Below are 72,089 nucleotides of genomic sequence, written 5' to 3'. Positions count from 1 at the left end.
AGACTGCAAGAACTAGATAAAGGAGGGCCATGGAGCACTGGACTGTAACCAGTCATATTTCCTGAAAGGTGCGTGCAGAGCTCATGGACAACATAGAGGCACCAATCAAGTAATGCGTGATCGCCTGTACAGTAGTTTTAGAATGTAGAAGTAGAGCATAATGTAAACAATCAAGTGGCTTCTGCTTAATCACATTGGTTAGTTGTCCACAAGTCCTGTGCTCCTGCATGCTGGTGACCCGCGATGTGATTAACGCCATGATAGTGAAACAGACTGGACCCTTCAGACTCTGAAGGGGGCTCTGCAGAGTGAAAAGGCGGGAAGCCTGGTTGGAAACCGTCGCGGCAGGACCGCGGTGGGGGGAGTCGGAGCACGGCTCCACGGAGTCGGGAGAAAGAAGTCTCCCGGGAGAAAGGCTCCGGAAAAAATTCACACGCACTTCAGTGGGGACACGAGAAAAGGTGAGCGACTGGGAGCTGGGATGATGGGAAAGGCACTGTCAGAAGAAGAACAGGCCACGCTGAATGTCCTTCAGCTTATTCTCTCTAAGAGAGCAGTTAAATATGACCCGGAGGTCTTAAAAAGACTGTTGAGATGGGGTCAGGAGAGAGAATTTTTTGCCACCCCCAGGAGTGTTTTCGACACCCTCGAGTGGGAAAGGATGGGAATAACTCTCTATGATGCTGTAAGCAATAGGTCAAAAGAAACCAAGGGACTTAGCACAGCGTGGAAGTTAATAATAACGGTGCTAAGGCAGTTAAAAGCAAAAAGGACAGCTGTAGCAGGGGCAGCAGCCACTCTAGAGCCAGACGACTCCGCGGCTGCCTTCCCTACATTTGCACGAGAATTCTTTGAGGGGGAGGTAGACCAAATTATACCGTCCCTACCTTCTGCACCTCCAGAGCCAGAGTTACAGGCTCCACGGGTGGTTTCAGACAGTAACAATGTGGAGTCACAGCCCGCACCAGATCTGCAGCCCATGCAAGAACCAGAGAAAATGGAAGTGGATGTGCTGCTCCCTCCACCAGCACCAGGACTACCTATGGGGTGCCCCGTGGTATCCCCTGAAGAGTTAACAGTAGCAGCAGGAGGGTGCGTATATCCGCCCCCCCCTCCATCCCCCGCTTCCCCCCTCGCTGTCTGACTCACCACCTCAGCTAAGCCATCGCGGGTATTCACATGCAGCCACTTTGAAGAGGAAGAATGTCAGCAGCAGGAGACAGAATTAGCTGAACTCAGGGCTTTAATAGATAAAAAAATAAGGGAAAGAGAAAAAATCAGACCGCTGCTGATAGTGGAAGGGAGAAGGAATCATGAATCAATTGCAAGATGGGCTTATTGCAGTACCGATCCTCCAGACCCTACTGGCAGCAAGGATCGCCGATCCTGGCTCTCTGGAGAAGATAGTCCTGATAGAAGTTCCGCCCGCCCTGCGATTCCTGATGATGAAACAGTTTGGCGAGCAGAGAAGAGAAGAAAAAAGCAAGAGCTAGAAGAAGAGGACAGAGTCCAGCAGGAGCGAAATTTCAACTCGACTACCAGGAGGGTATGCAACAGCGGGAGGAGGAGAGAAGCCTGGAGCGAAGGAGAGAGACTTCTGAACACACATTTCCTAGCCGCTCTATGTCCGATGATGATTACAATCCTGCCTGGCGGTGGCAGGGGATCATACGGGAAACCTTAGTTGAGGGTGAGTTTATTCCACAAGCATTCCCGGTAATCTCTTTCCCTGGTAATCCAAACCAACACCAGTGGGTGGGACTGGATTGGAAGGTCATCCAAGAGGGGCAAAATGCTGTAATGCAGTATGGACTAACTAACCCACATGTACAAACCTTGGTGGACCACATTTTTACTAGCAGTTTAATGGCTCTGTTTGATTGTAAAAAACGGGCAGAAGCCTTTTTAAAACCTACACAGAGGCTGCTGTGTCAAGTGGACTGGGAAAGGCGGGTAGATGCTACCGCGGCTGAAAATCTCGGGCTCCCTCAAGGGGACCCTCGGCAGTTCGCCACCCCAGACATGATGTTGGGGAAAGGGCCTTTTGCTGACCCACAAGCTCAGGCACGTTTACATACAGCAATTTTGCAGCAGTCTCAGAAGCTAGCAAGGGAAGCATTCCATGCTGTCCCAGACATGGGACTTCCATCACCATCCTATACAACCATTAAGCAAGAGGCAAAGGAGACTTTTATGAGTTTTCTAGATTGCCTTAGAGGTGCAATTGATAGAGTTCCAGGAATGTCTCCAGATGTTAAAACTGCACTAGGAATGCAATTGGACGTGGAGAATGCCAATTCCACCTGTAAGAGAATCCTGCAAACTTTGTCGTGAACTGCCACTTTGGTGGACATGATTGAAGCTTGTTCTAGGGTTGGAACTCCAGAGGAAAGAGCCATTTACCTAGCAGAAGTAATGGCAGTTGCCCTTAAACCACTGATCCAACAAAAAAAAAAAAAAAGGTGACTCTAGCCTGAAATGTTTAAACTGTGGTAAACCTGGTCACTTTAAAGCCCAGTGCTAAGCTAAAGCTGTAAAGAAAAGTAAGGCAATAGCGACATCTACCGGTTTCCCGGGAAACTGCAATAGATGTGATAAATTTGGGCACTGGGCCAGCGAATGCAGGTCGGAACACCGTTGGGAAATGAGAGAGCGCGAAAGGGGGATGCACAAGGACACAAATGCTCCCCCACAACCAGGCGGCTGCCTGGATGTCCTCAACTCAGCAACAGCAGGAAGTGCCATAGTGGACTTGGCAACAGCAGTAGAAATAACCCTGCAAAACACCGATGTACAGGTCATTCCACCAACAGCAAACGGACGTTTGGGGTATGGGCTCAGTGCCCTGCTAATAGGGAGATCATTCACCTCAAAGCAAGGCATTTTTGTTTTGCCTGGACTAATTGATGCAGGTTATTTGGGCAATATTGAGATAATGGTACAAACACTGATACCACCCATTCACATTCCAAAAGGCACCAGATTGGCACAGTTAGTTCCATTTAAAGCCAAGGTTTGTAGACAAGGGGTCATGCTAAGGGGGGATGGAGGTTTTGGGTCAATGGGAACCCCTCAGGTAATGTTTACATTACCATTATTGGGAGCAAAACCAATTAAACCCATTACTTTTCAGCACCCCAATGGAGGAACTTTGACAACAAAAGCCGCATTGCTGGACATGGATTCAGATGTCACCACTATTCCCTCATTTGCATGGCCTGCAACATGGCCTCTGAATACCCTGGGAGCACCAGTTATGCAGGTGAGGGGTGTGCAAATGACTCCAGTTAATAAAACACTCTTAACAGAGTGGGTTGATGAAGAAGCACATGTTTGTGCCCAGGGGAAACCTTATGTGATGAATACAACAATCTGGCTGATGGGTCGGGATGCACTGAGCCAGATGTGTTTCTGTCTCACTAATGAGAGTTTTTAGCAGTGGCCATTGAAGGGCGGCATACCCTAAAATTAAAATGATTAACAGAAACCCGAATATGAGTTGCTCAATGGCCACTGTCTAAAGAAAAGCTTGCCCATGTTAATGAATTGGTTGATGAGCAATTGAAAAGGGGGCATATCATACCTTCTACAAACCCCTGGAACACACCCATTTTCACAATCCCTAAAAAGTCAGGAAAACTGAGATTATTACATTACTTTTGAGCCATTATTTCTGTAATGCAGAATATGGGACTCCTGCAGCCCAACCGCCCTCACTGTTACCTGTCAATTGGCCACTGGTAATTATTGACTTAAAAGACTGCTTTTTCACAATGCCCCTGCATGCGACACAGTAAGAAGTTTGCTTTCTCAGTGCCATCCATTAACAAGGCAGAGCCAGAAAAGAGGTATCAATGGGTTGTATTGCCACAAGGGATGCAAAATTCTCCCACGATGTGCCAACTATATGTTGCCTGGGCGCTAGACCCACTGAGAAAAAGGCACCCACAGTATCTTATCTATCATTACATGGATGATATTCTGATAGCAGGAGAACACATAGAAGCAGCAAACCTGCTACCTGCCTTACAGCAACAATTGCAGGAGACGGGCCTTCAAATTGCCCCTGAAAAAGTCCAACAACAGTCCCCATGAAAATATTTGGGAATGCTTATCACTGAAGCTCAAATTTGACCCTAAAAATTAACTATTTGTAAGGAGATTCGGACTTTGATGGATGCTCAAAAATTAATTGGGGGCATACAGTGGATTCATAGTACCTGTGGCATAACTAATGAAGATCTTGAGCCTCTAATGCCATTATTGAAAGGGGGAAATCAGGCCAATTTGCTGCACAGACTGAAAAACAACAGAAGGCTCTGACTCAAATTGCCACTAAATTGGATAATTCTTTTGCAGATAGTTGGCCTCCTACTTTGTGATTGTCCCTGGCTGTGCTGAATAAGGAAAAACATATGATAGTTATATGGATGCAGTGGGATAGCCAGGCTAAACAGCCACTAAAAATCTTGGAGTGGGTGTTTTTACCATTCAATTGGAACAAATCTTTGACCATGTGAATGGAGGCTATAGGAAAAATTGTGATCAAGACATGGAAAGGACATTGGAAATTGCAGGAATGGAACCCCAAAATATTATTCTTCCATTAACCAAGGATTACTTGCAGTGGTCATTTAAGAATTCAGACACCTTACAATGGGCATTGTTGAACTTTCCAGGTCTCATTAGCACTCATTTTCCCCCTCATCAGCCTTTCTCTTTGCATCAACAGGTCGAAGAAACTACCTTGGCTATCAAGGCAATCTGTAGAAGGCCTCACGATTTTTACTGATGCCAGTTGAAAGACTTCTAAAGCAGGTCTTACTTGACAGGACAAAGGCAAATGGCTTAGTGAAATCCTTGAGGGACCAGGAGACTCTTTACAGGTTCTTGAGTTACTCGCTGTTATCAGGGTATTTGAAAAATGCCCAAACGATCCCATTAACATTGTTTCTGATTCCCTCTATTAATAGGTGTTGTTGAGCACATGGAACGAGCATTACTGAAAGAAATTCAAAACTGGAGGTTGTGGCAACTCTTTTTGCAGCTATGGCAGTTACTTAATTCTCGCAGACAGGATTATTTTATCACCCATATATGGAGTCACTCTGGATTAACAGAAGGTCTGGCATTAGGAAACGAGAAGCCTGACCAGTTGGTGGCACCACTTTGGGCCTCTGCTTCTCCCAAAATTGTTAAGTTTGGACAAGCCAGAAGGGTTCACTAGTTTTTTCACCAAAGTGCAAAAGTTTTACACAAACAATTTGGAATATCACTGCAGGACGCTCAAGGAATTGTCACAACCTGTCCACAATGCCAGGGTATGATTGGCGGATTGGGTCCTGGGGTTAATCCTCGCGACTTAGGGCCTCTGCAGTTATGGCAAACTGATATGACTATCTATGCCCCTTCTGGTCGTTTTAAACGCCTTCATGTAACTATAGATACCTTTTTTGCCATGGTTTGGGCCACTCCTATGATAAGGGAAAGGTCTCACTTTGTCATTCGACACTGGCGAGGCTGTTTTGCCATAATGGGCTTGCCTCAAGAAATCAAAATAGATAATGGGTCAGGATACATAGCCCGATGGACCCAAGATTTCTTAGCATGTTGGGGAGTGAAGCATAGCACAGATATTCCAGGTAACTCCACAGGACAAGCTATTATTGAAAGAACACATCAACTATTGAAAGGGCTGCTTGATAAACAAAAAATGGGGGAGGATGGGCTGAGCCTGCAGGACAGAGTGCTGAAAGCAGTTTATGTCATGAATCATCTGCGGTTAGTAGGTACTCATAGTGTTCCACCAGCTTTAACACATAACTCCGGTTTGCAGCAAGATTCTGATTTGATGCAGTATCGGCCAAAAGTTTGTTTTAAGAATCATTTGACAGGGTTATGGGAAGAACCTGCAGAAGTATTAATGTTAGGCAGGGGCTATGCTTGTGTCATTACAGACAAAGGATATCAGCAAAATGGGTTCGCCCTTGGCTTGAGGACACTCAGATCCCTAATGTCACTAATGAACCTAACGCCACTAATGAACCAGCAACCAGTGATAGCTGAAAGCATCAAGTGCCCTCAGAACTGTGAACGCTTTTGCTATCCTTAGGTGAGTTTAGACTGTGTGGTGTGGATTAGATAGGTGGTATCAGCTTAGAGGAAGGAGCTTTCCAAGGTGTATAAAGTAAAGACATCGGCACTCAAGAATTTAATACCTGGATGGTGTTATTCAAGGTGACAGGAATAACGGTTAATTCCCGTGAATCCTGTCAGGAAGCGCTAAGTTTGTTTTAATCTAGGAGGCAATTGGGAAAGGCTATTCAGTGGTATCATAGTGAACTCTGAAGGGTCGAGCAAAAAGAGAGGGAGAAGAAGATCAAGGATATTGTATGTGGGAAAGAAATATTTATCCCTGAGACTTGGGGAATTAGACCTGATCACTGGGAACAAACAAAACAGATGTGGGGAAAGGCAAAAGAAAACAGGATAAGGATGAGGAACAGTTTCAAATTAGATATGCAGGTTTTTGGCGTTTTCCCTCTGTTATTTGTAATATGTGGCAACATCTGTAGTGTGGAAAAAATTAACCCGTCAGGATGGCATCGACAGAATGTGGCTTACTTGGGCCAATGCTACTGGGGTGGATTCCTTTTGTTTATCCTTAGCCATGCAAGGAGATCATTTCCGTACATGTTTAATTGGTGTTCCACTAAGTAATTTTACTGGTTTTGCTAAATGGGTAGGAGCCGGAGGAGAGCCATATGTGAGAGCAAAAAGATTTGATGTAGAGAATCGCTGGTGCAACATGACCAAAGGTGGTACAAAAGTGGACGTATGCAAAAGATTGGGGATTAAGTCAAACGGAGAGGGCTTTTAAGCAGGTATAATAACACGATCACTGAAGGAGAGTGGACTAGAGCCTCAAGAGCTAGATCTGTTAGGGTAAATACCTAGGAATTATTGCTTGTTTTTTACCTTCTTTTTAAATCCGAGATCAACTGATATGAGCAATGTCCTAGTTCCATGTCCCAAAAATAATACTGTCATCCTTAACCCCAATTCTCCATGGTATAAGAATGTGACCAAATATTGCCACAATTGGACTTATCCTGGAAGTGCTGGTGAAAATGCAACTGTAAGGTTGCTTCCACCAGGCGTCTTTGTGGGGATAGGGCATGGCCTGTAATTCCAAGTAATTATTTTGGTGGACCTTGTTATTTAGGAAAATTAACCATGTTTGCTCCTAGCATGCGTGAGATGCTGAATCAGACGATTTGAAAAGTGGGACAAAGCAAGAGAGCTAAAAGAGAAATCATGGGTTTGGGACCCGATTGCTACAATCGCATGGAGATTTGGGATGCTGCAGCATGAGCATCAATTCTTTCTCCAGGTGTTGCTGCTGCTCAGGCTTTGGCTATGCTTAATAAGCTGGGATGCTGGGTGAATGAACAGCTGAACATAACTTCTACTATTTTAAAAGAGATGCTCACTGATGTAGATAACATTAGATACAGCGCACTGCAGAATAGAGCTGCTATGGATTTTTTATTATTGGCACATGCGCACGGGTGTGAGGATTTTGAAGGGATGTGTTGCATGAGCTTCTCTGACCATTCTGCATCCATTCACAAGAAGCTCAGACAACTACAAGATAACATGAAGAAGTTGACTGTGAATTACTTGGGTTTGAATGAATGGTTTCAAGGATGGGGAATAAATGGATGGTTGAGAGATATGAAGGGAGCTTTGGTATTACTGCTAGTTATTATTGTATTGCTTTGTGTTGTTCCATGTATAATAAAATTGGTGACTCCATAGAAAATACAGTGAAAAGGTCTGGCTGGTGCAAGAAGAATTGGGAATTGTTGCAATATATTTGAATAATTTAGGCCATAGTTTATACCAGGTGCACCAGCCTAGCCATTTTTAGCTGGTTTTCTGCTGTTTTATCAAACACTCTGGAATTTGTCAAGGCTACTGAAACATAAATTGTGCTAAATTGGGAGAGAAGAAGCTGAAAAACAGAATACCAAGATCAGAAGAACCAAGATAATGGTGAGTGGTGAAGTGCTGGACTGTAACCAATCAGATTTCCTTCAAGGTGCGTACAAAATGTGTGGACAAGATAGAGGCACCAATCAAAAAATGCGTGATCACATAGACAGTTGTTTTAGAATGTATAAGTAGGGTATAAGGTAATCTATAAATCAGCTTCTGCATAATCACATTGATTTGTTGTTCAGAAGTCCTTTGTTCCTGCATCTTCACATTGTCTTGTTCCAGCAGTGTGGCTTGGTACTTAAGGAACCGAGGAGACAACCAGTGTCCCCCTTTCTTCTCTAGCACTGCTGATAACATATGTGAGGCTAAGACAGTTACCTTCTGGCCCATCATGAACATTCAGGCTTCCTGTATATTGAGTACTACAGCAGCAACTTCCCTGAGGCATTCTGGCCAACCTTTGCTCACCTCACCTGGTTGTTTTGAGAAATAGGCTACTGCTCACTGGTATGGCCCTATTTGTTGGGCAAATACCCCTAGAGCTATGCCTTGGAGCTCATGAGAAAACAACCAGAAGGGCTTCATCACATCTGGAAGGCCTAAAGCTGGGGCTCTCATCAGTTCATGTTTGAGTAAATGTTGTCTTGGCATCTCTAGTCCAGACCAAATGTTTGCTTCTAGGTTTTAGTATATTATATAAAGGTCTTACCAACAATTCATAGTTATAGATTCACATTCGACACCATCCTGTCATACTTGAAAAGTTTGTAGTTCTTTCACCACCTATGGTTGAAGAGTGACAAATGGCTTCTTTTTGGTCTTGTCCCAGCTCTCATTGCTCTCCTGAAATCGTATATATTACTTGCTTCCTTGTGATCTGGGCTTTCTGTTGAGAAACTTTTATACCTGTTAAGTCCTAAGAAATTGAGTAGACTTACTCTCCATTCATTGCATTCCTTTTCAGTTTCTGCTGCAATCAGATCATCCATGTATTGTAGTAATACTCTGGTTTCCATCAGTGAGGTCCATTTCTCCAAGTCTTTTGCTAGTTGATTTCCAAAAAGGGTTGGGCTGGTTTTGAATCCTTGTGGTAACACAGTCCAGAGTAGTTGGGATTTTCATCCTGTTTCAGGATTTTCCCACTCAAAGAAGCAAAAAGCTTTTGGCTGTCAGGGGCCAGATGCAGGCAGAAAAAGGCATCTTTTAAATCTAAACTGGTAAACTACACTTGTTCTTACCAATCAGGTTTCAGGGGGAACCCTAGAACCTATACCCAGGGAAAGAGAAAAGGTCAGTGGACATCATGGAAAACAACATACAGTATAATTTTACTGTTCAAAGTTATCTGGATTGCCTTAGGTTTGGGAGTACAATAGTACTCACTCATTTTGATCTCCTCAGCATATTATTTTCAGGGTCCTGATTTTGGACCAAAAACTTTTTTCAATTCAATTGAAACTGTCAGTGGTTCTTAAATCCAAAATCTTTCTTTTAGTCACTTTTACAGCTGGAGAGAACTTTCCAGCTGCCACTTCTTCTGCACAAATTATACCTCTCTTACCATTACTACATGCACTTCCCTTGGTAATTTTATACTTTGCCCTGAGGAGATAGGAAGAGGTATATAGATTAGTTTCCATAAGGATGTGAGTTCCCAAAACTAAATTGAGGGAGGAACTTTTACAATCATTGTGGCAACCAGTAATAAAAACATAAATTTATATAAACATACATAGTAACAACAACAGTTAGAAATGTGACAATTACTAATGAAGTTAGTACTTTAACAATACTGATAAGTATTCTCAGTATTATTAGGTAAACAAGTTGGAGTAGCCAGCCATCCTTTGAGATCTTTTCAGTTTTAATTTATTAAATAACTGATTAGCAATGTGATGTTAGAGTGGTCCCTAGAGAAAAGGACACTCCTCTCTTTTACTTATTTACTTATTCACTTATTCCTCTACTATTTGAAGCTATACATGCTATTACAGTTAGTTCTCCTAGGATGGTTGACTAATCAATCCAGAAACAACCATGCTGGCATACTGGAAACACTGTTCTGGAAATACAAAAAGGACAAACCATTTGATGCAGTTCATTTTAGAATTTTGTGTTTTGTTACAGTTTTTAATGGATTTACTGTTTATTATATTGTCCGATATAGTTCCTCTGTGTTCTTTTTCCTGGAGCTGATTTTATTCATGTAATTTAGGAATCTCTGGCCGTAGATCTCACAGTTGTATAGGGGTAATCAAAAGTATTTTCCACTTCTGTTAAAGCAGCTCTTTATTCCACTTCTGGATATATGCTCAATCTTTATGCTGGTGAGGATACACTTGAACATTCAGAGTTATTAATGACACCAAAACGAACTTGCATCATGATAAATGTAACAATAACCTGGGAGAAGGTCGTTCTCATTCTCCACAGCTACCTATGGGTTTGGGGAGTTTTTTGCCAGTCCTTTTCAGATCACATCTATTTTCTTCGGCAGTATAACACGAACTGCAAAATTGTCAGAAGTCAAATACCCATTAGATGACAATTTCTTTTTATTATCTAGTGAATAAATAGCAGTTAAAATATTTGATAAGGGTATTTTTACTAATTGTCCCTCCTGGTGCTCCCCCGATCTCCTTCCAGTGAGTTAGGATGCACCTTATGGGGTTTTTAGCTATTTCTTGTCTTTGTTCCCCATTTTTCTCCTCTTTCGCTTTGCTCTTCTTCGACTGCTCCCCTCGCAGGGCTACAGAAATGCCAATTTGAGCTCTGCACTTGCATCACACTGATTTGTGTCTCAGTCATGTTTTTTTATTCTCATGCAATCAGTCCAGGACTCGCTTTGCTCGTTTCTGGCCATTTGCCTCGCAGGACAATGGAACTGCAGATTAGAGCTCTGCACTTGCTTCATGCACTATTGCACATCTCAGTCACTCACACTTTTTCACCAATAAAATTTTTCATCAGAGCTTACAGAGTGTACTAGTTTGACTAGTCAAGGTACAGGGTGCTTTACAGTATGTGTACCTCAGGGTCAGGATCTTGTCCTCTCCCGCAAAGATCCACCGGAGCACAGGGAGTCTCTCCAAGTCTCCAGTTGCGCCTAGAGTGTCCCTGGCTCCAGAGGGTCTTGCAGCTGAACGGAGAGACTCCTGGCTGGCTCACAAAACTGATTCAAAGAAATCTACTCCACAAGAAGTACTGTAAAGTAAAACACACCTTTATTGGCACCAAGAGAACATGTAGGGGTTAGCACCTCCATGTACATGTCTGGATGTAGTTCATTTTACACAGACTTTTATACTTTTACAAATCTGGCATCTGCCCTTGTTTGTTTGTTTATCTAAAAGTTACAGTTTTAAGGGTTGGGGTCTTACATAACTTGTGGTTTCTTTATGTTAGGGTTACAAACATGGCACACAGTTCTATCTAACATACTCATCACATACACCTAACTTTACTGTTATAAGACATTCAGTTTATAGCTGTGCTTTATTGATGATGTCCTATTTTCTATCGAAACAAAACCCGTGACTTTGCATTTTTTTAGCCTTTTGTGTCAGTCTCCCTTCTTATCTCCTTAGGCCACCAGTGCTAAGCAAAAGTGGTTAAGGTTAGATGCAGCAGTCACACATAATTTTTTGTCAATTCATACTTATGTTAATGTGCTTATGTCAAGTGGGGCCTGTGTTCCACCTTGCATGTTGTAGGTTAGGATTCATCTTTTTTTTTCTCCTTTCTCTCCGGGAATTTTGTCCCATCTGTTGTCTAAGAGATGATAACGATCGGTACTTAGGAGAACAAAAGATGTTGCTGGGAGGAGGAGGGGGAAGGGTGCAGATGGCTACTTAGCTGGGGGATTTTCTCTTGGGAAGGGCAGAGATATCCTGATATTTTGGCTGGAGGGTGAGGGGCTGGGCTCGGAGACAGGCGGGGTTTGGTGCAAGACGGCTGCTGCCCAGAGGATTCGCTGCCACTGCGGAGCTTTTGTCCTCCCACTGCTTCTACCGTGGGTGAGCCTTTGCTTGTAAGAGCAGCTGTTGAGCTGGGACCTTATTAATACCTGACCTCACTGGAAAAGTACCCTCACCATTATTATAGATGAGTAATGCAATGGTTGGCTCTCACAATTAAGGGGTAAATATTATGTGTATGTTAAAAGAAGTTTTGTAGATGTATAATTATGTTACTATAGTATGTCCTCCCATAGTCCTCTTTCCCCTCCCCCTTGTATTGTTGTCATGGGATGGCCTTGGTAGTCAGGACATTGGGGGAAGGTCGGATTGTTACTATGGCAACACCTGACCTCCAATCAAGATTTAAGATGATTTCCACCAATGGACGGCAAAGAAGGAGTTGATGAACAAGACTTTGGGAGGGGCTAGGGGTATAAAAGGCATAGCATCCATTTTGTGGACGAGCACATGGCAGTTGAGTCCTTTGCTCCCAGTGCTGCTCTTTCTCCTTATTCAGTCTTTTGTTGCATTTTTGTTAAGGTTTAATAAACCTTTGAAATTTTAAAAGTGAGTGTTGTTTCTCCCACCATCTACTCAGGTAACCCAGGGGAAAACCTGAGTAGAAACCCCGAGCCCCTCCGAAGGAGCCTCTCCTGGCTGTTTGCAGGAGCCTGGCTGCCGCTGCCCAGCCCCACTGTCTTCTGCCGCTGCTTCAGGTTTTTCATTACACCTTAACCAAATACCCCATGTCTGCCCGATCCCCTGCGGTTTCTATGTCTGCGGAGTTTCTGCTATATTTTATTGCCACCCTGGGCCTCTGCCATTCTGGCCACTTCTCTGAGGTTCCTGCTATAGTCCATTCTGCCATCTGGGATCAGCTGCTCCTGTGGGTTTGTAAGGGAAGCCCCTTTTCTATCTCTCCCGCTCGCTTTCCCGCCATTATCTGTGTGGAGCGGGCCACAGCGCCCCCTGCAGCCAGAGGGGAATCATCACACCCACCCTGCCTGGCTGGGAGCCACCAGTGCCCCTGATGGCTGTGACCATAACTACACCAAAGGGGAAAGTGCTTGACAGCCAAGAGAAGGCTGTTATTGAGTTTCTGGTTTTGTTTGTTGTTGCTGCTATTATTGTTTGTTTGCCTTGTTATACATACATATATATACTAGTAAAGAACTGTTATTACTTTCCCTATATCTTTGCGTGAAAGCCCCTTAATTTTGAAGTTATAATAATTTGGAGGGAAGGGGGTCACATTTTCCACTCCAAGGTAGGTTCCCACCTTCCTTGGCAGACACCTGTCCTTCAAACCAGGACAGCGTCTAAGCAACATGGGGAAAGAAAATATTACCTTCAGAGCTCATGCAGTAATGTCCTGCCAAAGTCCAGCAGCCCAGATGGGTTTACCCCTGCGTTGCCAATTTGTCTTCTTCTATTGCTGCAGCCACCCCCATAGGGCATTAGCCATCATCGAGGAGAATGAGTATAGAGAATAGGCTGCTTTTCTTCTTCAGCCATCTCTAGGGCTAGTTGAATTGCTTTCACTTCTGCAAATTGACTTGACTTGCTTTCTCCTTCAGCGGCCTCAACGACTTGTTGTGTGGGACTCCACACAGCAGCTTTCTCCCTACCACAAGGCAGGATCCATCAGTAAATAGTGCATAGCCTCTTTCATTTTCTGATAACTCATTGTATGGTGCTGCTTCTTGCGCATGAGTCACCTTCCCAGGCAATGCTCCAAAAATCTCTGCCTTCTGTCCAGGATTCCTGGGCCTGTTATCCCAGCATCAAAGCAGCCAGGCAGAAAAACGCTCACCTGGCTGGAGGCTTTAATCTTTTTGCAAGTCTTGAACTTCTGACAAGGTCAGGGACCGAGTAACTTCGGTTTCCCGTTTGATTTGCCTTACTCCTTTTAATTTCTTTGTTGAAGGACATGCTTCTTGATCGAACTCCTCCTAGTTTTACTTCTCTTGCTTCTTCTTCTTCCTCCTTTACTAATTGATGGTATGGGCCTGTAACTTGCCTTGTCCATTTTTTTCTTTTTCACTACTGGGGCAATTACTGTAATTGCTGTGGTTTGAGTCCCTGTCTCAGCTATAGTTGTCCTCAAATGCAGTTTTGGTTCCTGCCTCAATTACAGTCCTCTGAAAGTACTGAACACTGGCTCAGTAGACACAGGCCAGGCCCCAGTACAGGGTGAAAAGCCGCTGGATTTCATTGGGGTAGGCAAGGCACCCTTCTCAGGGAACATTTCAGTATCTCCTCATCTAAAGTCTGTTTTGTCTTACACCTGGATGACGCCAGATTCCACAAACTCCATAGTGTACCACCAGTATTTGCTAATATTATTAACAGTATTTAACAGCTTACATAAGGATGAGCAATGACCATGGGAGCCTGCATTATAAAATTATTCACATCAGTCTCAGGCAGAAAGAGGGAGGTACATTCCATCATCTACAGAAGATAGTTACCCCAGCATAAGAAGGACATCAGTGTAAGGACAAAGCAAAGAGCCATTAACATGTTCCCAAACGCAACAAAATAAGGAGATAAGCAGTGCAACTGACAAACTCCATGTCCCACACAGGAGCTTGCTACTTGATAACCACTACTATGGCATGCAATATATATATATATTGCCAACAAGGGCTGTAATGGGCAGAACTCAGCTGGAAGCCATATGCCCACCAAGCTGTTCTATCACTCCCCTTCCCAGAGGGACAGGAGAGAGAAAATAAGATGGAAAACAACTGGGAAGTTTGTTATGAATATTTTGATCAAATAATTAAACCATATAACAGGGTTAGCTATGATTATAAGTAGAAAATTGTGAAATATAAGGTTGTTGGAGGTTGAATTGTTCCCTTTTCTTTCTATGGAATTTTCTCCCATTGTTATGCTAAGTAATTGTGGCTACACCTTAAAATGACAGATAATGTTCTCTCGCAGTGGGGTGGGTGGAGGGGGAGGGGGGGGGGGAACCGGAAAAGGAAAGGTGGACGGGGGTCTGGAGCGGGGGACTCTCTCTCACTTGGCTCGTGGAGTGGGAAAGACAGCTTGGGCTCCGCTCTGGCATCTCCCCCTGCCATCCCAGCACTGAGATCCACGCTCCCTGCCTTTGGACATCGCTCTGCTGCTCTCCCATCTCACCCTACTATCTCCGGACACTCTGCTGAGCACCACGACCGACACCATGAGGGGGAGTCACTTTCCCATCCCTCTCACCCCTGGGCCTCCGCCGCCATCACCCAGCCCTCTTCAACTGCGCGGGACCTGCCATGCCCCCACAGCACCAGTAACTGAGCGCAGGGAGACGGCCTGCGGCCAAAAGGGACTGGAGCGGAGCTAGACTGTTCTGTTCTGTTGTCGATTTTTGTAGCTGTTGTTGTTTTCTGCCTTGTTAGATACCAGTAAAGAACTGTTATTCTTATCCCCATATCTCCTGCCTGAAGGCGTCTGATTTTGGACCTAAAATAATTAAAAGGGAGAGGGGTTGCACTCTGCATCGCAGAAAAGGGGCTCTTGCCTTTCCTTAGACCATACCTGTCTTTCAAACCAAGACAAAGGTGTAGAAATATGAGGAGGGCCGTGTCTGGAATGTGTAACCATAGAAACCTTGCCATGAAATTACTGGACTTTTATGTTTTGGTCAAGAAATTATGGAGACTGTCATGCTCACCTGTTAGGCTGCTTAGAAACCTGTTGTAACTCCCTAGATGTATTGGAAATGGTAGATTCCGTGACCCCTGCAATGTCCTGTGGTCTGGTCCCTCTCCCCTCTGGCCATACCTAGCTGGCCGAGATCCAATTTCTTCCCGCCCCCCCTTTCAGACCCTAGAAAAGACCTATGCCCCCTTACCTTGCTCTCTTTTCGCTCCTGGAGGACCACAAGTAATAAACCTCTGCAACCTCCCTAGGGGGGAAAGAGCCTCTTTTGTTATCTTTTATTCACGTTTATGTGGTGGATCCGTGAGGCTTCACCCTAACATCTGAGCTAGTCTGGAGGAAAGGGTAAAGACTCATCGGTCAAAGCCACAGTTGTCGCTCAACGTGGTTGATCTCTACAGATTTAGAGAACCCCACGACCGGCTGTGACTCCCATTTTCGGGATTCAATAAGCCTTTGATCTGATCAACTGCCTTAAATTTCTTTGAGCTGCATTTTGTGCAGTTCGAAGACTTTAAGGACGAACCGGGAGCCTGTCAGGAGCCCAGGCAGGTCGGTTCTGGACGGAGACCCACTACAGTTACACAGAAGCCTATGCCTGCAAGATAAAGGGTGAGTGTAAGCCTCCTTTCGCGGCGGGTGGGTTCCCGGAGCTCCACGGGGGGGGGTCTCACCGGTGGCATTTGGCCAGCGTGCTGCCGCTCGAGAGAGGCGGCGTTGCGGGGGTATGCGTGGGGCGCGGCGCACAGGCTGGGGGGGGCTGGACGCAGCCACCTCAGGCACGGCGTGGCAGGCGGCAGCTTTGATCGGTTTCAAAGCAGCGGCACGGGGTTTTTACGGCTTTTTGTGGCTTTTTGCGGCTACACTCGGCTGGATCGATCCCAAAAGCGGCTCTGGCACTGCGTGGGTTTTACCAACAAAAGCGGCGGAATTAACATCAGATCCACGGCCAGCAGAGCCTGAAAACTGTGCTGTACCTGGCACATTTTAACAACTAACTCTTTTCCTGTGTTTTAACTGTAGTGAGGTAGATATAGTGGCAGATTGTTACTAAACATCATGGGCTTACAGCAATATGCCCTACAAAAGAGTTTAAGTTCCCAACTCAGGGAAATATAAAGTTCAGGAAATGTTTTAATATCTAAGAAAAGATTAGCCCGTTTTGCAAGCTGCCTGTCTGTTGAAAAATGGGACCTTGAATTGCAATATATAAATTCGATTTAATTTTGGGAAGAAATAGGGGATTTATTAACTTTAAAAGTGGGAAATGGAGATGAAAAAGCCTCTGTATTCCTCCCGATATTCTTACAAATTCAGAAACTTTTAATTCAGACAGAAAACAACAGGCAGCAGCAAAACAGTTCAGATTCACCTTCCCTTTCCCCAAAACCCTATAAACTGGAACTAGAGGGGACCCACAGGTCTCCCCAGGAACCGCAGGGCACCCAGCACAGCCGTAGCTGCTCTGGGCCCCTGAGTCCTCCCCAGTATCCCAGTTCAGATGATTTTTTGAAAATTGCCAGCCCTCCTTCCTTGTACCCTTCCCACCCAAGTGTCTTTCCTTCGGAGCAGTGTTCCGAAAGTTATAGAAGTGACTTCCCTTCAGGGCAATGGCCACATGGCTAAGCCCGAAGGGGCCATGGACAAGGTCCAAGATAGCTTTGGCCATGCGGTAGAGCGAGTGGAGGGGTCCCATATGCTGGCAGCCACATGTTTCCTCCTTCATCCTGCAACCCCCTTTACCCTCTGGTCCCTGCCCCTAACCCTTTCCCCTCCCATAACCCATCCCTGCCCTCAGCTGCCTTGCCCCCTCCCTCCTCCAAGACCTTGCCATGCATGACAGCACCCTGCAACCCCGCCCACACGTGTTGCAACCCTGGATCCCACCACCACACCCCTGCTCCGGTCTCACATGCCTGCCCTCCAAGCTGGGGGGGGGGGGGGGGTAGTGAAGCCCCTCCTGGGTTCAGTGCCAGTGGCGATAGGGGTGGGGGGGGGATCAGCTCACAGCCCCTGCGGGACAGATGGGGTCCCCGTGGTGGGGGAGGGTGGGCAGCCTCCCTGGCCCGGTGGGGGGGGGTGCCCAGCCCTGGAAGTCAACACCTGGGAGAAGAATATGTACCATCAGTTGCTCCCATGATTTATCTCGGTAGGAGAAACGGCAAGAGAAGTTACCAGCCTTTGTGCTATCAAGATAAAAAGGAAATTTGTAAAGTACAGAGAGAATTTGGCAGAAATAGTGAAATCTTTAAAGGCATGATGAGAGCCACCTTTAGTGAAAACGATCTGGTTCCATATGATATCAAGGATCTTTTCCGATGTCTGTTAACTCCCTCAGAATATGATCTATGGGAAAGCCTGTGGAAAAGATCTTTGAAAGTGCTTTTACAAGAGTTTTTACAAAGCTCAGATAATGCAAAAGATGCTGATAATAATGATATAACATATGAACACCTATGTGGGGAAAAGGATTGGCATTGCCCCGAGAGACAAACCAGAGTACTATCCAAGTCTGTCCTGGATAGAATATGCAATGTTGCAGAAAAGGCTCTTAATCAATTACCAACAGTAGATGCCAAGGGTAGTTATGTTAACATTAAACAGTTTGCTTCTGAGAATTTCTTACAGTTTGTAGATCGCCTTCGTGTGCAAGTGGAAAGACAGGTGTCTGATCCAGTGGTACAAGCTGAATTAATTAAAGAGATGGCTCAAAGGAATGCTAATGAAACCTGCTGCAGGATTATGATTAGCCTTCCCCTCGAACCAGCACCTAGCTTAGCACAGATGATAGAAGCCTGCGCCAGGAAAGCAGAACTGCTCAGTGGACACGAGAGAAATCCAGGACTGGCACACCCAAAGACCACGGCAGCTGTGACACCAGAAGCCAAGAAGCAACCAATGTCACCAGAGCAGCTGCAGCACATCATCTACTTCCAGTGCAAGAAGCCAGGACACTTCGCCAGGGACTGTCCACACAACCAGAAACAGAAGAAGACCAACAAGCAAAAAAACTAGCTTTACAGTGCGTACCCGCCATTAACACAATCGCGAGCTTGGCTATAAATACTGCAGGCTCCACACTGGCAAAAGACTCTCTCTTAAAATAAAAGGGGGAGGATGGAATAGAGGGCGTGGGGATGCATGGCAATGAAAATATTAAATGTTCAATTAACAAGGTTTGGAAGCCACTAGGCCGTTTTAGGCTCGTGACTACCAAAGGTTTTCATTTCAGGTCACCTGATTGGAAAGTCATAACAGTGGACTTACCTAACAGCGCACAGGATGTGACATTAAACCACATGAAACTGGACAGTGAGTACTTTGTTGTCGGGGACACAGCACACACAGCCCTAGAGATTGAGGTAGCTCCCATGACCATCAAGGGAAGCATAACTGGCCTCATTCTCCTGGCGCGATGTCCTCTACCACCATATTACCTGGTTGAGGGACAAATCCTCAGTCTTGGTTTGAAAGACAGGTATGTTCTAAGGAAAGCCGAGGACCCCTTTCCTGAGATGCAGAGTGCAGCCCCCTCCCTTTTAATTATTTTAGTTTCAAATCAGAGGCCTTCAGGCAGGAGATATGGGGATAGGAATAACAGTTCTTTACTGATATCTAACAAGGCAGAAAACAAAAACAGCTATAAAAATTGACAACAGAACAGAACAGTATAGCTCAGTTCCAGTCCCTTTGGCCAAAGCTCTCTCTCCCTGCACTCAGTTACCGGTGCTGGGGGCAGGGCAGGTCCCGCGCAGTTGAAGAGGGCTGGAGTGATGGTGGCAGCGGCCCAGGGGTGAGAGGGATGGGGGAGCGACTCCCCCCTCACGGTGTCAGTCGTGGTGCTCAGCAGAGTGTCCAGAGGTAGTAGGATGAGATGGGAGAGCAGCAGAGCAATGCCCAACGGCAGGGAATGTGGATCTCAGCGCTGGGATGGCAGGGGAGATGCCAGATCGGAGCACGGGGCGTCCTCTCACTCCATGAGCCAAACGAGAGAGTTCTAGCCCGCTCCAGACCCCCGTCCCACCTTTCCTTTTCCGATCTCCCCCGCCCCCATTCCCGCTCCACCCATCCCCCTGCGAGAGAACATTTGAAGGTGTAGCCACAACTACTTAGCATAACAATGGGAGAAATTCCATAGAAAGAAAAGGGAACCATTCAACCCCCAACACTCACCCAGGCCACTCCCATCCCAGCAGAGATCCCAGTAGATGGAAAATCACCTGAAGTCTACTGGGCAGAAGTGGTGGTTGAGGACAAACCTTCTCTGGCATGCAACCTAACCCGTGGATCAGACCACCTCCATGTGGAAGGGGTACTGTGTTACGGCTTTTTCCCGGCCTATACAGAGTCTTTCACCTTCCACCGGTCTAGCTCAGGTGTTGGGGTGATATTCCTCTGGGCCTTAGCCACAGAGACGTAGATAAGATATCAAAAGAGGCTCTTTCCCCTGATAAAGTTACAGGTTTATTTCTCGTGGGTAGTGAGTGAAAAGGGAAGGGAAAAGAGAACGGGGGAAGAGAAAAAGGGGGAAAAAGGGAGAGCGGGATAAGAGATCTGGGGGAAAAAGAGATGCGGGAAAAGAGAGGGGGGAAAAAAGAGAGAACGGGATAAGAGAGAGTGGGGAAAAAAGAGAACGGGGCAAGAGAGGGGAAAAAATGCGGGAAAGAGAGCGAGGTCAGCGGGTCCTGACCTTTTCTAGGGTCTGGAAAGGGGGGGCGGGGAGAAATTGGATCCCAGCCAGCTCTGTGTGGCCAGGAGGGGAGAGGGACCAAGATACAGGGTACAGCAGGGGTCACGGGATGTACCATTTACAATGTATCTAGGGAACGCAACATCTCCCCGTTTTTTGTTTAACAAAGTTGAAAGAAGGATATTGGTATCATTCAAATTACGATTTTGCCCACCACTTGTAGCTGGCGGGAGGGTTAGATTGTTTCAAGTCTTTCATTTCTATGTGATTGACTACTGAGGTAGAGGGAATGAGGCTATGAATAGCCTTGAAAACCAAGTGACGTAGGATCCCGAATGCCATTATTACAAGGAAAAGAATAACAAAAATTAACACAATTGTTTTGACTATAGATGTCCACCACCCTGTGAGTCCCCAGCCTTTGAACAGTCCATTGAACCAATCTTCAGATTCTTGCTTCACTTGTCCGATTAAGTTGTTCATGTTTCGGAGGGCAGCATGGATGTTAGGAGCTTTCAAGGTCAGGTCCATACAGCAAAGTCCTTCAAATTCCTGGCACTCATGTCCGTGTAGTAGTAAGAGAAAATCTATAGCAGCACGATTTTGGAGTGTGGCCTGCCTGGTGATTTCCTCGTCTTCTAGGAGGGAGCTGATTGCGGTGGATGTTAAGTTTGCCTGTTTGACAACCCAACACTCTAGGTGGCCCAATTCACCTAGAGCTTTAGCTGCTGTGGACAGACATATGTTTTCTTGTTGGAGCGTCTGTGCCAGGGTCACCCAGACGTTCTGACGTGGCTGAGGGACGATCCATGCAGCTGCTAGACTGTTCAGTGTTAGCAGGAAGACAGCTTGGATGGGGTTCATCACGGGACTGAGAGAAGAGAAGGTTTTCTCTAGAAGGAAAAACAAACATTATAAAACCTATTAAAAGTCTCTATTTGCCAGAATGCCACCTTCTATGAGGATTTCTTTTCCCTTTTTTCTGCGGCGTCTTCTTTTTGAAGCCACTGCTACTTGTTCCTCGTTCTCCTCAGTTGGAGCAGGATGTTTGGGAACAAATGGTTTCACCCACTTTTGGGGAATCCACCGAGGGCCTGAGGGAGTGGATACACATGCATAGCCACGCCCCCAGGTAACAAGTTCATAGGGACCTTTGATTTCCCAGGTTTCTGGGTCCCTAATCAAAACTGGAGGATGCTGGGATAACTTGAATTGTTTGCTACTGTTAAAGTGACGTACCACAGGTGGACTCATGTTTTCAAATGAACAATTTAGGAAATTGATAGTAAACATGGCTTTGCAGAGCTTCTGCTGTGGAGACATCCACACAGTTGAACTGCTCTGTTTAGCCAAAACCTGTTTGAGTGTCTGAGTGGCTCGCTCCACTATACCTTGGCCTGTGGGGGAGTGGGAGGTGCCAGTTTTATGTTCCACTCCCCACTGCTGGACGAATTCCAGGAACTCCTTGGACTTATACGCTGCGCCCTGATCAGTTTTGATTTCCTTAGGGATCCCCAACACTGAAAAGGCTTGCACTAGGTGTTGTTTGGCATGCATAGCCCTTTCTCCTGCATGGGCAGAGGCATAGACTGCACCTGAATATGTGTCAATGCTAACATGCACATATTTGAGGCGACCAAAACTAGGAATGTGTGTGATGTCTGTTTGCCATACCTCACAACTGCCAAGACCTCGGGGGTTTACCCCCATGCCTATTGAGGGCATGGTGTGCAGCTGACAGTTGGGACAGGTGGCCACAATGGCTCGAGCCTGACTCCGTGTTAGCTGGAACTGACGCATTAGACCTGGTGTATTCTGGTGATACTGCTGGTGGCTCAGCTTTGCCTGTTGGAAGATGTCAGGAAGGCGTGCTGGTTCTGCTGGGGTTGCTTGTTCTGCTGGGGTTGCAAGGGAGTCTGCCTGACGGTTCCCTTCTGCAATTTCGCCTGGCAAATCTGTGTGTGATCTCACATGCATCACATAGAACGGATGTTCTCTATGAGAAATCAAATAAATTAGTTTGGAAAGCAACCTGAAAAGCTGCTCATTTTCGATGTTTCTGAGCACTGCCTGCTCTGCCCTGGACACTATCCCTGCTACATAGGCTGAGTCTGTTACCAAGTTTATTGGCTCTGAGAACTTTTCAAAGGCTCTCACGACTGCTGCCAGTTCAGCTACCTGGGGTGACCCTTCCACAAACTCAACATCAGCTTCCCAATGCTGAGTCTGAGGATTTCTCCAAGTCATCACCGACTTGTGGGATGCCCCAGATGCATCCGTGAACACTGTGAGAGCTTTGAGTGGTCTCCGACTCCTCTTCTCACGAGGAATGAGGTGGAATTCCTCATTAAACAGCTTGTGAGACGGGGCATGGACTGATATTTGTCCTCTGTAGCTGTCCAGGGCTAATTGGAGACTGGCATTGCTCTGGAGCAAATGCTCAAACATCTCTTTAGTCAATTTGTCAGGAGAGTTCTTTCCCTCCTCAGACAGTTTAACAGGGAGGTGAATACATGTGAAGTCACAGCCAGCTAATTCATGCAGCTGATCCTTGCTTTCCGAATCAGCTGTGCTATTAACTCTTGTGGCTTAGTGATAGTTTTGGATCTCTGGTGGGAGAGGAAGACCCACTCTATGATTAAGAGTGACTCTCTCTGCTCCTTGATCCATTGGAATATTAACCCGTGTAGGTGTGGCAGTTTTCCTAGGATAATGAATTTGAAGGGCAGCTCGGGTTGGTAACGGTGAGCTTGCCTCTCTCCTAAGGTCTTTTGTACCTTTTCAATTGCAGTCTTTGCCTCTGGGGTCAGTTCCCTGGGAGAAAGCAGCTCTCTCTCCCCTTTCAATAAATTGAAGAGAGGTTCTAGGTCCTCATTAGTGAGGCCTAGCCAGGGCCTAACCCAATTCAATGACCCACACAGGGAATGGAGATCTGCTAAGGTTTTTGGATTACAATTAATTTCCAATTTCTGCGGAACAATGGTCCGTGCAGTAATTTCCAAGCCCAGGTACTTCCAAGGTGGCATCCTTTGGACTTTGTCCTCCTGCAATTGAAATCCAGCAGAGGTTAAAACTTTAACCACTAGGTCAAGTGTGTCCTGGAGTAGAGAGTTATCGGGTGCACACACTAGCACATCATCCATGTAATGCAGGATGATGGCCTCCCCTCTCTGGGCACGCACCTGGGACAGCAATGAAGCCACATACCACTGGCAGATGGAGGGACTACATTTCATTCCCTGTGGCAGAACTCTCCAGTGGTAGCGCCTCATTGGAGCCTCTCGATTGATGGTAGGAACCGAGAAGGCAAACCTTGGGGCATCCTCTGGGTGTAAGGGAATATGAAAGAAACAATCCTTGATGTCTAGAACAGCCAATTGCCAATCTCTGGGAAGCATTGTTGGAGAAGGCATTCCAGGTTGGAGAGACCCCATGTCTTCAATTACTTTGTTTATTTCCCGGAGGTCGTGGAGCAGCCTCCACTTGTCTTTCCCTGGTTTCTTTACTACAAAAATTGGGAAATTCCACGCACTTGTGGTCTCTTCTATGTGGCCTTTAGCCAATTGTTCCTCCACAAGCTCCTCAAGCGCCCTGAGCTTTTCCTTACTCATGGGCCACTGTGCTACCCACTTTGGGGTATCATCTAGCCATTTTAACTTTTGGGTAGGGCGCCCCACAGTGGCCGCTTCTAAAAATCCCGAGGAGTTTTAGAGATAATTAATTTTACCCCCCACTGCGACATGGTGTCTCTCCCCCATAGAGGGCATTTATAATCTGTAACAAATGGACAGATGCTAGCCAATTTTCCATCCGGCCCCTCGATTTGTACGATGCTTTTTGATATTTTTGCCAATTTTACTCCTCCTACACCCTGGATTCTGCCTGCCACAGGCTGAAGTTCCCAATGTGACGGCCACATCCTTTCAGGTATGATAGTCACATCAGCACCCGTGTCCAGTACCCCCTCCACATGGAGGTGATCTGATCCATGGGTTAGGTTGCATGCCAGAGAGGGCTTGTCCTCACCCACCACTTCTGCCCAGTAGACTTCAGGTGATTTTCCATCTACTGGGACCTCCTGTGGAACAGGAATGGCCTGGGCAAGGATTTGTCCCTCAGCCAGGTAATATGGTGGTAGAGGACATCGTGCCAGGAGAATGAGGCTAGTTATGCTTCCCTTGATGGTCATGGGAACCACCTCAATCTCTAGGGGTGTGTGTGCTGTGTCACCGACAACAAAGTACTCACTGTCCAGTTTCATGTGGTTTAACGTCACGTCCTGTGTACTGTTAGGTAAGTCCACTGTTATGACTGTCCAATCAGGTGACCTGAAATGAAAACCTCTGGTAGTCACAAGCCTAAAACGGCCTAGTGGCTTCCAAACCTTGTTAACTGAACATTTGATATTTTCACTGACATACATCCCCACACCCTCTATCCCATCCTCCCCCTTTTTGTTTATGAAGAGAGAGTCTTTTGCTAGTGTGGAGCCCGCAGTATTTATAGCTGAGCGCGCTATGGTGTTAATGGCGGGTACGCGCTGTAAAATTAGTTTTTTTGTTTGTTGGTTTTTTTCTGTTTCTGGTTGTGTGGACAGTCCCTGGCGAAGTGTCCTGGCTGCTTGCACTGGAAGCAGATGATGTGCTGCAGTTGCTCTGGTGACATTGGTTGCTTCTTGGCTTCTGGTGTTACAGCTGCCATGGTTCTTGGGTGTGCCAGTCCTGGATTTCTTTCGTGTCCACTGAACAGTTCTGCTTTTTTGGCGCAAGCTTCAATCATCTGTGCTAGGCTAGGTGCTGGCTCCAGGGGAAGGCCAAGGATAACCCTACGGCAGGTTTCATTAGCATTCCTCTGAGCCATTTCTTTAATTAATTCAGCTTGTAATATTGGATCAGACACTTGTCTTTCTACTTGCATACGAAGGCGGTCCACAAACTGTAAGAAACTCTCAGAAGTAAACTGTTTAATGTTAATATAACTGCCTTTAGTATCTACTGTTGGTAATTGGTTAAAGGCTTTTTCTGCAGCATTGCATATCTTATCTAAGACAGACTTAGATAGTACTCTAGTTTGGTTTTCAGGGCAATGCCAATCTTTTTCCCCACATAGGTGTTCATATGTGATATCATTATTATCAGCATCCTTTGCATTATCTGAGCTTTTTAAAAGCTCTTGTAAAAGCACTTTTAAAGATCTTTTCCATAGGCTTTCCCATAGATCATATTCGGAAGGGGTTAACAGACACCGGAAAAGCTCTTTGATATCATATGGAACCATTTCGTTTGAATTAAAAGTGGCTCTCATTATGCCTTTAAAGATTTCACTATTCCTACCAAATTCTCTTTGTACTTTACAAATTTCTTTTTTATCTTGGTAGGACAAAGGCTGATAACTTCTTTTTCCGTTTCTCTTACCAAGATAAACTACAGGAGCAACTGATGGTACATACTCTTTCTCCTGGTGCTGACTTTCAGGTTTGGGCATCCCCCCCCCACCGGGCCCAGGAGGCTGCCCCCCCCCCCCCCACCACGGGAGCACCATCCATCCCCCAGGGGCTGTGGGCTGATCCCCCCCCACCCCCACCCCCTTCGGCACTGAACCCAGCAGGGGCTACATTGACCTCCCCCACCCTGCAGCAGCTTGGAGGGAAGGAATGTGAAACCGGAGAGGGGGAGGGGTGGTGGAATTCAGGATTGCAACACCTGTGGGCGGGGTCGCCAGGTACCAGGCAGGACAGGGTCTTGGAGGGGGGAGGGGGCAGTGGAGCCGAGGGCAGGGAGGAGTTATGGGAGGGGACAGGGTTAGGGGCAGGGACCGGAGGGGGAAGGGGGTTGCGGGATGAAGGAGGAGACACGTGGCTGTTACCATATCGGCCCCCCCCCTCTCCCTGGACCGCATGTCCAATGCTATCTGGGACCCCATCCTGTCCAGATACGGCCACGTGTTCGTGGCCCGCGGGGGAAGGGAACAAGGAAGGAGAGCTGATAATTTTAGAAAAATCGTCAGAACCGGGATACTGGGGAGGATTTGGGGTTTCAGCACAGTTACAGCCGTGCTGAACATGTTGCATTTCCAAGGGAGACCCTGGGGTGCTTTCCAGGTTCTGGTTATAGGGATTTTTGGAAAGGGAAGGTGAGCTTGAATTATTTTGCTGCTGCTGTTTGTTGTTTTCTGTCTGAATTAAAACTTTCCGAATTTGTAAGAATATCGGGAGGAATACAGAGGCAGTTTTATCTCCATTTTCTACTTTTAAAGTTAATAAATTCCCTATTTCATCCCAAAATGAAATCGAATTTACATTTTGCAATTCAAGGTCCGATATTTCAACAGACAGCCAGCTGGCAAAACGAGCTAGTTTTTTATTAGATATTAAAACATTTCCTGAACTTAGTATTTCTTTGAGTTGTTTTGTTATACTCTTTTGTAAAGCAGATTGCTGTATCCCCATAGTGTTAGCAATTTGCACTATATCTACCCCACTACCGTTAAAACACAGGAAAGGAGTTAGTTGTTAAGACGTACACCACGGTTTTCAGGCTTTACTAGATGCGGAACCGATGTTAATTTCACCGTTTTATTGTCAGCAAAATCTACGTGTGGCGCCCGCGCCGCTATAGGGACCACCCCCGCGCCGCAAACACCCGTAAAAACCGTAAAAACGCAAAAATGGAAAAAAACTCCCCTGTACCGCAGCTTTGAAACCGATCAAAGCTGCCTGCCTGCTGCGCCGCGCCTGGGGTGGCTGCGTCCAGCCCCCCCCAGCCCCCGCGCCGCACCACGTGGCCGAGGGCTTCCGAGCCCCGCGCACTGCAAACACGCCCGCGCCACCTCTCCTTCCGAGGACGGCTCCGGGCCGGCAAAATGCCACCGGTGAGACCCCCCGCGGAGCTCCGGGAACTACCCGCCGGAAAGGGACGCTTAACTCACCTTTTTTCTTGCAGGCAGACACGTCTGTGTACACGGTAGTGGATCTACGTCGTGAACCGACCTGTCTGGGACAGACAGGCTGCTGGTTCGTGCTGAAAAGTCTTCGAACTGCACAAAATGCAGCTTAAAGAAATTTTAGCTAGTTGATCAGCTCCTATGCTGGTCGAATCCCGAAATTAGGGATCACAGCGAAACGTGGGTGCTTTAAAGAAACACGCACGTGGGGCGCCAACTGTTACGGCTTTTTCCCGGCCTATACAGAGTCTTTCACCTTCCACCGGTCTAGCTCAGGTGTTGGGGTGATATTCCTCTGGGCCTTAGCCACAGAGACGTAGATAAGATATCAAAAGAGGCTCTTTCCCCTGATAAAGTTACAGGTTTATTTCTCGTGGGTAGTGAGTGAAAAGGGAAGGGAAAAGAGAACGGGGGAAGAGAAAAAGGGGGAAAAAGGGAGAGCGGGATAAGAGATCTGGGGGAAAAAGAGATGCGGGAAAAGAGAGGGGGGAAAAAAGAGAGAACGGGATAAGAGAGAGTGGGGAAAAAAGAGAACGGGGCAAGAGAGGGGAAAAAATGCGGGAAAGAGAGCGAGGTCAGCGGGTCCTGACCTTTTCTAGGGTCTGGAAAGGGGGGGCGGGGAGAAATTGGATCCCAGCCAGCTCTGTGTGGCCAGGAGGGGAGAGGGACCAAGATACAGGGTACAGCAGGGGTCACGGGATGTACCATTTACAATGTATCTAGGGAACGCAACAGTACTGGACACAGGTGCTGATGTGACTATCATACCCGAGAGGATGTGGCCGTCACATTGGGAACTACAGCCTGTGGTAGGCAAAATCCAAGGTGTAGGAGGAGTATAATTGGCAAAAATATCAAAAAGCATAGTGCAAATTGAAGGGCTGGATGGAAATCTGGCTAGCATCCATCCATTTGTTACAGAGTATAAATGGCCTCTATGGGGGAGAGACACCATGTTCCAGTGGGGGGTGAAATTGATTATTCCTAAGACTCCTCGGGATTTTTAGAGGGGGCCACTGTAGAGTGCCCTACCCAAAAATTGAAATGGCTAGATGATACCCCAAAGTGGGTATCACAGTGGCTGATAAGTAAGGAGAAGCTCAAAGCGCTTGAAGAGCTTGTGGAGGAGCAATTGGCTAAAGGCCACATAGAAGAGACCACAAGTCCGTGGAATTTTCTGGTCTTTGTAATAAAGAAACCGGGGAAGGACAAGTGGAGGCTGCTCCACGACCTCCGGGAAATAAACAAAGTGATTGAGGACATGGGGTCACTCCAACCTGGAATGCCTTCTCCAACGATGCTTCCCCGAGATTGGCAATTGGCTGTTCTAGACATCAAGGACTGTTTCTTCCACATTCCCCTACACCCAGAGGATGCCCCACAGTTTGCCTTCTCAGTTCCTACCATCAATCGAGAAGCCCCAATGAAGCGCTACCACTGGAGAGTTTAGCCACAAGGGATGAAACGTAGTCCCTCCATCTGCCAGTGGCATGTGGCCTCATTGCTGTCCCCGGTGCGTGCTCAGAAAAGGGAAGCCATCATCTTAGACTACATGGATGATGTGCTTATGTGTGCCCCCGATAAATCTCCACTCCAAGACACACTTGACCTAGTGCTTAAAGTTTTAACCTCTGCTGGATTTCAATTGCAGGAGGACAAAGTCCAAAGGATGCCACCTTGGAAGTACCTGGGCTTGGAAATTACTGCACGGACCATTGTTCCACAGAAATTGGAAATTAATTGTAATCCAAAAACCTTGGCATATTGTGTTGGTCTTGGAATTGTGTCAGGCCCTGGCTAGGCCTCATTAATGAGGACCTAGAACCTCTCTTCAATTTATTGAAGGGGGAGAGAGAGCTGCTTTCTCCCAGGCAACTGACCCCAGAGGCAAAGACTGCAATCGAAAAGGTACAGAAGGCTTTAGGAGAGAGGCAAGCTCATTGTTACCAGCCCGAGCTGCCCTTCAAATTCATTGTTCTAGGAAAACTGCCACACTTACATAGGTTGATATTCCAATGGATCGAGGGGCAGAAAGAGTCACTCTTAATCATAGAGTGGGTCTTCCTCCCCCACCAAAGATCCAAAACCATCACTAAGCCACAAGAGCTGATAGCTCAGCTGATTCGGAAAGCAAGGATGAGACTGTATGAACTGGCTGGTTGTGATTTCACATGTATTCACCTCCCTGTTAAACTGTCTGAGGAGGGAAAGAACTCTCCTGACAAATTGACTAAAGAGATGTTTGAGCATTTGCTCCAGAGCAATGCCAGTCTCCAATTAGCCCTGGACAGCTACAGAGGACAAATATCAGTCCATGCCCCGTCTCACAAGCTGTTTAATGAGGAATTCCACCTCATTCCTCGTGAGAAGAGGAGTCGGAGACCACTCAAAGCTCTCACAGTGTTCACGGATGCATCTGGGGCATCCCACAAGTCGGTGATGACTTGGAGAAATCCTCAGACTCAGCATTGGGAAGCTGATGTTGAGTTTGTGGAAGGGTCACCCCAGGTAGCTGAACTGGCAGCAGTCGTGAGAGCCTTTGAAAAGTTCTCAGAGCCAATAAACTTGGTAACAGACTCAGCCTATGTAGCAGGGATAGTGTCCAGGGCAGAGCAGGCAGTGCTCAGAAACATCGAAAATGAGCAGCTTTTCAGGTTGCTTTCCAAACTAATTTATTTGATTTCTCATAGAGAACATCCGTTCTATGTGATGCATGTGAGATCACACACAGATTTGCCAGGCGAAATTGCAGAAGGGAACCGTCAGGCAGACTCCCTTGCAACCCCAGCAGAACAAGCAACCCCAGCAGAACCAGCACGCCTTCCTGACATCTTCCAACAGGCAAAGCTGAGCCACCAGCAGTATCACCAGAATACACCAGGTCTGATGCATCAGTTCCAGCTAACACGGAGTCAGGCTTGATCCATTGTGGCCACGTGTCCCAACTGTCAGCTCCAGACCATGCCATCAATGCGCGTGGGGGTTAACCCCCGAGGTCTTGGCAGTTGTGAGGTATGGCAGACAGACATCACACACATTCCTAGTTTTGGTCACCTCAAATATGTTCATGTAAGCATTGATACATATTCAGGCGCAGTCTATGCCTCTGCCCACGCAGGAGAAAGGGCAGTGCACGCCAAACAACACCTAGTGCAAGTCTTTTCAGTGTTGGGGATCCCTAGGGAAATCAAAACTGATCAGGGCCCAGCATATAAGTCCAAGGAGTTCCTGGAATTCGTCCAACAGTGGGGAGTGGAACATAAAACTGGCACCTCCTACTCCCCCACAGGCCAAGGTATAGTTGAGCGAGCTAATCAGAAGCTCAAGCAGGTCTTGGCTAAACAGAGCAGTTCAACAGTGTGGTTGTCTCCACAGCAGAAGCTCTGCAAAGCCATGTTTACTCTCAATTTCCTGAATTGTTCATTTGAGAACATGAGTCCACCTGTGGTACGTCACTTTAACAGTGGGAAACAGTTCAAGTTATCCCAACATCCTCCAGTCTTGATTAGGGACCCAGAAACCTGGGAAACCAAAGGTCCCTATGAGTTCCTTACCTGGGGATGTGGCTATGCGTGCTTATCCACTCCCTCAGGCCCTCGGTGGATTCCCCAAAAGTGGGTGAAACCGTATGTCCCCAAACATCCTGCTCCAGCTGAGGGGAACGAGGAGCAAGTGGCTGTGGCTTCGAAAAGAATACGCCACCGGAAAAAAGGAAAGGAAATCCTCATAGAGGATGACATTCCGGCACATAGAGACTTTTAACAGGTTTTATAATGTTTTTCTTTCCTTTTAGAGAAAACCTTCCCTCCACTCAGTCCCGTGATGAGCCCCATCCAAGTTGTCTTCCTGTTAACACTGAACAGTTTGGCAGCTGCATGGATCATCCCTCAGCCACGTCAGAACATCTGGGTGACCCTGGCACAGACACTCCAAGAGGAAAACATATGTCTGTCCTCTGCAGCAACAACAAACCCTATGTCTACCTGCCTGGTAGGGATCCCTTCTTGGCTCTTAGGAGGGCCATGCACCTTCAGTCGGTTGTCCCTGTTGGCACCCAACGAAACCTTAATTAACGATTGGACGCACAAAAACAAATCAGGTAATAAAATCCAAAAGAGAAGTGCAGACAATTTGGACCCAAACTGTGATTCTGAAATTTTCCATTGGGCCAAGTCCAAAAGAATTGCTGTGTCCCTGTTTCTTCCATGGGTTGCAGCAGCTAAAGCTCTAGGCGAATTGGGCCACCTAGAGTGTTGGGTAGTCAAACAGGGAAACTTAACATCCACCGCCATCAGCTCCCTCCTAGAAGACGAGGAAATTACCAGGCAGGCCACACTCCAAAATCCTGCTGCTATAGATTTTCTCTTGCTACTGCACGGACATGAGTGCCAGGAATTTGAAGGACTTTGCTGTATGGACCTGACCTCGAGAGCTCCTAACATCCATGCTACCCTCCGAAGCATGAACAGCCTGATGGGACAAGTGAAGCAAGAATCTGAAGATTGGTTCAATGAACTGTTCAAAGGCTGGGGACTCACAGGGTGGTGGACATCTATAGTTTAAACAATTATGTTAATTTTTATTTTTCTTTTCCTTGTAATGATGGTGTTTGGGATCCTACGTCACTTAATTTTTAAGGCTATTAATGGTCTCATTCCTTCTACCTCAGTAGTCAATCACATAGAGATGAAAAACCTAGAACAATTTAACTCTCCCACCAACTGCAAGTGGTGGGCAAAATCATAATTTGAATCAAGATGAACCTAATATCCTTCTTTCAACTTTGTTAAACAAAAAACGGGGAGATGTTTTAACTCCCTAGATGTATTGGAAATGGTAGATTCTGTGACCCCTGCAATGTCCTGTGGTCTGGTCCCTCTCCCCTCTGGCCATACCTAGCTGGCCGAGATCCAATTTCTTCCTGCCCTCCTTTCAGACCCTAGAAAAGACCTATGCCCCCTGACCTTGCTCTCTTTTCGCTCCTGGAGGACCACAAGAAATAAACCTCTGCAACCTCCCCAGGGGGGAAAGAGCCTCTTTTGTTATCTTTTATTCACGTTCATGTGGTGGATCCATGAGGCTTCACCCTAACATCTGAGCTAGTCCAGAGGAAAGGGTAAAGACTCATTGGTCAAAGCCACAGAAACCCACTACCCTTTCCATCTTGATTTTAATATCAAGGATTCCAATCAGTAGAATTCTGTAGAAATAGCCAATGATTGTTTTAGGATAAGAATATTGATGAAGTTATAAAACTATTGAAACCAATCAACATAAAGGCTAAATTTAAGAGCGGGCATAGTATGCATAGTATGTATAAGAAATTATGTAATGATGATTTAGCAGAAAAAGTATATTAAAAGGATGAGTTTTGTTTGCTGAGTGGGAGACGTTTTGGAGGAAGCTATCCCCCGTGCCCCCAATAAAGAAGTGTCTGCTTATTCACATCAAATTGGTGTTGGATAAGTTTCTTTCATACCATTTGGTGACAGGTTGAGATAAGGCAGTTTACTAAAGCAAAAAAAAAAAAAAAAAAGTTTGTAAGGACATAAGCAAAAGGAAAAATAAAATTAATCTCTACTTACCATTGGCAAGTGGTGTTCAGACACTTCCTGGGAAGCAGGGCTTCACCACACATAGCAGTTGCTCCAGGAAGGAAAACATTGTAAAATAACAAATGCCCCCGTTCTTCCTCCCTCGCTTAGTTTTTATATCTGAGCTGACATCATATGATATGGAACATCCCTTTGGTTAATTTGGGTCAGCTGGCCTGGTTGTGTCCCCTTTCTAGGATCTTGCCCACTCCCAGACCCTTGATGGGGGGGGGGAGGGAAATGTCAGAGAGACAGTGCTGATGCTGTGCTAATGCTGCTCAGAAGTAGCCAAAACACTGGTGTATTATCAACATCTTTCTAGCTACCAATGCAAAGCACAGCACTGTGAGGGTGCTATGAAATAATGAACTCCAGCTCAGCCAGACCCAATACAGATAGTTAAGCAATGACATGAAGCAAGCACATCTTGACCCTACCTCCTCTTTGAATTTCTATCAGCTGAGACACTGCTGGAAGCAGGAGTGGTAGCTAATTTTGTTCTTTTCTATATCTTTTTATCTTTCTCCTTGTTCTAATTCCCTCTTCACACAGTTTTGAATAAGTCAAAATTGGATGGGCTTGGAGTTTGCTAAGTTGAATGGTCTAAGTTAATGCTTTGTGAAATGTTTAATGTTGATGGGATGTTGCTTTAAACTTCTGTCAAAGCTCTCTGATTTTCCAAAGTTCTTAGTAAAGTGTTTGTTGTTTTGACCACTTGAGAACATCTTGTTGGTATTTCTGCTGTGTCTAACTCAGGGTACATAAAAAAGTAAAGCCTTTTAAGTGTCTTAGTGAGTGGGTTTTGGGGCTTTGCATTTTATTGGCGCAGCAAGCAAGGTACTCCTGAGGTGAAGAGGAGGTTTTTTATACAGAGAAAACTGCAGAATAAAGCAGAAATTGAATTTTGGTCAAAAACAATATTTTCTGGCAGAAAGGTCATGGAAACCAGTGTGATCAAAACTGTGGGAAAAACAAAAACTCTCCAACAACTTTTTTAGTGTTAGAGAATTAAGGCATTACTTTATTCTGGCCAGAATGTTGTTCTGGCCAGGATGTGCAACAGAAATTATTTCATCCACACATTGGCCAGGTTGTGCAGAGAAAATTCATCCATCACATATGACTTTTACTAGATTTTTCACTTACTTTATACAACCAAAAGCCACAGAAATTCATTGGTTCAATGTTCATTGGTCCCAAGTTAGAGAGTTCTTAGTATTTGGTTTCCTATTGGTTAGAGATTTCTTCACCTCTAATGCTAGTTTGGTCCTTATTCCTTGGTTGTCTTATCAGTCTTTTCTGGACCAGGTGTCTCTGACCATGCCAGGGGTGATGTTTGGAGTTGCTGATCATTAATGGTCGTTATCTTTTGTGTCTCTTCTGTGCTATTCCCAGTCTGTTGAGATGTTAAGCTCATCACGCCTTGAGTGATGAAACAGTACCCTGAAAAGAAACTTGAAATTCCTTTCCCCAGGAGCAAAGGCAAACAAAATCCCTGACTAAAGTTATATTAAAAAATTTAAACTTAGTATCTTTTCCAACAGTGGGGTAAAAATTGACCTGGACTTCCCTCCACTGATAGAGCTGCTAAAAGCTTACAAAGCTTGTCTGGCCCTAAACAGAGGGATGTGGGCTGAGGAAATCTGGCACAATCTGCAGTTAGTTGCAGAGAAAATCAGATCTTTGAGTAAAGAAATTGAAAAAATCTCATAAGGAAAATGGTTTGGTAACCATATGGGTGGAAGCTGGACTCATAGCTTCACAGAGAGAGAAATATGTTGCTGAGCAGCAACAGGGGAGCTAATTGAGTTGCAAATTGCTTTGGTGGCTGAAACAATAGGTAAACTCAGGGTGGATCCAGAATTTTACATGGAGAAGATATCCCAAAACCTGAAAAAACAGTTGAACAAGCTTGTCCAGAGCCAAAGATGTTCGGATTTGCAAATTAACACTGATGGGTGAGGTGTGGAGAATGAACCAGGGTTTTCCAACCTCAGGGAGGCAAACTTCAATGAGCATGATGCCAACCCCCTCAGCCCTTGGGAGGAGTTTGATGTAATACATCCAAACCCCCTTCATCACCCTAAACTCTGCCTACCTGTAAAAAATTAGGAGGCAGAGAGGGAGGTGAGACTCCCTGAACATGATGTCACCTTCCTCCACTCCCTGGAGGAAAACTCAGTAAAGCCAGCCCCCTCTTCCCTCACCCACCCCAAACTCTGCTCACTTGTAAAAATGGAATTCTTTACCAGGAGGTGAAGCCCATGGTAATATCTCACTCTGCAACAGAACTGGTCATGTAGCAAGAGAAAAGTAGCAATCATCCCAAAGAAAAAACAGAGAATGTTTTCAAAATTTCACTAATGAGGGGTAATGAAACAAAGCCTTCTGAGGAGAAAGCACATGGCAAGGAACCTTGGTCTCTTGCCCGGGGAACAACCTTTTGTGTAAAAAGTTTGTATCTGTTGGAGGGGAAGAATCCAGCCCTCTCCCCACTCCAAAATTTGCTAAAAGCACCGAGAGAGTGTGAGAGGCAGCTGGCTTCCAACCCATGCATTAGAAACAGTTGGCATCCTGTTGGCCTTCTCCCATGTTATTGTTGTTTATTGCAAAATTAAAGGATCAAGACCAAGAAAACAAATTCTCAACTCAGCCCCCAAAAAGTGAGCTGGGAGAGGGTGGTAAATTCAGATATCCTAAAAGGCTCCCTGGAAATAAATGGAAATTCAGTTTCCCTGGATTGGCAATGAATGTTTGCAAAATGTTCCGACACTGTCACCTTCGGGTGGTAGTAAATATAGAGCCTTGTCTGCCACTAGAGGCAAGGAACTGAATTGCTGAAGTCATTCTGGAATTAAAGGCCACAGATGTCTCTGGCAGAAAACACAAAATACCAGCAGATGGACAGTTTTTTCCTTTTAAGAGTGGTCCAAGCAGGACTGAGTTTTCTTTTTTCTCTCCTCTTGCAGATATTCCAAGAGAAGAGGTGTTCCATGAGAGGGTGAAATGGCAACAGGACTGAAGAATTGCTGTTCTTTGCTTCATCTATTTTTTACATGTTTTTGTCTTGATAGTTTTGAGATATTTATGTTTGTACATGTTTTATATGTTTGTTGCAAACAATGTTTTACATATTTGTATTTTCTCTCAGGTTGCTACAGTGTGTGGAAAAGATTTCTCCCTCAGTTTTGGGAGCTCACATAGGATTTCATATGATTATGAAATCAAATTTGTGTACGTCTTACTCAGAGAAAAGTATAAAATTACTATTTCAAGGGATGCACATGTAGTAGAGGTAAGCAAGCTGTAAAGGCTAATTATACAGAAAAAGGGGATGTAAAACTGTTGGTGGCCCCTGGAAGGAGGGAGAAAATGGGCTGACAGAGGAGCTGAAGTAGCAGCTGGAAAGTTCTCTCAAGCTGTGGATGAAGAAGGCATAAGTCGTTAAGCTCACAAAAGAGAAGAAAGATTTCAGATTTGAGAGCCAATGAAGGGTTTGGTAAAGTACAAAAGGCATTTGGTCTGAACCCAGGACCCTGAGTGAAACAATATACTGAGGAGTTTGGAATTATTTGAGTTTTGGCATAGCTTTGACCCCCACCCCTGAGGCAATCTAGACTATCATGTAGTAGAATTTTTACTGAATATAATCATCCCATGGTGCCCACTGACTTTTTCCTCTGTACCTGGGTATGGGTCTCGGGAATGCCTCTGAAACCTGGATGGTGGGAGTAATAAGCATGATCATCTGCGACATGTATATTTTTTTGGGTTATGATGATACCTGAACCTCTAAGGTTATGAACTCCAAAAGGAAAGGATGCCTAACTATTGAAAACTGGCCTATCCTTAAAGCATATTTTTTGACAAGGAGTGCATGCAGTGGTTTGACCTTGGCTAGACACCAGGTACCCACCAAGCCATTCTGTCACTCCCCAGCAAGACGGGAGAGAAAAATAAGATGGAAAAGAACTAGTAGGTTGAGATAAGGCAGTTTACTAAAGCAAGAAAAAAAGCACAGAAGTTTGCGTGCACATAAGCAAATAGAAAAAAAATTAATCTCTCCTTCCCATTGGTGAGCAATGTTCAGCCCCTTCTCAGGAAGCAAGGCTTCAGCACACCTAGTGGTTGATATGGAAAGGCAAAATTGTAGAATAATGTATTCCTACTGTTCTTCCTCCCTCGCTTAGCTTTTATATCTGAGCTGACATAATATGGTATGGAATATCCCTTTGGTTACTTTATGTCAGATGGCCTAGTTGTGTCCCCTTTCCAGGATCTTGCCCACTCCCATACCCTTGATGGGGGAGGGGAATGTTAAAGAGACAGCACTGCTCAGCAGTAGCCAAAATACTGGTGTGTTATCAACACCTTTCTAGCTACTAATGCAAAGCACAGCACTGTGAAGGTGCCATGAGAAAATGAACTCCAGCTCAGTCATACCCAATACAATCTCCACCCCTTATTCCATACCATTTGCATTATGCTCAGATCCCACATAATTTATATATCTTCCAACTGTTGCATTGTATTTATTTCTCATTACAGCAATCCCTTCTTACCCACACATACAACTTAAACTATATCCTTAAACCATCTCTATACCAAACATACATTTTTATTAACTACTATCCACCCGTCCTTTCACAAATAGATATTATTTTCCAATTTCATGGGCATCCTTCACCTCTCCAGACCCATAACTTTGGCTCCATTCCATCAGGATGGTTGGTCAGGACAGGATAAGCAGTATACCTGATCATTGGGCATTGACACTGGCCCGGTTCAGGTCATCATCGCACTCTCCTTGCTCCTTGCAAAATTCATTCTTCATCAGTTCATGTCATTCCTGCAACATACAACTTACACCATAGATTATTTTTTCCCCCAAGGTTAAATCTCCTTGAGGCACACACTGGGTCTCCCCATCCTTCTGCATTACTGACCAAGTACGCCTAGGTCCTAGGGCAAAGACAATCCACCAAATGGCTTTGCCTTTCCAGTGGGAGGAGAAATCCCCAAAAACTTTCCTAGACATTTCCCTTACTGGGACCTTATCTCCTCCCACACTATGTATGGGTTTTGTTTGGGCAGGACCAGGGTACTTACCAGATCCTCTAGTGTAAACCAGACAAGTGCCTTCTGCTAAATTGGCATCATAATGCTTCCATGCTCCATTACCTAATGCTCTTAACATAGTCTTCAGCAGTCCATTATATCTCTCAATCTTCTCAGAGGTTTGTGGGTGATAGGGAATGTGAAATATCCACTCATTGCATGTTTCTTTGCCCAAGAGTTTATAAAGTTATTTCGAAAATGATTCCCAGTGTCTGATTCCATTCTTTCTGGAGTACCACGTCACAAAAAAAAGATGCCTCTCAAGGCTTAAGATAGTGTTTTAGTGTTTCAAGCAGTGGCATGGTTTACAGGGTATGTTTCCAACCAACCAGCGGCATCACTGGAACCAGGAATGGTTGCTATATTTGTTCCTTTCTATATTTTTTCTTTCTTCTTCTTCTTCTAATTCCCTGTTCTCAGAGTTTTGAGTAACTTAAAATCAGATGGGCTTGGAATTTGCTAAGTTAAATGGGCTAAGTTAATGCTTTGTGAAATGTTTTATGTTGATTGAATGCTGCTTTAAACTTTTTCCAAAGTTCTCTGATTGTCTGAAGTTGCCAGTAAAGATTTTTGGTTTTTTGACCTCTTGAGAATATTTTGTTGGTATTTCTGCCATGCATCTCAGAGTCCATGAAAAACCATAAGCCCTTTTAAGAGTCTTGTCGACAACATTTTTTGGGGCCTTACATCATGTTGCCTGTCAAGCTCCTCTTAACACAGTTACTTGTCTAAGCAGATCTTCCTACTGGGTATGCTTGCAGCTATGACATTGACTGCTGCCTTTGGGTGCTAAGGGGGACTTCAAGGTACTAGAGCTCTTTCACTGCCCTTTGCTCATTGACCCGGTCTGTCACTCCCTCACAGGGTGGCTGGTTACTCTCTTCATTTCCCTGCCCTTGCCCTCATTCTTAAAGCCCTCTTAATGAGGTCAGATATCCTTCTGGCAAAAATACCTTTGCCTTGCTTAGTGAGGAGGAGCCCCTCTCTCCCAAGCAGACGCTGATCCACAAACAGGGTCCCATGCTCATAGAACCCAAAACTCTGTTGCCAGCACTAGCTCCGCAGCCAATTATTGATGCACATTATCAGTGCCCTCCTCCTCTTGCCCTTTCCTCTCAGCGGCAGAACTGAGGAGAACACTCCCTGGGCCTCCATGCCCTTGACTATCACCTTCAGAGCTCTGAGGTCGTTGCTAGGGGAAAGCTGGTGTCACAGTTGCGCTTGTCCTGTTTGAACTATATGAAATTGGGTCCAAGCAAATACTCAACAAGTAGGACCAGAACTCAATAAACAAGCTACTTGATCATATCTGCCAGTGATCTCTGACTCTTCTCCTGCAACACCTGGATGGCATCAAAAACACCTGTGGTGGGTTGGCCTTGGCTGGATGCCAAGTACCCACTGAGCAACTTTATCACTCCCCCTTCTCAGTTGGACAGGAGAGAGAAAATAAGATGGAAAACAACTCACAAGTTGAGATAAGGCAGTTTACTAAAAGAAAAGTGAAAGTTTGTGTGCAAACAAGCAGACGCAGAAAAAAAAATTATTCTCTAGTTACCATCAGCAAGAGCTGTCTGGCCACTTCTTAGGAAGCAGGGCTTCCTTCAGCAAGCATAGCAGTTGCTACAGAAGGCAAACATTGTAAATAACAAAATGCCTCCCCTTCCTCCTCCTTTACTTAGCTTTTATATCTCAGCTGATGTCATGCAGTAGAAAAATCCATTGGGCTAATTTGGGTCAGCTGTCCTGGTTGCATCTCCTCCCAAGATCTTGCCAGCCCGAGCCTACTGATGATGGGGTGGACCTGTTGGAGAGACAGTGCTGATGCTGTGCCAACACTGCTCAGCAGTAGCCAAAACACTGGTGTGTTATCAACACCTTTCTAGCTACCAATGCAAAGCACAGCACTGAGAGCTGCTGTGGGGAAATAAACTCCATCTCAGCCACACCCGATAAAGCATCATTGGGGCCTGATACTCAGCTTTGAGTGTCCTTTGCTGCTGAAATTGCAGTTATAGAAGATGGATTGGTACCTGCCCTTCACTCAAATCAACATTCAGTCCCAATCCTTCCAAACAAAAGGGTCGGGAACAACATTGCCAGCCTTACATATTATCCTTTTACCCTTCACATCCTCAAGGCATTGCCTTCTGTAAAACCCTGTCTTAATCAAGTTTAGCCAGACCAACCTCATATCTCCTCCATGACCTCTTTATAGCTGCTCCTGGGTATCCAACACACACACAGAGCACCCAACAGGCTCTGCTCAGTGGCATCCCATTCAATGCAGGAGTTCCAGATTGTTGCCACTTGTATTACCAATTGAAAAAAAAAAAGGAGACTAGATCCTTTTTTCTTACAAGAACCTCTTATTGCTCAGAAAGAAGGATTTTTCCATTGAAACTTCCCCCGCTCAAAGTGACTGGATCCCCAGATATTGATGCAATTTGCTACTTCCAAAACATCCTGTTTCTACCCCGCTCACTATCAGTCTCTAAACCACCAATCCCCTTCTACGTGGATGAACCTGCCTTTTAGGTTTTCTGATGCCAGATCTTGGCTGGCTGCCAGGGGCCCAAACAGCTGTTCTCTCACCACCCCTCCTCAACAGGACAGGGGGAGAAAATAGGGAGAAAATGTTCCTTCAGGACAAAGCCACCTGCCAGATCCAAGGGCAGCAGGGAAGTACATGCCCCAGACAGCATTTTGCTATTTCTTAAATATGCTTACACAGGGGTGCCACCAGCTTTGCTGAGTTGCTCAGTTTTGGCCCTTGAGGAGTCTGGTGCCTAGCTGGCAGAAATTAGCTGTGTCCAGCATAGGGCAGCCCCTGACTTCTTCTCCCAGAGGCCACGCCTGCAGGCAGAACCTGGAGCACTGTGTCCAATTCTGATCCCCAGAATTCAACAAAAACATGCAGACAGATGGGAGAAGGTCCCAAGGAGGGCAACGAAGATGATCAAAAGGCTGGAGAATGTGAGGAAAGGCTGAAGGAGTTGGGTATTTTCTCCCTTAGAAAAGAGATGGCTCAGGAGGAACATCATGACAGTATTCTGGCTCTCAAAAGGCAGCTACAAAGAGGACAGAGGCTCTTTTCTTCATGATGAACAAGCAGAAGACTCAACCAGAGGATGTTCCTTATTCCTTTTTATCCATACCCTTCCATCCCCCCCCCCCACCAAGCCTCAACATAGACAATTTTTGAGTTGATTTTATTTTTAGATAGATTGATTGATTTTAGATTTTAGTTTGCTTTTTTTGAGTTCTTTAACTATCTGGTAAGTAGCAAACCTTGCTAACGAACTTTCTTGTGCTTTCGCTTTTATATTAAACCTGCTTTTGCCAATACCTTTGCCGGAAATTCTTTAAGCGACCTAAAACACTCATTCGCAACAAATTGGTTTAGTAGGCAGAATGGCAAGCAATAGCACTGACTACTTACAGAAGCAGGGAATAAGTCCAAGTCCTAAGTTGTCAGATAACTATGCTTGGGAAAACTACCATGATTGGAAAGCTCTGGAGGAACATCTAAAAGCAGCGACAGGCCGCATGAAGACTAGCAAAGAAAAGGAATTAGTTGCAAAATGTTAGGAACCTGACTAGGCTCAGGGGGAACCTCATCACAGTGTTCCAGTACTTAAAGGGAAGGTACAGAGGATGGAGACTCTCCTCACATGGAGCCACATGGAGAAGAAAAGGAACAATGGGCAGAGGTTGCACCAGTCCCCATCGCTGAAGGTTTTCAAGATACTATTGGAAAGAGTGCTAGATAATCTCATCTAGGATCCCTTTTAAACAAAAGGCTGAACCAGATGATCTTTCGAGGTCCCTTCAAATCTGGGCTGCTCTAGGATCCTATGATTCTCCAGTGAAACAGTTTTATAATCCTTGTCTCTCTCCAGTTTGAAGGAAATTTTTGGCAATGTAGGATGAAAGGTAAAACATACTACCAAAACTGCCAAAGAGCTAAGACTGCTTCCTACCAGATGCAGGAGACTGCTAAGCACTTCCAGCTAAGCACTTCAAATGAACAGGCAAATCACTATCAATGGAATGCTGATAACAGGCTGAAACATTCCACATACTTGCAGTTCAGGGAGACACCATTTGAACTTGCAGAACTACTTCCCCTCAGTAAGACGCGCAAGACTGGAGGTGATATCCCCATGACAAATCTTTATTGTGCAACTGCTGCTCAAAGCTTTTATTACCTTCCACAGACACATGGCACAAAGAATTAAACATCGACAGCGGCTAGATTGACGGGCAAGAGACGAAATCCATTCAGTGGCAATTTGTACACGTGCAGCAACTCTTGTGGTGCCAAAATCTTAGCCAGGCGGCCAGCCCAACTGACGGCCACCCAGAACGGGTAGATGTATGCGATAGACAGACTGCCCACCCTCGGGCCCTTCATCCACAACCATCCGGAATCCATTGGTCAGGCCCAGGTGAGCAACACACATCTCGTCAACAATCATTACATGCCCAAGAAGCTGGAGAAGGAAGTACAAACTTATAAATAGGTAAAATAGAAAGAAAAAAGGATCACACAAATAGGGGAGAGGACAGGAAGGGAAGGAGTTAGCAGAGAACCACCCAGAGAAAGCAGCCAGCAAATTCCTAGCAATTCAACCATTGTGCTTCAAATTAATGTCAGTCCAACTGCCTGCAACTGAAGCTTTCCAAGCAAAGCTACAAAGACCAATTATGCACACTATAGGGGGAAAAAAAGAGCTAGGCAATCTTTTTCAACAGACAGCAACAAGCTACAAAACAGCCACAGAAGCTTTGTCTCTGGGTTAAAGCCCCCATTGTGTCTTCAGGAAACATAACCAATCCTGGTGGAAAATAAACTTTAGGCTGCCTTTTGCATGGGTTTACAAAGTCTTTGAACCTGACTTCCATAGATAAAAGCAAAGCATCTAGCACCTGTCAACCAGCTTTGTCCTTCCTTGCCCCTGACCTGCCTAAAACCCCAAGCTCTCTTCCCCATGTTAGAAGTACTACTACTCTTACTCTAAACCATGGTAATAGGCACCAGACTGTGCTCCAAAAAAGCACTGCATTTTGCACCAGAAATACATACCCAGGGATAAGCACTGTTTTATATCACTGCTCTTAGTCAAAAAGCTCAACTCCATTACAAGTTAGAGGCAAAATATTACAGCGCCACAAAACCGAAAGTAGACTACTGTGTCCTATCAAGAGGGAAAGGGGAGATGAGAAAGAGTCTAGATAATGAGGAACTAACTAGAGGTACAGTTTAACATACAGAAAGCTTCCACAATACTTACATATTTACCAGAATCTTCTGCTTCAGACAACCCAAAAACTGGCTCCTTAGGCATGATTAGGAAAAGCATCCCAGCTTGGGGTGAAAGATCATGGAACATGAGTCACTGGAGGAAGAGTAAACAGTTGAAACAACCAATTTCAGAGAAAGGTAACAGCTTAAGCAAATCAACCTGCCCCACTGAACTCCTACAGAAGCAGCTTACCAGATACCCCAAACACAAGCCTGAACACTGATTTTTCTTGCGTGATAGTAATGATTTCTATACCCAAAATACAATATATTTACAGAGCCTGTTCCAGAAATGGGATTTAGCATGCAAGATTATGGAGGCAAGAGATGAGCCACTACTTTTGATTAGCAACCTCCAGTATGTTTTAATCCTAAGAAGTTTTTCTATTAGATGTGGTTCGTGCAGAGACAGGAGACAAATGGCTTAAATGAATCAGCAAAGAGTTTAGTTAAGTGGAAGAGCAGCAGCCATTTATTTCCCACAGGACAGGGAGCTCAAGTATTGAACAAACACAATGACGGGAAGCATGCAAGTGGCATAGGATGAGTCTGTCTTCTATATTACATGCAAACCCTACCTTCAAAAGCAGAAGGCATCCCTGTTAACCTTCATCATTTTAATAACTAAATTATATGAGATACTAACTTAAAGTTAACATCGTGTAGGCAACGGCTGCATTGCTTTTCCCTCCAGTCTAAGCAAATCACTCTCGTTCCCAGCACCAGCACCCATGACCATTGCAAGCATGCTGTTATCACGGTCCCACTTCCCCACAGAAACAAGATCTGGGAAGCTTTTGAAGCCTGCAGGATGACCCGCTACTCAATTGTTTTTTTAAAAAGAAAAACCTGTTATTCCTTGCCTAGTCCAGTTTGGGGTTCAGAACCAAAGCCCAGGACAGCAGAGCTGTGAAAACTTTTTGATGCTATTACGAGACACATCGAGACCTTCATTTTCCCTATGCAAACCCAACTTATTACGGTCATTACTCAGACATTCACTGTTCACACACACACACACGAAATCCCTGAGGAGATTGATTGAGTGTGCCTAAAATAAACTTCCAAAGCTATCATCCTATACAAGGTAGCAAACTTTGTCCGACTCGCACTGCCAAAGGGACATAATGCGGCAAAAGTCTGCGGCTAACACCAAGTACGTTACCGTCGGAGGTCCTTCTCTACGCGCGCACACGACACGGTAGGATGGGATTCGAGGCGAGTCCGGACAACACCAGCAACTCAGTACGCCCGCGGCAGCCGGAAAGGTGGGGGTGCGGCAACGAACAAGCTTAGGGGATGGTGCAGTAGAGAGCGCCACAACCCAGAGAGGACCCGTCCGTCCTCCGTCTCTGCACCCACCCGCAGCAGCAGCGCCTCCACCCACCCTGCAGCACTCCCGAGCACAGCGCACCGGGTCCTCAGGTCAGGGAGAGGGAGGTGGGAGAACGGAAGAAGAACCGCGCACAGAACAAAGCCGCTGCTACCTCCTCGTCGCTGATAGTACCGGGGAAGTGCTTTGCCGATTATCTTTAGGAAGACAATAATGGCGCCACGAGACCGGACAACCCAGCACTCCAATACTCTCGTCAGGCAAGGACAACGCCCAGTGCCATCCCCGCACTTCCTCCACTTGGACAGGCCCTCTGCAGCGCCCATTGGGCTGACAGATCGCCGCCGGCCGATCCTGCTTTTCGATTCGCTGCCTCGTCTGTCGTTTTCGCTTGTCCCCGCCCCCTTGGCGGGTCCGCCCTCGTCGAGCTGGTGCTTACCGGGACTCAGGGAGTTTGCGTGCCCTCGGGGCGCGGAGGGATCCGACCTTGGCGAGTCCGCGGAGGGATCTGCCCCGTGTATTGCTGCGACCCTGAGAGCGGCCTACGAGGTGGCAGAAGAGGCTGTGGTAGCTACAAGTACTGTTTCTTGTTATTTGTTACCAAATCAAGTCCACCCCAAAGGTGCCTATGCCATTTTGGTGCTTCTCCCTCCAGTCAAATGACTGCTTTGGCCAGGGCAGGGCAGGCCTGGCCTAACTTTTCAGGACATTTCGCAGAACCAACAGAAGTTCCTCTACATTGTTTGCTGAAAGCCCCACTTGCATTGCAGACATTTCTTTGCTGCACAACTCCTGGAAGAAAATACAATACAAAGCTTGCATTTGGCACTACTGACTTGAGGGTTCAAAATCAGATGTATGCTAAGCCGTGTTTTGGAAAAATAGGCAATGCCCCCAAGGGTGGTCTGTGGTGCCCTGCACCCCCGGGGACGGTGAGCACTTTGAGTGGTCTACAGAACTGTCTTGTAACATATATAAACCCTGCTTTCCTCTATATCGGGCTAAGGATATCCTTGGCTGCCTTTGCGGCAATAGCACATTGTCCTATTTTGCAAAGCTGCTTTCCAGTTGATGGGCCTCTAGCAAATACTGGTGCATGGGTTTGTGCCTCCCCAGGTGCAGGACTCGTGTACAGGTTCCTCAGCTGGTCTCAAAACAGAGCATTTCCTGCGATAGGAGGGACTTGGTTCCCCCAGTGCCTGCCTTGAGGTTCAGGGTTTTGAGAGATAGTGGGAAGAGTGATTGCCAGTGAAAATTGGGGAAAATAAATTGCCAAGTAAAACAGCCTTCTCCATGTTGGTTGTCACTAGATGTCCTTATTTATCGGCAGGGATAGTGAGAGGGATGGGAGTCAGTTTCTTTAGTCTTCCTTTTCTGACCAATGCACCTCTGGAAGCCCATCTTATGATTCTTCACATTCCTTGCCAAATTGAGCTCCAGCTGTACCTTAGCTTCCCTGATCTCATCCCTACACACCTGGGTGGCATCTCTAGATTCTTCCCAGGATGCATGTCCCTTCTTTCACCGCCTATGTGTTTCCTCCTTGTGCTTCAGCTCAACCAGAAGAGGAGGCACTTACTTATCCACACTGATATCCTGCCTCTCTTGCCTGATTTCTTATGCATGGAAATCGAGATCTATTTTACTCTAAGAAAAATGCTCCTCAAGATCTGCCAGCTCTCATCTGCTCCTATATCATCCCTGAGGGCAGTTTCCTACAGGGTGCCATTCACTGGTTCTTTAAAGACCTAAAAGTTAACTGTCCTAAATTTCAGGGTCTTGACTTTGCTCTTTGCCTGTGAGTGAGTTGCTTCCGGTGGTTGAATTAAGAATGCTTCGTTGACCTTCTCTCCTTGATCGGGTGGCCTATAGTAGACATCAACCACAAGGTTTCTTTTTTTGGCTTCTGTGAGATGACCATGGATCCAGGCAAAAGATAAGGCTTACTATCTATGGCCTACACCGTGTACCCTCTATATTATTGTCTTGGTTTGAAAGACAGGTGTCTGCCAAGGAAGGCAGGAACCTAACTTGGAATGGAAAATGTGACCTCCTCCCCTCCAAATTATTATAACTTTGAAATTACAGGGCTTTCAGGCAAAGATATGGGAAAAGGAATAACAGTTCATTACTAGAATATATATATATAACAAGGCAAACAAACAGCACCAAGAAAAAAAAACCAGAAACCCAGTAACAGCCTTTTCTTGGTCATCAAGCACTTTCCCCTTTCCCCGTTGGTGTAGTTATGGTCACAGCTGGAAGGGGCGCTGTTGGCTCCCAGCCGGGTAGGTCAGGTACCATGATTCCCCATGGCTGCAGGGGGCGCTGTGGCACAAGCTCTGCTGTCTCTCTTCACGTGGTAATGGCAGGCAAGCTGGCGAGAGAGAGCGAGAAGGGACTTTCTTTTGCAAACTCACGGGAAGCAGTTGGTCTCAGTGTCACTCGGGAAACGGAATGGACTGCAGCAGGAAACCTTGGAAGCAGCAAGCTGGAATGGAAGAGCCAGGCACACTGGCGGTGGCAAACAAAATGTAGCAGAAACTCAGGGGTGTGCCAGAAGCCACGGGGTGTCCGGATGTTTGGTTAAAGTGTAGCAGGAAGCCCTGAAGCAGCAGCAGAGAACAGTGGGGATGGGCGGGGAGTTGATCCCCTGGATAGCTCACTGGCAATGGTTGGTCCCGGGGTTGGGCTGTGCAGAGGGGTCGGCCCCGGCGTGGGGACAACAGGTTCCCAGCGCAGCACATGCTGGCTCTGGGCTCCCAAGCAAGCAAAGGAGCAGAGAAGCAAGCCAGTAAACTCCAGTCACAGTACTGAAGGAAAAAAGAAGAAAAAAAAGAAACGGGCAAAAACCACAAGGCAACAGTATCTTTAGCCAGAAACAGCACTCCAAGTGGCCATTGAGATGATTGCCCTACTGGAAGGAAGAACCCCAAACCCTCGCAGAAAACCCCAGCAGCTCTCACCCATTGCGATACTCCTGGAGCCAGGGGAGGGGAGGGTATGACCCTTTCCGGAAACAAAACAAATACAAAAACCAAAAACTGGATATGGGATAAAAACCATTCCCAAGACATTCAACCCCTTATCCCATACTATTTGATTAATGCCTAAATTAATACATTTCAACTGCAAAAACACATCTACACCTATAACTATATGCATACATACATCTAGATCTAGATACCAGCACAGTGTGATGGACAGTTTACCCCAAAATAAGGTCCCCTTGAGATATGCATTGTCTCTCCATGCTTCTGCATCACCCACCAGATGCAACCTGGTCCCTGAGCAAGGACAACCCCATGGATGGGTTTGTCTTTGCTCAAGGCCGAATCGATCCGAACAGTTTTTCCTAGCATACCTTTCATGTGTACCACCAGAACCTTATCTCTGTCTGTTGTTTGCAAGGGTTCAGATTAGGCAGGTCCAGCTCAGTTAGTGGAACCTCTGGTGTTAACTAACCAGGTGGCCTTTGTTAAATGCAGCTCCCAATTTTTCAAAGTCCCCCCACCCAGTGCTTTCAAGGTGGTTTTTAGCAGTATGTTGCAGCACTCAACTTTCCCAGCAGTTGGTGCACGATAAGAAATATGGAACACCCATTCAATGCCAGGTTCCCCAGCCCATAGGCTGTTCTTAAAATGAGTCCCATTCTCAGACTCAATTCTCTCAGGGCTACCATGCCTCCAAAGGACTTGCTTTTCAAGGCCCAGGATGTTGTTCTGGGCAGTGGTGTGATGTAACTGCTCGTTACCTTGTGGTGCTTGCAGCCACGTGGTGAGGGAGGGGTCAGAGACAGACACAAACCACTCCTCAGCTCATTCAAGGACATGTGTCCCTTGATTCATGGAGGTTATCTTTTATAGGGGGTTCAAAATTCACGTGCCTGACCATATCATTGGTCGAGGTCTTGGTGCCGCCCAGCTCCTTTGGCCAATCATATGTCTGCAGCCTGGGTGGAACCTGATTGGATGAATATCCACTCAGGGGCTGGCCCATGGAACTGAGCCGGGTTTCTAAGGCAACTACAGCACAATTTAGACTTGCACTGCAACAACTGCCCTTTTCTTTTTATTATTAAAATTGTAAAAAACACTCTCTGTCACCTATTTGCAAGGGCCCATTGCAAACAGGGTGGCAGAAGACAGTGCAGGAGATGAGGTTTGAGATGAGCTTTCTCACTGGAGGTGCAGTATTCATGTCTGAGGCGCTGTTAGGTGAGAACTATTAAACACAGGCTCAGTGTTTAGAAGTTACAAGTTACAACAACTTTAAAAACAAGAAATAATTTACCTCAAAACCATTTGTGCACCTTGAATGAAATTAGTAAAGTAAACTTATGCTTTACCATCTCCCAGGATCTGCTAAGAATTTTGTTTTTCCTATGAGGTTTGGGAGACTTTTTCTGGACGAGGCCTACCTGTTTATCTCAAAGGAAAAGGTTTTGGTTTTGCAAAGCCAAATTAACTGGTCAAAACGACCTGCTGTTATTTTTGAATAGTAATGCCTGGAGTTGATGGTATATCTCCTTTATCAGTCATGCTCTTGGCTTGATCAGCACCAAGAACTTGGCTGAGAAAGGTTTTCCCTCCTTAACCTAAATCTATGAACAACATTAAACCTTTTAAACTGAGAATATAACTTAGCTTTATTGTAGCCGTGGAAAGGGGTTTTAACCCTTTAAGTGTGGCAGAAATAAGATGCACAGCTACATGGTCGTCTTTCATGACAGGAAGAAAGAGACAAGTTTATTCAGAAACACACTTGGTTTTATAGCATGACTCGCAATTCCAAGAGTAGAGAAGAGGTGATTGGCTCAGAGAGAAGACACCCCATTCCCAGGGCCTGGTCACGTACCACAACAGGTGTTCTATCTTTGTTATTAATTCCTTTTTATTTTGACCAAATTATCACCCTGGGAGAAATTCCCCCTAGCCTTGAGCTGGACTGGCTTATCAGCTGGGAACAGAGCTGAAAAGCTCCAGCCTGGAATATTTTTCAGGCTGTAATTTTCTTACTTTCTCAATATGTGTCCCACACTCTATAAATAGAAACAGTTTGTAAATAGAACAACAATTTGTAAACAAATAAAGTCCTTATATGAACTTTCACTTCAGTAGTCCCAGATTTCCATGAGGTAGATAAACAGATTGTTTCAATCACTGTTCCAAATTTGGCTCCACCACGTCCGTTGAGGAGCTATCAGGGGAATGCTGCCTGTGGTCCTGGGCAGGGCATAGGGCAGGATGGACACATCTGGCAGGTACTCAATGCATACCCGAGTCCGTGGAAACACATGCATATCTCTGTCCCCAGGTAGTGAGATTCCACGGACCTCCCCACCTATTGGTGACAAGGTCTCGAACCATTACCTTGGGTTTGGGTGACTGGTCATGGCCGGATGATTGCAGTGATAGAAAATGGTTTATAATGACTGAGTTCTGAGACTTTTCTAATAATCTCAAATGATTTAGTGTATAGATAGCTTTAGCTACCCTGCTCTGTAGGGTCTCCTCACCCAGTCCTCTTTTCTGCTTTTCAAGTTGACGTTTTAAAGTGTTATGTGCTCTTTCTACTATGACGTATCCTGTTGCTAAATTGGGGATATCAGTGTGGTGTGACACACCCCAGAGCTGTAGGAAATGTCTTGTTTTTTGTGATATGTCTTAGGTTTGACAAGTTACATCCTGGTATATAATTAGAAATGTCACGTGTTTTTGTTAGCATTTCAGAACAGTGATAACAAAAGTGAATCATTTTGATATCTAAGGACACTATGAAGTTATTGGAAGGAATTTATCCTTATATAGCTATTGTACTATCATTTGTATATTGAATAACATCACTAACGGTTGGTCCTCAGACAGGAGGCTGCCAGCATCTCGCTGCATTTGCTGAGAACATGGCTTGTTCTTTGTTGCTGTATTCTAGCTTTTCTATGTGCTTGGTGATATCTCTTTAGGTTGGCTTGTTTGTTATTCTCTTTATGGAGCCACGTTTTTGAAATCCTTTTCCCACCGACGTTTATTTGGCAGGCACCCCGCAGGGGTTTGTTTTTCCTAAGCTCTGATTCTCGGTCCCAGTGCGAGTATAGGTGTTGGAGGTCCCCCCCCCCTCCCGGAAAGGTGGCCTTTTGTGTATTTGGGGCTGCTTTAGAGTGCCATGCGGCCGCAGGCATCCCTCTGCAGATCCATGCGTCCCTCCCCCGCTCAGTGTAGTGGCAAGCTTTACCTTCTGCCATACGTTCACTAGATCGGCTGCAGTGATATCGTGTTGCTCTGCAGGGGGACGATGGCTCTGGCTTTCTCTGCTGATGTCCTTTGAGTCCCTTGTCGGTATATAAAACTCCGATTTCGTCAGAGATGGTGTTCTCGGGACAGAGGTGCTGCTCTTCCCCAGTACTACGTCCCCAGGAATTCCTGGTGATGCACTTCCCAGACCCGGCCATGAAGGCTGGACCGGGGCCTGTGGCACGCCCCCTGGAGGCTGAACTGGGGGGCGAAGGCACAGCCCCCGGAGGCTGGGTCAGGGGCGGAGCCACGACCCCCATAGGCTGGACCGGGGCAGATTTTGCAGCAAATTCTGCTGCTTTTCTGCCATCCCACCGACTGATTCTCGGCTACTCCCGCCGACTGCGACAATTCCGCCGCCTTCCACAGCCCCACCGGCTGTGTTTGCAGCATATTCCGCCGCTCCTCTGTCTTCCCACAAATCCGCGGTTTAAAGTAACTGAGTCCATATCTCACATGGAGGCACCACTTGTAACCGCGCTCGTTACCTCCTGGTGCTTGTGGCTGACACGTGGTGGGGGAGGGGTTGAAGACAGACATGACACACTCCTCAGCTCGTTCAAGCACAACGGTGTCCGTTGATTCATGGAGGTTATCTTTCATAGGGGCTTCAAAATTCGCGTGCCTGACCATATCATTGGTCGAGGTCTTGGTGCTGCCCAGCTCCTTTGACTAATCATATGTCTGCAGCCTGGGTGAAACCTGATTGGATGAATACCCACTCAGGGGCAGACCCATGGAACTGAGCCAGGTTTCTAAGGCAACCACAGCCCAAGTTACACTTGCACTGCAACAGTGTGAGGCACAGGGTAGGTCTCAAACCATCCAGTGGTGGCTTCTACCATTGTGAGAACATAACGCTTGCCTTGGCAGGTTTGAGGAAGTGTGATGTAATCAATCTGCCAGGCCTCCCCATACTTATATTTGGACCACCGCCCTCCATACCAGAGGGGCGTCACCCACTTGGCTTGCTTGATGGCAGCACACATCTCACAGTCATGGATAACCTGAGAAATACTGTCCAAGGTTAAATCCACCCCTTGGTCTCATGCTCACTTATAGGTGGCATCTCTGCCCTGATAACCTGAGGCAGCATTGGCCCATCAAGCTAGGAACAACTCTCCCTTGTGTTGCACATCCAAATTGTGACACCTCTGTTTCTGCAGCCTGATCCACCTGTTAGTTATTCTGGTGCTCCTCATTAGCCTGACTCTTGGGGCCATGGGCATTCACACGATGGACTTTCACAGGTAGCTTCTCTAGTAGAATGGTAATATCTCGCCATTCTTCAGCAGCCCAGATTGGTCTTCCTCTATGCTGCCAGTTGACCTTTTTCCACCTTTGCAGCCAGCCCCACAGAGCATTGGCTACCACACACAAATAAGTGTAAAGGTAGAGCTTTGACTACTTCTTCTTTTCGGCAATGTCCAGGGCCAACTGGACAGCTTTGAGTTCAGCAAGTTGGCTCAATCCACCTTCTCCTTCAGTAGTTTCTGCGACCTGACGTGTTGGGCTCCATACGACTGCTTTCCACTTCTGGTTCATCCCTACAATGTGACATGAACCGTCAGTGAAAAGAGCATAGTATGTTTCTTCTTGTGGCAGTTGGTTGTACAGTGGGGCTTCCTCAGTATGGGTCAACTCTCCCCACTCCTGTTCATCAGTCAGACCAACGTTTTCACCTTTGGGCCAGTTTGTAATTACTTCCAAGATCCCAGGGCGATTTGGATTTCTAATACAGGTGCTCTGTGTGATGAGAGCAATCCATTTACTCCATGAGGTGTTGGTGGTATGGTAGGTAGAGGAAACCTTTCCCTTGAACATCCACCCCAGCACTGAAGTGCCAATAACCTCTGAGGCAGCTTGAACTCCTTCATAGGCTGCCAAGATTTCCTTCTCTGTTGGGGTGTAGTTGGCTTCAGACCCTCTGTAACTTCGGTTCCAGAATCTGAGTGATCAACCCCAAGTCTCACCAGGCACCTTCTGCCAAAGGCTCCAGGACAGACCATGGCTCCCGGCTGCACGTTCTTCATATCTGGTCTTGTCCTGACTGGGCCAAGAGTTACCACATGAGCAATCTCCTGCTTGATCTGGGCAAAGGCTTGTTGCTACTCAGGGCTCCAGTTACCTGTTGTTCTTGCGGGTAACCAGGTAGAGAGGGCTTACAATCTGGCTGTATTAAGGGATGTGCCTTCTCCAGAATCCTATGGCACCTAGGAAGGCTTGAATTTACTTCTGGCTGGTTGGTGGAGACATCGCTGTAATCTTATTGATGACCTTGGTGGGTATCTGATGCCATCTGTCTTGCCACTTCACTCCCAGGAACTGGATGTCTTGGGCAGGTCCCTTGACTTTTTTTGATGGCAAAGCCAGCTCCCAGCAGAATCTGGATGATTTTCTCTCCTTTTAAAAATACTTCTGTCACCATGTTGCCCCACACAATGACGTAATCGATGTACTGCAGATGCTCTGGAGCCTCACCCTTTTCCAGTGCAGTCTGGATCAGTCCATGGCAGATGGTAGGACTGTGCTTCCACCCCTGGGGCAGTCAGTTCCAGGTGTACTGCATGCCCCTCCAGGTGAAGGCAAACTGAGGCCTTCACTCTGCTGCCAGAGGAATGGAGAAAAATGCATTAGCAATGTCAGTATTTGTATACAACTTTGCTGCCTTGGACTCCAACTTGTACTGGAGTTTCAGCATGTCAGGCACAGCAGTGCTTAGTAGTGGAGTCACTTCATTCAAGCTACGATAGTTCACTGTCCATCTCCATTCCTCGTCAGACTCGTGCACAGGCCAAATGGGGCTGTTGAAGGGTGAGCAGGCCTTGCTGACCACTGCTTGGCTCTCCAGCTCACGGATCATCTTGTGGATGAGGATCATGGCATCTCGATTTGTTCAGTACTGCCAGTGGTGCACTGTTGATGTGGCAGTTGGTACTCGTTATTTCTCCACCTCCAGGAGTCCAACTGCAGAAGGATTCTCTGACAGTCCAGGCAAGGTGTTCAATTGCTGTTACTGTTGGGATGGTGTCACAATCTGCCCACACAGACTGGGGTCATGATGGTTTGTTTTTGGATCTCAGAGGTGCAAAAGGCAAACAGCAGGGGACAAATCAGTTTACTCACAACAATGCATTTTTATTGAATGCTAACAACTCCATTGCAATTGAGGAGAGAGATATAGGAAACAGAGTATAGGGAGAAAAAGAGGGCGAATGGGGAAATAGCTACCAACAGATGAGACGGACATCCTTGTGGTCCAGCCAATAGATGGGTCTTCATCAGTGGGGAAATCTCAAAAGCTTGTCCAGAGGGTCACTCTTTTATAGTCCTTTTCCAAAGCGAGCAGCTTCTGGCCAAGAGGTGGGAAGATTTATGGACCATTGTGAGGTGCTCCGAGTGGCAGGTGTGGACGTGCAGTACATGCAGGCTTCAGTTGGTACCATAACAGCACAGTCGAGTGAACACAACACACCTGCAAACAGTCACTTGGCAAGCATCCACCTGGACCAGGCCAGAAAACCACTGTCCAAAGCCAACCAGGGTGGGGGTCCTCGGGATCCTCTTGCGACAGTCGTGAGGCAAAAATGAGGGAAACTTCGGACTGACTCTTACAGATGGACACAACACACATAGCACCATGTAGCAACAGGTAAAATGGCTTTTTTTTATTATGGCTGCGTGTTCCCTTTTATACATTCTTTAACACGGTGCATACTTCATTCATTGGTTACAATAACACAGCTCATCGTATTCATTGGTACAAAGCAGTCAGCATTACTGTGTTTGGGCAGGCTTTTTATAAAAAAGTTACAGATAATAGTCCTGTTTTTCTAACTGCAAGTGTCCATTGTTTATCTCTGTTCTCTTGGTTCCCATGTGAACTACCTTGTCTTCTTCTTCCCTTCATGGGTAAACATGAATCTTATCAACTTCTTCTGTCAGCTCACTCCTCTGGCTCACAGACCAGCTGTCAGCCCCTTCCACAAATTGCCTAATGCCCTCTGCCTCCACAGTAGCTATTCCAAAAGCCCACCTGAGTTCTTTTGACTCTTTGAAATAGCCACTCTGGAGGAAATCTATGCCCTGAATACAGTCACAATAGGGTCTTTCTGCCACTCCTTCCTAGTCAAACTCACCTCAGCTTCCAACAGGGTCACCTGCTGCAATCCCCCAGTCACCCCAGCAATGGAAATAGGTTCTGCCCCCACGTCCCGATGGCATTAGGGTACACTCTGCACCACTATCAACCAAAGCTTCATATTTCTGTGTCTGATGTGCCAGGCCATTGGATCCACACAGTCCATTAGACACAATCCTCCCGTGCCTCTACCTGGCTAGAGACAGGGCCCCTGTAGCCTTGGTTATCATTCCTTCCCTGGATACACATTCTGGAGGTTCTTTCAAGGGGATCAGATCTGTCATCCTCCCTTCTGTTGTACCTAGCAGCTCAGTCACGGGAGGCTGAGGCTACCTTAACTTTAGCGGAACTCCCTTGATTAGTGTTTTCCTCCTTGAGCTGACACACTCATGCTGCCAGGACAGAAGTGGGTTTTCCATCCCACTTTCTCATATCTTCCCCATGGTCACACAGGAAGAATCACAGGTCAGCTCGTGGGGTGTACCCCATTTCCCTAGCTGGGGGACATCAGGTTCTGACTTTGGGGTCTGTGACTTGCACTGGTGCCACAGTGTTCTTCCTCACCTCCTCCGTCACTTCCCTAATCTCCTCTTTAAACTCCTCTTTGAGGCTCTTAACCACAACAGAGACATGAGCCTGCATCAGGCCATTGACCATACACTCATAATTCCTGAGCTTGTTGGCTACAGAATCCACTCTCTCTGTTGTCCTCAGCATTAATCATTGCAATGAAGGTGGTGTATTGGGATGGCCCTAGATTTGCCAAGTTCCACAACATTTGCCCTGTGCACCTGACCTTGTCGGGGTCATTTTTGTGCTTTCCATCCCTTCCAAAAAGTACCTCTAGTACTGCCACTTTTCTCATACATTGGATCCCTTCCTCAATGGTCTTCCAGGGTATTCTATGATGGTGCTCCTGCATTCTGTCTCTGTGAACAAACCTCTCTCTCACACTAATAAAAGCCGCTCACAGAGAGGAAGGGGCCCTGGCTCCCTCACAAACACCTGATCAGTACCACGTCCTGCATCAAGGATCCCAAATTCCTTGCTTCACCACTATCCAGTTGCATATCTGTACCCATAAGGTCCTGTCTTGAGTTTGAGTTGCCAATTTGAATAAACTTATTTTTCTTGTTGTGAGACAGAACCAGGAGCAAAAGAGCAAGGCAGGCCTAAAACTTGAGAGAGTATAAAAGAAAATTTATTAACTACACAAACAAAAGGAGAAGAAGAAAAAAAAGAAATTCAGAATAAGATTTCTTTAGATCACTCCTTCCCTCCCTCTCCCAATCTTCATAACAACAAAACAAACATATAACAAATACTTCGGTCAGTGCCCAATTTAGTCTTTCTCAGTTCACTTCTGGAGAGAGAAGCTTCTTCTTGTTGAAGTTGTAGGGATTTTTCCCACAAGAAGGAAAAAAACAGTTCTCTTGTGGTTTTATTTTTCACGATTTGCATCCGCCCGGGAACCTGCAACCGTGACGCTCCTCCCAACTCTACAACCGTCCCAAAGTTGTAGATGTGGGCCATGTCTGTCTCATGGGGTATTACTTTTAAGAATGAAATGTTCGACAGCAAAGATTTTCTCTGTCTCCTTTTTCTCTGCTCAGGCTTTATCTTCAGAAAACCAAAATCCCCTTCTTTTCTCAGGGCAGAAATTCTCAACACAGGTGCTCTTTAGTCAAATCATCTATTAAATGGAACATTTCCATCCCCCCATGTCTCTTTCCATGGTTTATAGGAATATTCAGTACATCAGTTCGTTCCTACAATTTCACAAAAAGATTTTCAGCCATTTCAGCATCTTCTCATTCTCTTTCCATCTTAAAAACTTAGCTCTTACATCACTGACTTCAGAAATCTTCTTATTCCCTTTCATATTCAAAGGAAAGGCTGGAGGCTTTGCAAATCTTATCTGAACACTAAAGAGTTAAAGTTTAACACAACTACAAGAGTTGGGCCAGGCTCAGGCTGTGCTGGGGGGGCAGCCGAGGTGTTAATCAGCCTTTCTGGGGCTGGGCTGTAGCCCCACACTGCTCATGGCCACCCGGGCAGGCCAGGCCCAGCCGGCAGCAGCAAGAGTCGGCCTCCCCCCACGCCAGAGCCGCAGGCCCGTGGAGGAGGAAGCTGTGAAGGTCTTATCACAGAACCTTTTCTCTCCCCGGCCATCGGGTCCCCCTCGTTGGCAAACGGGGCCCAAGCGGCCTCCCGAGCCTCCCCCCCCCCCCCGCATGGGGGAGGGGGAAGCTCTGGTTGATGTTACCTGCTCAGCCGCCGGAAGACAAAGAGGGGCAGTTCCGGATTACCTTCCTCAAAATGTGTGTTCACGGAGCGAACTAACTTTCTCTAATTGGCTGTTGCAGGTATCCCAACCCCCACAGAGGAAATTCCCTTAGGAAGAATCTCTTCTGAGTTTCTTCTTCCTAAGTCAACCTATCACAGGTCCCAAACCTGAAGTAACCAGGTAGAATAAGCCTCGTACCCCCTTTGCACAATATCTTTTTGCAGATTACGGAGACTGTCATGTGACAGGGACTCAGTGATGATTTCAGGCTCTGGTTCCCCTGCTGGTTGTGAGGGCCCTGGTACCTCATCATCAGTAACTGGGTGCACTGATTTGGCCTTATACTTCCTCATCTACACAGGGGCGACTGCTGCTGGCTGTGGCTGCCCTTGTGGTTCACCTGGAACCTGGATGGTTGTAACGTCCATGGATTCCACTGCTGCACCATCAGACTCTCCCTCTTTGAGTCAGGGACAGGGTTTCCCACCAGCTGGGGAGGTGTATTCCCTCAGCATCTGGTGTGTCTCCTCCAATATCCCCATTCAGTCTGGGTGGCTTATTTCTGAGGTGGGCTGTTGGGCAATGTCAGGCTCTGGGGAAGTGTTGGGCTGTTGGGCCATGTCAGGCCGTTGGGCCTCATCCCTAGTCTCTGGGGTAGATGTCAGGGTGGTTACCCAAGGCAATCTCACCTTATCTCTGAATGCCAAAGAGAATAGGCATATCAGCAACACCAGCCACTGTACGATATCATTAGTATCTAGAGAATATTGGAACCCTTCAAAAGCTGGTGGGGTAGGCCCAACGAAATGGGTGAAGTATTGGGAGAAAATTTCTCCCAGTGTTACTTCCTCACAATGGGAAGCATTATTAATTAAACCCCAAAACATACACTTAGTGTGTGATAGCTATGTATCCACGTGCCCACATTCCAGAGGAAGTGAAAAATCCATTAATTCCTCACCTTGTTGACCCATCGTGTGAACTGGATAACAGCCACAGTAGCCTTAGTCATAGCACCCATGTCGAGATAAGAAGCTGCAAATGAGAAAATGTAGCCACAACCACGTACCAACTGAACCAGAGTAGGCTAGACCACATGGCGCCGCCTAACGAGATTTCTATATTCAGCACACAAAAATAGGTTATCCAGGAACCGTTATTCCTTTTTCACCCTCTCCTCTTGATGTGCTCAGGCCTCACTTTGGGCACCAAGACCTGTCTTGGATTGAAAGACAGGTGTCTGTCAAGGAAGGCAGGAACCTCCCTTGGAATGGAAAATGTGATCACCCTTCCTCCAAATTATTATAACTTTGAAATTACAGGGATTTCAGGGAAAGGTATGGGAAAAGGAATAACAGTTCTTTAGCAGTATATATATGTAGAACAAGGCAAACAAACAATGACAGCAGCAACAGCAAACAAAACCAGAAACACAACAGCTTTCTCTCAGTCATCAAGCACTTTCCTCGTAGGTCTAGTTAATGGTGCTGTTGGCCCTCAGCCGGGCAGGTCAGGTACCATGATTCCCCGTGGCTGCAGGGGGCGCTGTGGCACAAGCTCTGCTGTCTCTCTTCACGTGGTAATGGCGGGTGAGAGAGAGAGAAGGGACTTTCTTTTGCAAACTCACGGGAAGCAGTTGGTCTCAGTGTCACTCGGGAAACGGAATGGACTGCAGCAGGAAACCTTGGAAGCAGCAAGCTGGAATGGAAGAGCCAGGCACACTGGCGGTGGCAAACAAAATGTAGCAGAAACTCAGGGGTGTGCCAGAAGCCACGGGGTGTCCGGATGTTTGGTTAAAGTGTAGCAGGAAGCCCTGAAGCAGCAGCAGAGAACAGTGGGGATGGGCGGGGAGTTGATCCCCTGGATAGCTCACTGGCAATGGTTGGTCCCGGGGTTGGGCTGTGCAGAGGGGTCGGCCCCGGCGTGGGGACAACAGGTTCCCAGCGCAGCACATGCTGGCTCTGGGCTCCCAAGCAAGCAAAGGAGCAGAGAAGCAAGCCAGTAAGCTCTAGTCACAGTACTGAAGGAAAAAAGAAGAAAGAAAAGAAACGGGCAAAACCCGCAAAGCAACAGTATCTTTAGCCAGAAACATCACGCCAAGTGGCCGTTTAGACCTTGCCCCCAACTCTCGCCGGAATCCCGGGTGGGTTTCACCCATTGCAATACTCTTGGAGCCGGGGGAAGGGGGGGGGGAAGGGGAGGAGGAGGGGTTGGGCAGAAGGGGGGATGTGACCACTTAGCAAAAAAATAAAAAAATGGATATGGGATAAAAAACATTCCCAAGACGATTATCTTTGCAGATGGGGATCCATACAGCTGATGTAAAGAAAAGATGAGTTAGCCAAAGGAGAAGGTCTGGAGTATCTAGGATAGTCCTCATTTGTCTCTGATGAACAGCATAGAACGGAACAGAGTCTTATGACTGGAACTTTGAAGGACACCTAGGCCAAAAAAGTAACCTGTGCCTGATTAAGGATCATCGAAGTATTAAAATGCACACTCATGCGTATGCTAATAAGCTTAATGATGTACATGCTACCACATATATTACTATATTACTCAGCTCTCTGCTTAGATCATGATATACATAAGGAGATGGGGCTGTATTTAAGGAGGGTAGAAATTTCACCTAGTTAGGAGGACTTACCAAAAGACCTTGGAGACAGATGACGAGCTGCTCTCTTCTCCCTCCTCCCAAGCAGGGGCACCTTCTTGGGAAGCTTCTGCAGACAATTATTGTTATAATGATAATTATAATTATCATTATTATTAATATCGTCATTATTATTACCTGGGTTAGCACAATGTTATTAGTGCATGTCTCAATGGCAATTCTGAATCTGTATTTCTGGAGCTTCAAAAAACCGCACTATTAGTGAATCTGTGCTCACAAACGTTCTTAGAGAACGCAACCAGACTTACAGTGCTGAATTGGTTGTAATTGGAAATTAAGCCTAACTCCACTCAGTCCCTCTGAGGATCACCTGGAATGCAAGAGACTTTATTTTCTGCCAAATTTCTTACTCTTAACACAACAGCTTGGCCTCTAATTTTCACCCATAAGCTTTCAACCTATTAATCACTGTGTTTCAAAGACAGCTTTGTGCATTCAAGCCCTCTTATTTTTAGCTTACATAGAGGGCAACCCCTGCCTCTCCTTCTGATGCCTTAAGTTTTAGCTTTCATATTTTCCAGATTCTATACTGCATTAGTATGTAACTCTGAACTTCATATAAAGTGTTAGCAAATTCTCTTCACAGTTTAGTTAGACAAAACAATCCTTTTCCAGCCTGAGAACCAAGGACATCGTTGCAGCTTTGGGCCCAAAAAGTATAAACAACAGCAAATTGAGGAGAGCAATCTGGGAGGATGGGACTTCATAACCTGAAGCTGTAATTGGATAATTAACCTCAATATGTAAATAGACCAAAATTTATAAAAGCTCGAAAACTCGTGACTCACTATCCATCTTGAGTCCATCTTGGGTGGAGCCACGGCCAGGCTCTTGTACTGCCCAAAGTGTATCCTTTGAAGGCCTTTTAATAAATACCTACTTTATTCCTTTAACAGTGTAGCCTCGTGGTTTGACTCTGGCCAAATGTCAGGCACCCATGAAAGCCACTTGCTCATCCTCTCCTGCTACAGCTGGGCAGAGGAGAGAAAAAAAAATTAAATGAAGGCCTCATGAGTTGAGATAAGGACTGGAAGAAAAACACTCCAAGGGCAAAACAGGCTCAGCTTAAGGTATAAAATGAATTTATTACTAACAGAATCAGAGGAAGATAATGAGAAGTAAAATAAGCCCTTAAAACACCTTTTTCTCCCCAGCTCCTCTCTCCTTCCCCCTGACAGAGCAGGGAGGCAGGGCATGGGCGTTTTGGTCAGTTCATCACCCAAGGTTTTCTTCTGCGGCTCTGAGAAGGGAGTTCTTCCCCTATGACACTGTGGGGTTCCTCCTGTGGGAGACAGTTCTCTGTGAACTTCTCCAGCATAGGTCTACTCTCATGAGCAGCAGTTGTCCCAAAACTGCTGCAACATTAATTCCCCCCACGGGCAAACAGTCCTTCCAAAAATGCTGTGATATGGGTCACTCTTCTACAGGGTGCAGTCCTCCAAGGACAGGCTGCTCCAGCCTGGAAGGACAGGGTCTCTCTCTCTACTGGGTCTTTCACTGGACTACTATCGGTGATTGAGAGAGGGGGACATTCTGAGTTGTTATCAGAAGCCAATTTTATTGAGTATACAGGGGTTTTTATAGGGTTTTACTTCTTTGCCACTTATATAGGGTTCTAATTTTGGTAACAATTTCCCATTGGTTACACATTCTTCATCACATCACATCACATCACATCACATCACATCACATCAATCACCTGGTAACATTATCTTATCACAAAGTTTCACAACATGTTTTTTGGTCACTTCTTGCCCAGGGAGCACTTATCTTGTGTCTGCCTCTCGCATCATATCTGCTCAATAAGGCCTAAGATATCAGGCCCCATTATCAATTCCATTGTACTCTCTGTTTTATTCCCTATAGACCACAGCTTCCTCCAGGCATCCACCTGCTCTGGCATGACCACCTCCCCCATGAACACCAATGCAGGTAGCGTGGGTAACAAGAAGAGCAGGAAGCCATGGTACAAGAGCAAAGCTATGACGTAGTCACCATCAGGAAAATGTGGAGGGATGACTCACATAGCTGGAGCACTGCACCGGATGGCTACAAGCTCTTCAGAAGAGACAGTGTAATGTTATAAATGAGAAACAAAAGTCTGGATATTCAGCAAAATTTAGATTGCTTTATTTGATATAGACGGAGCAAAGCAGTGTTGGGGAACGTGAGGGGTCACCGCCCACTCCACGCTCCATCGAACCTTGGTTTGCAGCCTCTTCTTATACTGTGGGTTCTTGTTGTAATCAATAATTTTTGGGTTTTTGCTGTCATAATTTTGCCAGGAAAGCAGTGGTGGTCGAATAAACATCCTTATCCCAACTCACAAAGTCTCCAGCGATAGTCAGTCTCACAGATAACTATCTGGTCTTTGTAGATAACCACCAGTGAAATCTGGAAGCCTGGTCCTTGAGATAGGCAGCACTGATCAAACAAAGGCAGGAAAGACTGTCGGGAAGTCAGATTTTGCAAGCTGGTAGTCTATACAACTTATTTGGAAAACATAACATAACATAACATAACATAACATAACATAACATAACATAACATGGTGATTTAAAACAGAATTATTAAATAATATAATTTCCTTTATCTAGTGTCCATGCTTCACTTCAGACCTTAGTATTCTGGTTTATACAAACCCCAATACTTTTGTGATTAACACAAATCTTTTATCAATTATCACAATTTCACCACTTTTTTTTTTATCCCATTGATTCGTGTTTGGGCTTCAAATTTTGTCAGTACTTCTTGTACTAGATTTCATTCATTCAGTGCGATTAGTTTTGTTGTTGACTTAGGATCCATTGGTATTATAGCAACTTGCATTCCTCCACAGATCCAACAGTGAGTTAAGTTCAGTTTAATAGTAATTTCTTGCATTAATTCCACAAATAAATTCGTACCCAAGGTGGGTAAGTCCTGTTCGCTGAGTTGTTTTATTTTCTCATACAAGTTAAAGCTTCCCCCACGATTTGTCCTTGTTCCTTTGAACACTTTAGTTATATATATATTTTCTTTTTAAGTTGTGATGATTGTAGCAGGCAGAATTAATATGCATGTGGAAGGCAAGGGTGGATACCATGTGTCCACCATACCTAATTGTCTGGTGACACTTGGAACAAACATTAACACTACTTCCTTTTATCATAATTAGCAATACGACGACTCCCATGACTATTTTCATCCCTCTGCCTCCCTCAAGGCCTATGGAGTTGCTGCCAGTAGCCGAGGTTTGTTTAATCTTCTCGGCAGCAGGGAATATGTCCTGGGGTCTCCCACTTTGTCTTTCTCCTTTGGTAGTGTTTCTAAATTTTGTCCCAACTTTTAGCTTTAACATTCCAATACGAGGTACAGCAGTAACAGCACGGTATACGCAACCATTTCCAACACTCTTGCCAATACCTCCGCTTTAGCTTTCCTTTTTCCTCTTATTCCATTCCTAGATAACTCTCACCAGTTATGATCATCAATTTCAATTTTTCCTTGTGCTGATAGGGTATTAAGCACCTTAACAGTTTCGTTATGTTTGTTTCTTCTTCACTGGACACATAATGCAAATGGGAGATACCCACCATAGGAATGACACCACCACAACTCAGTACAATATGGACACCTTTGAAAAACATTATTCCAGTGCCGACACCAAGTCCTCTGGATTCACACTTTGAGGTCTCCAGGCTCAGATGTCACTGCCTGTCCTGTTTTAGGGCAAATTTGGGGGAAAACCTCTGGAAGGAGCCCCCAGAAAGCAAACCCCCACGACTCCTCCCCCCACCACTGGGTTCGGGAAGAATTTCCTCAGAGAGAAGTGGAAAAAAAACTGTTTATTTAACAAGCAAAATACTCCCCAGCAGAAAAAAAAAAATGAACAACACCAGATGACAAAAACTCTTTCACTGCTCTGAAAGGATGACAAACTCAGAAAGTCTCTCCTGCGAGTGGTTGCCCAGTTATCGGTCTCCGGCACTGGGGATGACTGCTGCAGGTCACAAAATGCAGACTCCTGGTGTTTCTTGGTGTTTCCCAGGTCCCCGTCTGGAACAGGTTCAGATGGTATTCAGGAAAGGGAAAGAAAAAAAAACAGTCCAGGGAAAATATTGGACTGCCTAGCTAAACTAACTAATAAGCAAAAGCAAGGGCAAAAGCAAAAAGTAGGAGCGAGAGCAAAGCGAAAGCAAGCAAGCAAGCCAAGCCTAGCCTCTCCTAAACACAGACCAAGGGGGAGGTGAGCCGGCTGATAACAAGACAAAACAAACCTTCACTTTCAGAGTCGGTCCTGAAAGCACAGAACATAATACCAAGCACAAACAGAACACACGATTGGGGATACAAGCAGCATAACGTCACCCTAGGACATTCCACCCCTTATCTCCATATCGTGAACATACTACTAAACACTATGTAAAAACTTCATCAAGTAAAAACTTCCATCTTTCACTTAATCAGACACATTTCCTTCCATCTCACTTGATCAAACCTTCGACACTTACACATTTCCTTCTGTCTCATGTCTGTGTGATCTAATGTACAGACAATGGTAGTAACATCCAGCAAACAATGATATTTGCATATGAGTCTCACCCCACAATCAGATCTCCCTGAGGTACACATCGTGTTGTTCCAACTCTCCTTTATCCACCATGTACAACCTGGTCCTTGAGCAAAGACAATCCCACCAATGGGTTTGTCTGTACTCGAGGCAGAATTGATCCACACTGTCTTCCCTAACAAACCTCTGACATGTGCTACTGGGACTTTGTCTCCATCTACAATATTCAGGGACTCAGACTGAGCAGGACCTGCTCCGCTGGTGGAACCTCAGGTGTTAACTAACCAGGTGGCCTTTGCCAAATGCTGCTCTCAGTTTTTGAAAGATCCTCCACCCAATGCTTTCAAGGTGGTTTTTAACAGTCCATTGTACCTCTCCACTTTCCCTGCAGCTGGTGCATGATAGGGGATATGGTACACCCACTCAATGCCATGTTCCCTAGCCCAGGTGTTGATAAGGCTATTCTTGAAATGAGTCCCATTGTCTGACTCAATCCTCTCAGGGGTACCATGCCTCCAAAGGACCTGCTTTTCAAGGCCCAGGATGGTGTTCCGGGCAGTGGCATGAGACACAGGGTAGGTTTCCAACCATCCAGTGGTGGTTTCTAACATGGTGAGCACGTAGCTCTTGCCTTGGCATGTCTGGGGCAGTGTGATGTAATCAATCTGCCAGGCCTCCCCATACCTGTACTTGGACCACCACCCACCATACCAAAGGGGCTTCACCCGCTTGGCCTGTTTGATGGCAGCACACATCTCACAGTCATGGATAACCTGAGAAATACTGTCCATGGTTAGATCCACCCGTCGGTCTCGTGCCCACTCGTGGCATCTCTACACTGGTGGCCTGAGGCATCATGGGCCCATCGTGCTAGGAACAACTCTCCCTTTTGTTCCCAATCAAGGTCTATCTTCGACACCCCTATCTTTGCAGCCTGTTTTACTTGCCGATTGTTTTGCTGCTCTTCATTAGCTCTACTTCTGGGGACATGGGCATCTACATGGCGAACCTTCACAGGTAGTTTCTCTAACCGGGTAGCAATGTCTTTCCACTCTTCAGCAGCCCAAATTGGTTTTCCCCTACGCTGCCAGTTGGCCTCTTTCCATCTCGCCAGCCATCCCCACAGAGCATTGGCTACCATCCATGAATCAGTGTAGAGATAAAGCTTTGGCCACTTCTCTCTTTCTGCAATGTCTAGGGCCAGTTGAACCACTTTGAGTTCAGCAATTTGACTGGATCCACCCTCTCCTTCAGTGGCCTCTGCGACCCGTCGTGTGGGGCTCCATACAGCTGCTTTCCACCTCCGATTCATCCCTACCATGCAACAGAAACCATCAGTGAATAGAGCATAATCTGTTTCCTCTGCTGGCAGTTGGTTGTATGGCGGAGCTTCTTCAGCCCGTGCCACTGGCTTTTGTTCCTCATCTGTGACACCAAAACATTCACCTTCGGGCAATTTTGTAATTACTTCCAAAATCCCAGGGAGATTCAGTTTTCCAGTCCGGGTGCTCTGTGTGATGAGGGCAATCCACTTGCTCCACTGGTGGCATGGTGGGTGGAGGGAACTTTTCCTCTGAATATCCACCCCAGCACCGGTAGTTGGGGTGCCAGGAAGAGTTGTGCTTCGGTACCAATCACCTCCAAAGCGGCTTGGACTCCTTTGTAGGCAACCAAGATTTCCTTCTCTGTTGGGGTGTAGTTGGCTTCAGACCCTCTGTAGCTCCAACTCCAAAATCCTAATGGTTGGCCTCAAGTATCATCAGGCACCTTCTGCCACAGGCTCCAGGACAAACCATGGCTCCCGGCTGCAGAGTAGAGCACGTTCTTCACATCTGGTCCCGTCCTGACTGGGCCAAGGGCTACTGCATGAGCGATCTCCTGCTTGATCTGGGCAAAAGCTTGTTGCTGCTCAGGGCCCCAATGGAAATCGTTCTTGAGGGTAACCAGGTAAAGAGGGCTCACGATCTGACTGTATACAGGAATGTGCATTCTCCAAAAACCTATGGAGCCTAAGAAAGCTTGTGTCTCCTTCTTGTTGGTTGGTGGGGACATAGCTGTGATTTTGTTGATGACATCAGTAAGAATCTGACGCTGTCCATCTTGACACTTCACTCCCAGGAACTGGATCTCTCGAGCAGGTCCCTTAACTTTACTCTTCTTGATGGCGAAACCGGATTCCAGGAGGATTCTGGATGATTTTCTCTCCTTTCTCAAACACTTGTGCTGCTGTGTTCCCCCACACAATGATATCATCAATATATTGTAAATGTTCTGGAGCCTCACCCTTTTCTAGTTTAGTCTGGATCAGTCCATGGCAGTTGGTAGGACTGTGCTTCCACCCCTGGGGCAGTCGGTTCCAGGTATACTGCACTCCCCTCCATGTAAAGGTGAACTGAGGCCTGCATTCTGCTGCCAGAGGAATGGAGAAAAATGCATTGGCGATATCGATAGTGGTGTACCACTTTGCTGCCTTGGACTCCAGCTCGTACTGGAGTTCCAGCATGCCCGGCACAGCAACGCTCAGTGGAGGAGTCACTTCATTCAATGCACGGTAGTCCACTGTCAGTCTCCATTCTCCTTCAGATTTAGGTACAGGCCAGATGGGGCTGTTGAAGGGTGAGTGGGTTTTGCTGACCACCGCTTGGCTCTCCAGCTCAAGGATCATCTTGTGGATGGGAACCACAGCATCTCGAGTTGTTCTGAATTGTCGGCGATGCACTGTTGAAGTGGCAATTGGTACCTTTTGCTCTTCTCCCTTCACAAGTCCTACTGTAGTTGGATTCTCGGACAGTCCAGGCAAGGTGTTCGATTGCTGGATGCCCTCTGTCATCGCAGCTGCTATCCCGAATGCCCACCTGAGTCCTTTTGGGTCTTTAAAATACCCCCTTCAGAGGTAATCTATGCCCAAAATGCATGGGGCCTCTGGGCCAGTCACAATAGGATGTTTTTTCCATTCATTTCCAGTCAGGTTCTCATCAGCTTCCGCCAAGGTAAAGTCCTGTGATTCACTTGTCACACCAGCGATAGAGACAGATTCTGCCCCCACATATCTTGATGGGACTAATGTGCATTGTGCACCAGTATCAACCCAAGCTTTATACATTTGTGGTTCAGAGGTGCCAGGCCAACGAATCCACTGAGTCCAGAAAATACGATTTTCCCTCTCCTCTCCCTGGCTAGAGGCAGGGCCCTTCTAAGCCTGGTTATCCTTCTTTCCTTGGGCATATGTCTTAGAGGTTCCTTCAAGGGGATCAGACATGTCATCATCATCATCATCATACTTGGCAGTTTGGCTACGGACAACGGGAGCTGCTCTCCTTTTGGTGGAACTTCCTCTTGGAGTCTTGCCTTCCTTCAATTCACACACCTGTTGTGCCAGAGCAGCAGTAGATTTTCTATCCCATCTCCTCATGTTTTCTCTGCAATCACATAGGAAGAATCACAGCTCAGCTCGTGGGGTGTACCTTTTCTCCCCATTGGGGGAATGTCTCCGTTGGATACAAGGGCCTCTAATTTGTACTGCCAAGATTTGGAGAAGGTCCTCTTTAATCTCCTTCCTGAGTCTCTTATGATTCTCCTCTATCTTGTCTTCTAATTTCTGCAGACGTGTTTCCACTGCTGCTATCCTGGCATGTGTTGGGCCATGCACAGCATCTGCATATGCTCGGAGCTTCTTCGCCATATCGAGCACGGTCTCATCCCTCTCATCCTGCTTCATTATTGCTAAAGCAGAAGCATATTCATGGGGCCCAAGCCGTACAAGTTTTCGCCACATCACGGATATACACAGTACCAAGCCCGGATTCCTAGTTGTTATGTCATCTGAGAAGATAATCTTTGCCACTGCCATTTCTCTCAGGTGTTGGATCCCTTGTTCTATAGTCTTCCACTGGGTCTGCTGCATATAAAGATCATCTGTACACAGGTATCTTTGTGCTACACTGTCCAGGACCCGTGTCCAGAGTCTGTGAGGGTTAGCCCCCCTCATCATTCCTTGGTCGATGACAGAATCATGTGACAGGGATCCCAAATGCCTGGCTTCAGTGCCATCCAGAATTGTAGCCTCGCCTGCAGCATCCCAAAGACGGACCAACCAACTAATTATAGACTCATCAGTCTGTCATCCTTTCTTAGGCCATGGAGGTCCTTTAGGGAAAAGGACTCAATATTGGCCTCTGATCTTGTACCAGTTGCTTTGACTCCTGGTTTTATGTCAGGAGGCATTGAGGGTCCTTCTCCTGCATCATCATGATCCACTGGTCAATTGGTCTTCTCTGTGCACTTACCACTTCTCGTGCTAGTAGCAACAGCCATTGGTTGAGGCTCACTGTCTGGTTTAGCTGCTGGCCTCGAGCCGGGGGTGTTGGATGCAGCCTGAGTGACTGGGATAGTGGCTCATTTATCTCCCTGTCCCCCTTCCTCTGTCTGCTGCCCTACAGTATCTAGCAGGGTATGATAAGCATATGCCAGGGCCCAGCTCACTGCAATGATCTTTTTCTCCTTAGAATTATCATGGCACTTGTCTTTCAGGTACTTTGCCACCTCAGCTGGGTTCTGAATTTGTTCACATGGAAAGTCCCAGGCTATAGGGTCAGAAAATTCATTTATTATTTGGCCCATATCCTCCCATTTCCCACACCACTCAGGATTTCTCATGCCTGGCTCTACTCCCAGGTCAGGGGTCTCATCAGCCCCTCTAGAAATCTCAGCTCTCATTCTAGAGAAAGTGCAGACTGTATAGAGAAAGCTTACCAGATTAAACACCAGAAAGATGGTCTCTAACATTCAGGGGAAACTGAACATTCTCTAATAAGGATGTAACAAATTCAGAGGAGAAGAAGGAAAACAAAGGCTGAAAAGCCTCATCCCCTGCTTCTCCTCTAACAAACTGGGTGCACAACCATAACCATGAACCATACATTCGCGGAACAGACTCCAGCACCTTTATAAACCTCCTGCAAGCCATTACAACCAAGCCCAGCCTGATGGATATTCTGGTCAGTGCCCCTCTGCTGCAGAAACTACATATGAGGGACATACCGGATCTATTTCTGGATAAGAAAATAAACCTAGGGACCATAGAGGTATTAAGACCTCAAAAAACCCTAGGGACCAGAAACACATGCAGGCCTCCACCCCAAGAGACATTATGAATTTAAACAACATAGCCAGTAACTGCTCTATACCAACACAAAGTAATTTGAACCAAAATATTATTAGAACAGGGTTTTTTCCACTTTCTTGAGCCCCGAGTTGGGCGCCACCTTGCAGGAGGTGGGGTGGAATGTCCTAGGGTGACGTTATGCTGCTTGTATCCCCAATCGTGTGTTCTGTTTGTGCTTGGTATTATGTTCTGTGCTTTCAGGACCGACTCTGAAAGTGAAGGTTTGTTTTGTCTTGTTATCAGCCGGCTCACCTCCCCCTTGGTCTGTGTTTAGGAGAGGCTAGGCTTGGCTTGCTTGCTTGCTTTCGCTTTGCTCTCGCTCCTACTTTTTGCTTTTGCCCTTGCTTTTGCTTATTAGTTAGTTTAGCTAGGCAGTCCAATATTTTCCCTGGACTGTTTTTTTTTCTTTCCCTTTCCTGAATACCATCTGAACCTGTTCCAGACGGGGACCTGGGAAACACCAAGAAACACCAGGAGTCTGCTTTTTATGACCTGCAGCAGTCATCCCCAGCACTGGAGACCGATAACTGGGCAGTTTGACATCCTTTCAGAGCAGTGAAAGAGTTTTTGTCATCTGGTGTTGTTCATTTTTTTTTTTTCTGCTGGGGAGTGTTTTGCTTGTTAAATAAACAGGTTTTTTTCCACTTCTCTCTGAGGAAATTCTTCCCGAACCCAGTGGTGGGGGGAGGAGACGTGGGGTTTTTCTTTCTGGGGGCTCCTTCCAGAGGCTGTCCCCCAAATTTGCCCTAAACCAGGGCACTGCCCAACCTGCAGTAGGAGAGGTTACAGGACCCTTGACTCTACTCACATGTGTCCATTCCTTTTCAGCTGTCCTCACAGCTGTTTCAGTCGTTAACAGAACTAAATATGGTCCTTCCCATTTTGGAGCTAGATTTTCTTCTTTCCATACTTTAATTAACACATGTTGTCCTGGCTTAATCTTATGTATGGCAAATCCTAGAGGGACAGTTTGAGCTGAAATTCCCTTCTCCCTTAATTCTTGAAAATTTTTGTTGATTGTTATTATGTAATTCTGAAGAGAAGGGTCCTCAACTAAGGCTGGATCAAGGTGTACTCCTTTAGGGTTAGGCATACCATACAGTATTTCATATGGTGAAATCCCTGTTTTTGAATTTGGCATCGTTCATATATTAGACAGGGCTAGTGAGAGGCACTTTGTCCATGACATTTTAGTTCCAATCATTAATTTTGACTGCTGTTGTTTCAAAGTTTGATTCATCCTTTCAACTCTCCCAGAACTCTAAGGGTGCCAAGGTGTATGATATTCCCAGCTGCTGCCTAGTGCCGAGGTCAGTAACTTAAGCACCTTTGATTTAAAGTGCATCCCCTGATCTGAGTCTATTGCTTGGACTAGGCCCTACCTTGGTATTATGTGTTCCATCAATACTTTGGTACCACTTGTGATGTGGCTCTAGCTGCAGGGTATGCCTCTATCCAGTGGGTTAATTGGTCTACTATTACTAGTAAATATTTCCACCTTCCTATTTTTGGTAATTCTGTAAAATCTATTTGTATTCTTTCAAAAGGTCTGTAAGTAGTTTTCTGTCCTCTTGATGGACCTTGTCACATACCTTTTTTATTATTTTTCTGACAAGTTAAACAACTCTGTTTTGCAATATCAAAAATGCCGATGCATCAAAAAAAATTTTAAAATTGGTCTGCTAGCACTCTGGTTCCCCAATGAGTTCGTTGATGTAATTGTTCGATAGTTTGTCTGGCTTGGGTTTTGGGTAAAATTTTCCTGCCATCTGGTAAAACCCATTTATTCTCATGTTGTTCTGCCCTTAATTTCTTTATTGCTTCTTTTTCCTGAGGAGTAAATAATTTCTTTAATTCATGGTTGGATTTGGGATCTCTAACTGTAATACTTAATAGAGAAACTGGTTTTTGCTCCAATGCTGCTTTTTTTGCTTCTTTGTCAGCCAGATTATTCCCTCTAGTATGATAGCTCGTTCCTTTTTAGTGCCCCCTTATATGGACCACAGAAATTTCAGTGGGGCCCCTGAGAATCTCTAGTATTCTAACAATTAATTCTTGATGTATCAATCCCCGTCCTTGAGTGTTGATTAACCCCCTTTCTTCCCAAATCTTACCGAACGTGTGGACTACACCATAGGCATACTTAGAATCTGTATATATGGTCCCTTTTTTAACCTTTAAATGAGATAGTGCCCTATAAAGAGCAAATAGTTCACAAGCCTGAGTGGACCGTGTTGGGTTTAAGGGTCCGGATTCTACTAATTTCAATTCTTCTCCTCCTACTATGGCATATCTTGATTTTTGTTTTCCTTCTACCACTCTGGAAGACCCGTCTATAAAAAATTTTATTCCATCCTTAAGTTCAAC

General features: G+C 46.0%; 4 long non-coding RNA genes across 4 annotated transcripts; 1 reads left to right on the top strand and 3 right to left on the bottom strand.

Moving 5' to 3' along the window:
- The first annotated feature begins 476 nt into the window (after nt 1–476).
- Nucleotides 477–10,975, top strand: LOC148220172 (uncharacterized). The gene is made up of 3 exons (XR_015799031.1): nt 477–1,690; nt 3,134–3,262; nt 4,733–10,975. It is a non-coding gene; the product is annotated as an uncharacterized LOC148220172 (long non-coding RNA).
- A 9,095-nt stretch (nt 10,976–20,070) lies between these two features.
- On the bottom strand, nt 20,071–25,554 carry LOC148220171 (uncharacterized). Its single transcript, XR_015799030.1, has 2 exons — nt 24,568–25,554; nt 20,071–21,212 (listed from the first exon to the last, which is right to left on the bottom strand). It is a non-coding gene; the product is annotated as an uncharacterized LOC148220171 (long non-coding RNA).
- Nucleotides 25,555–32,759: 7,205 nt separating this feature from the next.
- Nucleotides 32,760–42,214, bottom strand: LOC148220170 (uncharacterized). Its single transcript, XR_015799029.1, has 2 exons — nt 37,611–42,214; nt 32,760–36,976 (listed from the first exon to the last, which is right to left on the bottom strand). It is a non-coding gene; the product is annotated as an uncharacterized LOC148220170 (long non-coding RNA).
- A 221-nt stretch (nt 42,215–42,435) lies between these two features.
- On the bottom strand, nt 42,436–51,103 carry LOC148220169 (uncharacterized). Its single transcript, XR_015799027.1, has 3 exons — nt 50,846–51,103; nt 43,271–43,375; nt 42,436–42,469 (listed from the first exon to the last, which is right to left on the bottom strand). It is a non-coding gene; the product is annotated as an uncharacterized LOC148220169 (long non-coding RNA).
- Nucleotides 51,104–72,089: the final 20,986 nt, after the last annotated feature.

The sequence above is a fragment of the Sturnus vulgaris genome, chromosome W (genome assembly GCF_052056855.1).
Source record: "Sturnus vulgaris isolate bStuVul1 chromosome W, bStuVul1.hap1, whole genome shotgun sequence".
NCBI classification, from domain to species: domain Eukaryota; kingdom Metazoa; phylum Chordata; class Aves; order Passeriformes; family Sturnidae; genus Sturnus; species Sturnus vulgaris.
This window is presented reverse-complemented; position numbering and strand designations above follow the sequence as displayed.